The sequence below is a fragment of the Canis lupus genome, chromosome 3 (genome assembly GCF_003254725.2).
Source record: "Canis lupus dingo isolate Sandy chromosome 3, ASM325472v2, whole genome shotgun sequence".
Taxonomy (NCBI): Eukaryota; Metazoa; Chordata; class Mammalia; order Carnivora; family Canidae; genus Canis; species Canis lupus.
In genome coordinates this window covers 89,976,998-90,049,086 of record NC_064245.1, presented here as the reverse complement: position 1 = coordinate 90,049,086, position 72,089 = coordinate 89,976,998, and the positions used below count along the sequence as shown (strand labels likewise).

Here is a 72,089-nt window from a genome sequence, read left to right as displayed (position 1 = left end):
ACATATGTAATTGAAAATAAACAAGAATTATAGGGGAAAGATTTAAGTGTTTAATGGATATGTGATCTGATAATGTGGATTTAGACAAATAATAAAAAGCAAGATTAAGGATAACATATGCAAAACAATTAATAGTTTTCAGTAATCATAAATGGTATGTTTACCTATTTATCTACCCACCTACCTATCCATCAACAGTGGAAACCACAGTAGTAGTAAGTATCTTTGAACCCAGATTTTAGTCTTTGTATACTATTTCTTAATAAAGTAATTTGACCCTTCTTGGAAAAATCTGGCTGAATCCAAGTTTAAAGGAAAAAAAATGAACAATGAATCTGTAATATCTTCACACTCAGATAGCAAAGAAGCTATCAAAGACTACTAGGGTGATATCAATAGACTCAGAAAAAAATTTAAAGAGGCCATCACTGACTACAGATGGGAAAAACTAAGCTTCAATAATGATAAGAATAAGAATATATCAAACATACTTAAATTCATGAGTTTATTATGATTAAAAAACTAATTCATCTTTTTTGATGATGGCAAGGAACCAATTTATTACCTTGCAAATTGAATAAATGATAAAAACAAATAGAACATTTACCTTTTCTTTCCCATATGAACTGTATAACTGATTAAACAAATAGAAAAATAGAAGGGAAGGGAGAAGAAATGGGTACGAAATATCAGAAAGGGAGACAGAACATGAAGACTCCTAACTCTGAACTAGGGGTGGTGGAAGGGGAGGAGGGCGGGGGTGGGGGTGACTGGGTGACGGGCACTGAGGTGGGCACTTGACGGGATGAGCACTGGGTGTTATTCTGTATGTTGGCAAATTGAACACCAATAAAAAATAAATTTATTATTAAAAAGAAAAACAAATAGAAAAATTAAAAACAATTTAATAAAATCATGAAAATTAGGTTTCAGAATTAGAATGCCAACATTTTATAATCCCTAATAGAGTAATAAATTAATGAATTTAGACATTGAATATCATTGGCTGCTAACAAAACAAAACCAAGGCATTATGATGGAAGGATCGATCCATCTATAATTTTACCATAGGGATCAAACTTGAGTCTGATGGAGTGTCCAGATAGAGCAGACAATTTAAAGCAAATACAGAAATGAGAGGAATACATTGAATCACACTATGAATGTGAAATCAATAAAATCCAGACTGTGAGAAACTCTGTAAACAAAATGTCATGGGTAGCTAAGGGATAAACTGTAATGGAAAAGAAATAGAGTTAGGGGAACATATAGAAAGAGAAAAAACAGGGACACCTGGGTGGTTCAGCAATTGAGCACCAGCCTTCAGTTCCGGGCATGACCCCAGGGTCCTGGGATCGAATTCCACATCGGGTTTCCTGCAGGGAGCCTGCTTCTCCCTCTACCTGTGTCTCTGCCTCTCTTTGTGTCTGTCATGAACAAATAAATAAAATATTTGAAAAACAGAGAGAGAGAGAGAGAGAGAGAGAGAAACAGAGAGAGAGAAAACAGTATCAAGTTTTAAACAAAAAAAAATGTACTATTGCCTGAGGTGAAAGAATGGTCTGGAAGGTCTTGAAGTTACACATGACATCCATACTGTTACTAATTATAGTTTGACTTATTTCCAAGGAATTCAGTAAACAATGTAACTTTCTTAAATTAGGAGGTAATTTTTCACCTGTAAGAGTTGTTGCTGAAATATTATAGTGAAAAGTTTTAGGGGGAAAATGACTATGTTGCTATTTTCTAAAAGAAAAGAAAAGAAAACAAAACAAAACAAAAAACTATTCATTTACTTATTTGAGAAAGAGAGAGAACACATGCATGAGTCAGAGGAGGGGTAGAGGGTGAGAAAGCACCTCAGGTAGACTCCCTGCTGAACACGGAGCCCATTGCAGGGCTCTGTCTCATGACCCATGAGATCATGACCTGAGCCAAAATCAGGAATAGGACACTCAACTGACTGAGCCACCCAGACACCCTCATGCTTTTAACTTCATTTGGTCCTCTTTCCCACCTCTGTATTTGCAAATATCCTATTTTGTTTTATAGCTTGTCATCCGTCAGATCTGGGCCTGACACATCAATTCCTGAGGCACTATGTCCTGATCATCCTTTTGCACTTAAATATTTCCTAGCTGAAGAAATTTATATTCCTTGGGAAAAGAAATTCTTGTTTTGTTCACCCCTGGATTATACTATATAGAGTTGCTGATGTGAAAAGGGTTTGAAAATCAGGACTCATAACTCAATCAGCAGTAATTCGAAGGATCTATATCAAACCGCCATTTGTTTTATCCGTGGCATCTGAATATCCATGAATATGTCTGAAGGCTTCTTGTGATTCCTTATTTTTAGCAGCTCTTGAAATATTTTTCTTTGGTGTCCTCCCTCTCCTCCCCTACAAGTACACAGAATCTGAAAAGGCAAGGCATTTTTATGCTGTATAGCATGTATTTAAACTCATACCATCTCTAGATATCCTCCAAGTCTGCAATGATTTGTTTAGTCATGTTTTTCCTATATGATAACATTGGAGCATACAAAGAATTTTTCATTGCTTTTTTATATGTTCAATGTCTGGTCTCCCCACACATTAGACATCATGGTTCATGAAGATATTAACTATATTTTCCTCTTCATTAAACCCAGTGCCTAACATCCTACTTGAGACATAAAAGGCACTTGATATCTACTAAGAAAATGCCCAAGTGACTAAACAAATACAGTTTGCTAATATCTCCCTCTAAGTGCATCATCCAAAGTAAATACATGATTCTAAATGTCATCTAACTACTACAGAGTACAGTCATTGTGTATGGTTCTGGATCTGGGTATTTCATGGTCTTAATGCAGCCAGTGAATTACTGAATTGTTTTCTCCCTCCTTGCTAACGAGTGTGTCACAAAGTCAGCTCATACTTAATCTACTGCCGGTTAAGTCTCATGTCACAAAACTTGTACTTCTCTCTCTTCCCCAAGCAAGTTTTATTACTGACATTTTTAAAATATTGCAATTTGCTTGTAAGAGGAAACTTAACAGGAATAAATACTTTTTCCAGTCCAAGAATCTAACTGTTGAGATCTTTCTGAATTTCCCAAAACATAAGCCATCTTCCTCGGATTTACAGCAGCAATAATCTATCTTCTTCGTAAAAGGCATCAATCAAGATGTGGCAAGATGAAGCCCCCTACAGAACACTGAAGACCCAAGTGCCCATTTTCTCAGATTGATGTGGATCTGAAAATCAATGACATTTTGTATTCTTCCTTAGTACTGTTACTAAACCTACATTCTTCCTGTTTCCAAGCATAGCTTGATAAACCTTATAAAAGTTGAATCCTAGGCTGAAGACAGAGTAAGACCAGATCGAAAGAAAAAGAGCAAGTAGAGATGAAAGAGACTGAGAACCAAAGAGAGAGAGAGACGAGAGAGAGAGAGAGAGAGAGAGCGAGAGAACCATTGACTAATCCATCATTATCAAAATGATAAGAATCATTTGATATTGTTTATTTTTCAAAAAAGTATTTTGACTTCTTGTGAACCCTCTTTTACTTATGAGTCCTCACAAACCATCTAGTTAGTATTTTTCCAGAAATTTGTAGAACCAAATTATTTTTCTTATTTATAATTTCTGAAATGTATAACTTTATAAATTTTAAAATACAGCTTCATGGATTACAATACCCTCTAGAGTAATAGGGTAAGTGTAGTTTAATAAAAAACAAGTATTAGATGCTGATTTTGTCAGAGTATTAGAAAACTAGTCAGGATCTAATGATATCACATTTAATAGAGATTTGATATAAAATGTTTTTGGAAGTCTACCTATTGCTGGATTTGATAGCATCTACAATTCTTATTTTAAATGCTTCAAGTTAAAAAAAATCTTATATTAGCAAAAAAGTCAATCTGTGGAAGATTGATGGATGGAATAGACAGTTCCAAAAATGAAAATGCTTATATTGTCTCTGTAGCACTTACAGAAAAAGTGGCTACAAATATCAGGGACTTTTTCATCAAGTCTAATAGCTCAGACTTTGGACTTTTTCATCTCTAACCATATAACTGTCACTTTCTAGATATGCAAACCTTGACACATTGACACATTGACACTTTTCTTAAAATCTTTCAGGGCCTTCCCCCTCATTAGTATTAATGAGATAAGAACACTTTATGTAGTACAGCTGGGGAATATTACAAGAAGGTGGTAGATTTAAAGCACCTGTGATAGTACTTGACATACAAAGATAGCTCAGCCTATGTTCCCTTTTCATGGGGGCTCTGATAATGACTAAGCATTCAACTGGCCCTTATTTTGCATCTGAACAATTCATCTGTTAATTGTAAATGAGCTATAACGGAATATAAAATCACAACAGGTATTTTTCTGTGTGCACATCTGTCACCCTGCTGAAACAATTTTGGATCACCCAGTGTAATTCAACCCAGATTTGACAGAGGCAAAGAAAAATTAGATTAGGTGGGGCCTTATAAATTTCATAACAGTAGGGGGGCTGTTTTTATACTATTATTTCCTTGAGCCAAAGAATCCCAGTTCTGGAGGAACAATGGGATATGTGCTAAGACTTGTCCCCAAAGACAACAAGCTTCATTAATTCAGTGTCTTGACCAAAAACTCAGCAAAATAGGTTTTGTTACTTTTCCACAGAACTCAGAACAGTCTGTAACCATGCTTATGGGAAGTGGAAGAGAGACCCAGATTCAAATAGGAAAATAAAATGAAATATGGGAAGCGAAAGACCTGAACCAATTGTGGTTTATCTACATTTTATAATAAAGAGGCTTAAAATTACTGAGATTTTTTTTCTATCAGGAAGGACTTCACTGAAGTAGCTGAAAGAAACATTGTCATTAAAAATAAAACATATGGTGACCACATTCAATGGGGAAAAAAAACCTACAGTTTCACCATTCCTTAAGAAAATGTGTCATCAGGCTTGATTTTGCCTCTTACTTCTGGATTATGGACTAAAAAGAGAAACCTAAGTATAGTTTATGACTTATTTTGTTTTGATATCATCTTTCTATTTTTTAGAGAAAAAAAATCAAGAAAAATGCCACATTGTAAAATTGGACGTCCCTTGAGAGTTCTCTGAGAACCCTCTATAATTCTATACAATCATACTCCAAAGAATACTTAACAAACTGTTTTCTCTTAGATGACAGCTTAGCCTGGGTATGATCAGAGTAAGTGGCTTTGATTCCCAGCTATATGACCTCCTAACTCTGTGATTGTGGATAAATTACTTAATCTCTCCGAGGCTTAATGTTATCTGCAGAAGGGTGATAACAATGTAATTGTGAAGGATAAATATGATAAGGAATGTAAAGTACTCAGCACAGGTCTGGTACATACTCTCTCAATAATACAAATACTAAACTTATATTTATAACATATAAATACATTATTTATGTAGTATGTATGCATTTTCAAACATAGTGTTGTTATTATTTGGAACCAGGCTCCCTAGTTCTAAATCATCCCGACTCTGCAACTTACCAGCTGAAAAATCTTAAAACAAGTGACAATCATTTTATGACTTGATTTCTCTGCTGGTAAATAGGTTGTAACAGGCCCTCCCTCTTAGAGCTGTTATAAGGATTAAACACTTTAAGATGTTCACGTATAAAACCTTGGCATTTAGTAAGTACCACGCAGGAGTTAGCAAGTATTATTGATATTGTTTTCATTACGGAATATTGCTACTTGAGATTTTCATCTTATCCTACCAAATCAAAGTGTTGATACAAAGTGGGAGAAAAGTTGAACAGGTATTATAATACACCTAAAAATAAATGAGTGTTGTTCGATTTCCTCTTTCAAAAGAGTTAGCTGCGGAAAGACACGGACAGACACTTTCCAAAGAAGACGTCCAGATAGCTAACAGACACGAGAGAAAGCGCTCCACATCACTCAGCATCAGGGAAATACAAATCAAACCCACAATGAGATATCACCTCACACATGTCAGAGCGGCTAAGATTAACAACACAAGAATCAACAGATGTTGGCGAGGATGCAGAGAAAGGGAAACCCTCTCACGCTGTTGGTGGGAATGCAAGCTGGTGCAGCCACTCTGGAGAGCTGTATGGAGGTTTCTCAAAAAGTTAAAAATAGAGCTTAAAGGGCAGCCCGGGTGGCCCAGCAGTTTAGCGCCTGCCTTCAGCCCAGGGCCTGATCCTGGAGACCAGGGATCGAGTCCCACGTCGGGCTCCCTGTATGGAGCCTGCTTCTCCCTCTGCTTGTGTCTCTGCTTCTCTCTGTGTGTCTCTCATGGATAAATAAATAAATAAAATCTTAAAAAAAATAGAGCTTAGAGCTATCCTATGACCCAACAATTGCATTATTAACAATAGCCAAACTACAGAAAGAGTCCAAATGTCCATTAACTGATGAATTGATAAAGAAGAAAAGAAGAGATGGAGTGTATATACATATACACACATATATACATGGAGTGTATACATATATATGCATATATATAACATATATTATATATATTTATAATTATATATTTTACATATATTATATATAATTATATATTATATATTATTTATATATTGTATATATATACATATATAATATATACATATATTGGAATATATACTTAGTGGACTATTACTTGGTCATCAAAAAGAATGAAATCTTGCCATTCACAATGACGTGGATAGAGCCAGATTGTTTCATGCTAAATAAAATAAGTCAGATGGAGAAAGACAAATACCATAAGATTTCACTCATACGTGGAATTTAAGAAGTGAAGCAGATGAACAGATTGGTGGGGGGAAACAAGAGAGAAACAAACCTTAAGAGATCTTAAAGATAGAGAACAAAATTAGGGTTCATGGAAGGAGGCGACTGGGGTTGGGCTAGATGGGTGATGGGTATCAAGAGGGCGCTTGTTGTGATGAGCACCGGGGGTTGCATGTAAGGGATGAATCATTGAATTTCACACCTGAAACCAATATTGTGCTGCGTGTCACCTAACTAGAATTTAAATAAAAATTTTTAAAAAGAAAAGGAAAAAAAAAAAGCCATGTCTTGCCTCCAGAGCTCTATCGGATTTCCCTTCCACCTCCTCTCACCTTAGCTCCCTGAACTTGTCCATGTCACATCTTACTCTGGGAAGCCTCCCTGGACCTCCTCCTGTCCCACACACACCCTGGAGTGTCCCATGTTGTACCGCCTGTCACGACCTTGCTCCACAAACCGTGGCCTGAGTAATTACCACTGCCTCTTACAAAATGATAACACCTTTGCAGGAAAGGTCCCTATTTATTTTGTTTCTCATTATATATCCTCCGTGATATAATACATTGTGAAAACACATTGCCTTGGTATTCACTAACTTAACAAGGGGAATTGGAACGGGTCAGTGTGTAGCATTTGCATGGCCTGGGACAAAAGTACAAGTCAGTGAATATCTCCATATCACTTTAACAAACATTCACAGGAACGTCTACTTTCTTACTCTGATATGCTTAAGGTTCCTGTTTTTCTATAGCTAAAATTTAGGAAAAAATTAAAAATTAATATATCATTCTAAATGTGTGGGTATTTTACCGATGCTCTGGATATATCTGGAAGAAAAACAAAAAGCAAAAAAAAAAAAAAAAAAGAAAAAAGAAAAACAAAAAGCAGTGGAAATATATATATAAAATCCTGTATTTTTATTTCAGGAAATCAGTATGCTGCTATAAATGACTTCATATCATGTGTGTTCAACTACAGATATTTAAAAGATGAAGGTAAAATGGAAATGTATCTAAGATGTTGAAAATCTGAATATATAGTCACTAAAAATAACAGCTGCTGCAAAAACAAAAAAAAATTAACTTTATGCTTTTCAAAAAACAACTTTTCTAACAAAACGCAAAACTAAAAGGCTAAATACAGATGATCCTGGCAAATTTTAAATTAGACAAAACCGAAATTCCAACTTTCAATTTTAAATTGATTACTACATATTTTATATCATAATTATTAGAATTATACTCATATAAATATGTAACACATGTATCATGTATGTTTACATATGTATCCACGAAACACATATTGGGCCTTTGAGACATACAAATAATGGACATTCTGATGTGCAAGCGTATGTTCCATCCACGCCATCTCAGAGCAGGGATTTGACCAGTTAACCAATTTGTCTTTGCTCTCGTTTAAGCACCACGCAGTCAAGTCTTCCCTGAACTCAAAAGCAGACATCAGAGGCATGACGACGACAGTCTTTTACAGAATTCAGATGCGGTTGTCTTTCATTTTAAAGACAGAGGGGCAGAGGAGTGAAGAAATATTTCTCTAGGGCCTCAGTGGGGTCAGTCCTGACAGCAGATGTTTAGGGCTTCTGGATTGTGTTTCCGTGTGCTGAGCTGCACCCCAAGTCACAGAAGCGTCCATGAGTTCCTCAGTACCTGTACTTACTTTCTCTGTGATGGCTATGTTGGGAGCTCTAAAGAAAGGAACACAAGGAAAATTCCTCTCTTGCCCAGACCTGAAGATGTACCAGCTTTATTCTGGTTTGCTGTGGAGAGAGCTGGGGAACATTCTGATTCAAGGAATTCTGAGAAGTTTCTCCATAGAAATTGTAGTTTAACTTTATCGAAGCTTTTCATGAATTATGCCTAGATGTTTCATGAATGTGTGTGTGATGGGACTTTCCAGCGTAGATTATTAAACTTCTTTTTGTAGCAAAATTCAGGTTTCGACGTCTTTGAGTGTGGTACCAAATAGCCAAACTAGGCCAACAAGAAGCACCAAAGTCCATGAACGTACTGCCTGCTCAGCAGAAATACTTTACGTTTTAAGGTCATCACCGGACATTTTGTATCTGATGACCTAGAGACAATGATAGGTCGTAAGTGAAAAATTAGATTGGCCGTACACTCACACGTGCGCGCACACACACGTTCACTAGGATATTGTACTTATCATTTAAAAAAGTGCACACACATTGCTCTGTAGTTATTGTGGCCAAATAGTAGTCTCCCATTCTCGCTCAGTCCTTCCCTCCTTCCCTCTACCACCCGCCCCCTCTCCCCACCTCTTCTTTAACTCAACAAATCATGCTAAATATGTGCCAGGTGTTATTTCCGATTCCAGGTGGCAGAGTGAGAATAGTACTTAGGATAATCAGGGCCCCTGACGTAAGGGAGTTTGCATTTGAAGGCAGGAAAGGTGGCCTAGTCACAAGGAAGCGAATTAACAGGTCAGGTAAAGTTAGGGAGTGATGGGCATCAGGAAGAAGATAAAAGACGATGGAGGGACAGAAAGTCACTTGGAGGACCCAGGGATGTCAGGTGCGATGGACAGGGAGGACCTGTCTGAAATGACAAGGATGTGCTGCTTCCTGTCTAAAGCTGATTGAAGTCTTCCTCTATTAATTTAGTACTTCCCTGACCTGTATTTTGACTTCTGTACTGCATTCTATTATTTTTATTTATTTTTTTATTTTTTTTGTTTTTGCCACCAAGCCTCCTATTTTCCCTCCTCCTGGGAGCACCAGCCATTGTACTGAGAACAATCCCTTCAGCATCTCTAATTGTTCCCATGGGGTTCCCAGGCACAGTCCCAGCCTGGCCCTATAGCGGTACATGTCACAGGCTTACTCAATTACAGTTCACAATAGGCGGTGGCCCCCAGACAGACAGGTGAGCACAGTCTGGCCAGGCAAGGTCTTTCTCTAGGATTGTACATGCTGATGCTGACCGAGAGAATTTCTTTTTATGGAATGTGAAATGGTATCATTTGGACTCTCAACTCAGCCCCAACTCTGGATGTCACAGTTTGAGTTAGTATTTACATTTTCTTCCTAAAAGTTTTTTGATAATGGTCATTGTCACTTGCAGCCAGAAAAGTCCCAAATCCACCTGCCCGCTCTGCTGATTCCTTTCTGTTACGTAAATATACCCAAGCTTCTCTTGTTAAAAACAAGACAAATTACATTTTCTAATACCATGTCCTCACCCAGATACCATTTCTCATTCTTATTCTCTAGTCCTCTGTCTTTTTTTCACTACCTCCCTATTAAATTGTATGCCCTAAATCTATTTTTTCTTTTTCTTTCTTTCTTTCTTTCTTTCTTTCTTTCTTTCTTTCTTTCTTTCTTTCTTTCTTTCTTTCTTTCTTTCTTTCTTTCTTCTTTCTTTCTTTCTTTCTTTCTTTCTTTTCTTCTTTCTTTCTTCTTTCTTTTTCTTCTTTCTTTTTTCTTCTTTCTTTCTTTCTTTCTTTCTTTCTTTCTTTCTTTCTTTCTTTCTTCTTTCTTTCCTTTCTTTCTTTCTTCTTTCTTTCTTCTTCTTTCTTTATCTTCCTTCCTTCCTTCCTTCTTTCCTTCCTTCCTTCCTTCCTTCCTTCCTTCCTTCCTTCCTTCCTTCTTTCAGATTTTATTTTATTTTTTTTTTCCTTCTTTCAGATTTTATTTCTTTATTCATGAGAGACACAGAAAGAGGTAGAGACAGAGGCAGAGGGAGAAGCACATTCCCTGAGGGGAGCCTAAAGCCGGACTCGATCCCGGGATCATGACCTGAGCCAAAGGCCAACACTCAATCACTGAGCCGCCCTGATACCCTGCCCTAAATCTATTTCTTTACTTTCCATTAACCAGCCATACTTCAGTCTGGCTCTGTTTCCACCACACAACTCTGAATTTGTTTTTAGCAAAATCACTGCAAATAACCCTGTTGCAAAATCCAATAGATATTGTCCAGATATTGCTCGATATCACTTAAAATAGAGAGATTTTTCTGCCATGCTGGCTAAACCATCATTCTGACTCGGTTTTCCACCTGCCTCTCTGATGAGTCTTCATCTTGATTACTATTCTGCTTTAGTATCTGCGTCTTTCTCAAATATTGCCGTTCCCCACTGGTGCTCTCTTTGGATCTCTTCTCTTGATGCTCTTTCACTCCAGCCCATCCTAGGCTTTCTGCGAGCTTTAATCACCACACATTCCCAACAATTCCCAAGTCAATATTTCCTGTTCAAACTTGACATCAAAGATCCAGACAGACACATAGAGTAGCCCATTAGACACTACCTAGAGTTCAACAGAACCCTCACAGTCAATATCCACCAAACTTAGATCACATTCTGCACGAAGCCCCCTCTACCTGCTGCGTTCCTCAATTCAGTAAAGAGTACCCTAAGCCACCCTGTGTTCCAAGCCAGACCCTGGCATCATGAGACAAGCAAGCGTGTAGGGCTATCCTGAGCATGAAACAAATTACCTAACACACTGGCCTGCACTGATCAACAAAGAGTAGGCATGAGAGACATATTCTTAAGGAATGAAGAGAATCAAACCCATTTTAAGGAACTGTGATATATACAACACATACATGACTTGTATACAGGGTAAGTAGGCACAGGACCCCACTACCTCATTTATTTATTCTTCTATTAAAAGGAAAAAAAAATAAAACTCATCTTTACTTCCTCAGCACAAAATCCTCCCTACTGCTTAACATAGGCTGCAGGGGGCCTGAAAGATGTCTGCTCATACTTCCCTGGCATGTTAAGCATTATCTCCCCATGGAAGCCTCTGGGCATTGCTTGCTGCCTCCTGAGAGCTCCCCCAGCTTCCTGTGTATTCCTCTGCATGAACATTTATCACGTTGTGTAGTTACTACTTGTTTATGAGACTCTCTCCTCTATAGGCTTTGAACTTCTTAAGTTTGAGGGCCCTGTCTTAACCATGACATCTCTAAGTTTAATGCGATGTGAACCTCTCTGTGAAACATGCACATTTTAAATAGCCTATAAAATCCTCCCTCCCCTAATTACAAACTTGTGAACTGGGAGGCATTCCCAGAAAAACAAATGACTACAGCGCTCAATGTGTTGTCTCCTTTGTATTTTGCAGATATGAAGCAAAGCAACATCAGCTTACCTTCCTCCCAGAACAATAAATATATGTAAATTTGGTGAATTTAACAATTAGTCTTTCCTATTGAATACCTGCAGACTTGTACTGAGGATTGGCCCCACCATCGACTCAGATTGAGAAAATTTGTTATGAGGAACATTCCCTTATCTCAGCTGTCTTTGATTTACTCTTTAGCTTGACTCCCAAGTGGAATCTTTTGATTTTAGTTCATTTCATGACTAATGCTGTAAGATGCTGATTGCTTGAGTTAAAGTCTCTTTGCTTCTCAAGCCATTCACATGTAATCACTAACCAAAGAACAAAACAATGTCAGCTTTCCAAGATCTAAAGCACTCTGTGTAGTGTTCCCAGGTTGGCTACATACGAAAGAACTGAGAGTGATAGTAGGAAGGTGTCTGGCCTCTTGAGCTTCCCTGAAGGGTGTGTTCTAGGTCTTGGTTCAGATTTTTGAACCTCTTTTGTAAAATTATCACAATATGAGAATAAAAGGCTGTAGCCTACTATTGCTCAATGACCACCAATGTCTTCATGAAAACATGAGTATTACTTTCCTACAGCTGCCATTAAAAAAAAAAAATAGAGTCTGAAAATCAACACTAACTTATTATCTTATAGTTCTGGAGGTCAGAAGTCCAACAAATCCTCACTGGGCTAAAATCCAGATGTCTGAAGGGATGAATTCCTTATTGGAGGCTCTATGTGAAAATACGTTTTCTTACTTTTTCCAGTTTCCAGAGGCTGCCCACTTTCCTTGTCTCATGGCCCTTTCCTTCATCTTCAACACCAGCAGTGTTCAGCCAAATCACTTACACTTCCATCTTTCTGGTTCTCTCTTTTGTCTCTATATTTCATTTTATACGGACACTTGTGGTTACCTTAGGCCCACCTCGGTAGTCTCCCTGTATCAACATCAGCTGATTAGCAATCTGAATTCTATGTGTAACATTAGTCTTCTCTGCCGTATAACCCTACAGATTCTAGGCATTGGGACATAGACCTCTTTGAGAGGCTGTTATTTGGCCTACCACAATTCGTAAGAAAAATCTTGATTGAAAGTTGCCGGGGAAAATACAGGATGCCCCAACAAGTTTGAATTTCAGATAAAGAATATAATTAAAAAAAAAAAAGAATATAATTTAATAGTCTAAGTATGAACTATGCATTTTTTAGTAAATTTTAAATATTCCATGGAACATACTTCTATTTTTTAAAATTCATTATTTATATGAAATTGAAATTGAACTGGGTGTTTTGTATTTTTGTTTGTTAAATTTGGCAACTCCACCAGGGATAGAAGTAAGTAATCCTGGTTTCTGTTCTAGCAACAAAAGCATCATAGGACCTAAAAGAGTCCACTAACTGACACTCATTACAGTGTTGTATTTAAAAGTGAAATATATGATTTCAACCCTATGGGAATTGTTAAGTAAAATGTAAAGGATCTTTTTGATGGAATAACTGTGCCAACTAACATGTTATCTTCTTAATTCTCTAACAGAAAAGTCATGTGACAATGTCATAAAAAAAAAACAGAATACACATTTGCATACAAGTCATAACAACATACACAAAATAGTTTAGGCTCATGGAGATATTGGAAGCAAATGCTCCAAAATCTTAAGAGTGATTTTTTGCTTTCTTGGTAGGAATAAAGGTGATTAAGTTTTCTTTGTACTTTATTCCTCCTTCCTTATTTCATGTATTACTCTCATTATATACAGATATAATAATATATGATATGAGCAGATAATGGTAAAGTGTATCCTGCTTCTCCAAGAAGTATTATTTTTAAGATAGAGCTAGTTAGGCTACACGTATGCTAAGTATCATACGTGAACTTTGTTCACCATTTATGCGTGGAAAATATTACACATTTTGTATCGTGGCCATTCTTCAAGTTTTTTGCACTCCATTCTGTCCAAAAGTAAACACCAAACTATAGTCTGTTTCTTTTAAATTAAATTTATTCAAATGCCTGTTGGCTTAATAACACTTGAGAAAACATATCACATTGGGGGCATTTAAAGCTGTGATACAATCATGCAGATAACAGCATCAGGAATCATTGTCACACAACTTCAATGCCTTTGTTAATTAGCAACATTTGTGAGAACCTGGTCATTTCCAGCAACTTGCTCTTTTGATTAATGTCTTGAAAGTAAAGCCAGCTGTTAATTATGTTAACAACCAATTCCTTGGGAATCATCATAATCCATTTTAATGGACTGACAATTATTATTAATCAAACCCAGAGACCTGAAGAAGTGTTACAAATTTGAAAATTCAGCTTTACTGAGCATCAGGGGATAAGACATGTATGCAAGCAAAGAATGACAGAAAATTTATTCTCATTTTTTTTAATGAAGAAAGCAGGGCTTTTTTTCTAATTATGTGAGTCGTCCTTTGATTGTAGTATTCAGCTAAGCCTCCTTTCATGATGCAAAACAGCGAGCTACGGGGTGGAAAAAGTAATTCAGAATTAGTTGTTTGGCATGCTGAAGAAAGAAAAAGGATGTTAGACAGAATTCAGCAAGAAGCAGAAAAACAAAACATGATATTGTGGGCATAAGTTCAGAAGAAAGGTCGTTGGAAGTAGTAATAAGCTAGAAAAGAGGACCAAGGGGAACTCTGGGCTTCCCTTCCTATCCTCATCCTCTATCACTCGCTACTTTTAATCATTTGTTTTGGCAAGTGGATCAAGAGATTTATGACTTTCAAACCACTGACATCATAGATAATGACACAGGCATTAATTCCTGGTTCTAGAGCCACAGGCTTTATTGATGATAAATATTTGGTACATTTGAAAAAATTAAAAACTCAAATGAAAGAACCTTAGCAATTCTGTTTTGCATTTCTGGGTAATAGATCTATATGAGTAGCATTCATTCATTCATCTATCCAGTGCTAATTATATAGCTTCTACTTTGTGAAAGACTCTACTGAAAATCCTGCAGACATTCAGATGAGCAAGACAGATAAGGCCTTGCCCTCAAGGAGCTTACTGTGTTTTGAAGGGAAAGCAAACATGTAATTAAATAAATAAATACATAATTTAAATAACTTTAGTTTGGTAATAAGAATTGTAGAGAAAATTAAGAAGGGTGATGCGATAGAGATTTAGTAATGGACGGGGAGGGAACCTTCACTTAATGGGATAAACAAGGGAAGATTCCCTGAGAATGTGATATTTGCACATAAACCTGAAGGACTGGAAGGACTGGCAAAGACCTGGCGGAAACAGTATTCTGGGCAAAGGGTGCTAGCACAAAGTTTCTAAGGTAGTAAGGGGCTTGGTGTGTTTAAGGAACCAAAAGACCCGTGAGCTTGGAGCATAATGAACACTGAGGTAAAGAATGGGAAAGTTTGAGCTGTAGCCCGGCGAAGCCCTTATCTCAGAGGAACTGCATGGCCGTGGGAAGGGTTTATTCTGATTGCACTGGAAAGCCACTGGCAGAGTGTTTAGCAGATCAGAGACATGATCTGAAGTCTGTTCCTAAGAGCAAAGTTTTTTTGGGGTGAATAATGACAGACAATTGATGACACAACCACAGGAGTAGATTCTAAAATCAAATTGTATATTTCTCACATATTTCCAGAAAAAAAAAAACAGTTAACATAACAAAAAAGAATTTGGTTTTGAATTGATAGGCGTTAACTCATTGAATACTCTTTTCTTTGTGAAGCTGATTGATTATTCCAAAAATTTCTGCCCTATTATAAATACCCAGCCATATAATCATAATAGTAATCCATCCTAATTTGCTTGTCTCTGAAGCTAGAAAGAAGTTTTCTGGTTATATATTTATTCAGGGTTCACAGCACAGACAGGGCATTGGAATATGGCAAAGACAAGGGCCCCCAGATATTAGGCAGGAACTATGTCCACTACAGGCTAGTTCTCCACTGACCACTGCCTTCTTATTGTGTTTGGTTTCCAACCTTACTCTCTATCTTTTTATCATTAGCTTAAGATCTAAACAGTCTTTGATAATTATCTGGACAGCCTGTTAGAAAGAGCCCCAGTGGGAAGGTTTGAGGAATATTATTACCAGGAGGTTTAAAAAAAAAAAAAGATGATGAATTCCTATGGATTTTGTAAACAAACAAATGAAGAGCCTGATATCTGGAATCATAAAATAACTTGCTCTAGATACTTGAGCTAATTTGGGACAGAAATATAACTAGAATTCAAGTCCTCCATCTTTTATATCATTTACTTTCCAATGCACCACAGGGCACTTCCTGGTGTGTGTTTTCATGGAAATCCAGTCTTATCCACAGGGCTAGAGCTTCTTCCAGGAACTTTGTTCTTCTTTGCTAATATATACAATAAGCCACCTGAGCCTATGCCTATCAATCAAGGTTTAAAACAAGCAAAAAAAAAAAATTCTTTACCTTTTGCAGTTTTCAGGATTTTAGGAAAACATCTTATGTAAGACACACACACATACACTCAATACTATGTGTGAACTAGAAGTTTTAATCCTTTCATTGGCTTTGTTGTAGATCATTATTTCATAGGAAGATGAATAAAATGGATAAGAATCTCAGAGAAATTCTGAAAACAAGACTGAACACAATTAAGAAATTATGTGCTTTTATGATTGACAGTTACTTTCTTCTCCTGGTAGAACAAAAGTAGACTCTGACTAATATTTCAATAATGTAAAAATATTGGATCAAGTTTTACTCCGATACTGCTGGTACTAACTGTGGTGTAGATGAGAGCTAGACTAACTTCTTGCTTTTGCACGAAAAAATGTAATGACTTGGATGCAGGAGTCCTGGCTGCTCATTCCAGCCTAGTTCTAGAGAGTTCTGTGATCTAGAAGAAAATACTGGGTTATGCTAAGTCCTCAACTGTGGATTGTAGAAAAAGCTTTCTAAAGTCCCTCTTTATTTCTATAATTCTGAGAAGTTGCATAAATGGAAAAAATCATGGCTTGTGAGGCTAGTCTTAACTGCAGCACTAACTAGCTGTGTGTCTTTGTGCACATGTCCTTCCCTCTCTGAATTCTAGCCTTTTCATCTATATACATAAAGGACTATGACTTGCAATTTCCCGTATGGATTAAAAATTCAACTTAATGACTACAAAGAAGATAAGGCTTTTTGAATTATGTTGTTTTTCTGTTCGGAAGATGACTTTGTTCTGTATCTGTCTTCCCAGGCCTCTTACCCATTAAACATGTACGTTTATAGGGTGAGCAGCTGGGGTTTGTAGCACATGCTGTGATATAAGAAAAGATATCATAGACAGGATAATGTACAGTTTTTAAGAGATGTATGTATATTTTTTTCTAGGTTTGGAAAAGATAGCCTGAAAAGAATTTGAACTTCTAAGTATTCACATATTTTAACCAAATTGACTATGCCTGAATATGTAGGGCTTACATAGGTCCTAATGCATTTCTCATTGTAGAGCATTATCAAAGGATAAAAAGGCATATGGGTCTTTTCTACATATAATAATAATAAATATTTTGTTATGTATTTTAGAACTACAGAAAAATATAAAAGGCAGCGCAGTTCTAATTCTATTACCATAGTCGTATTGGGTTACTATAATATTGGGGTACCACTCTTATATTTGTGTATTTATAATTTGGACTGTAATATAAATGTTTAGTATCATATTGAATTTTTAAAATGTAAATTATTTTAAATATGGCAACATGGTTTTTAATATCTTAGAATTCTTTCTTGGCACTAAAGAAAAACTAACGTTTATTGAAATTTTTTTATTTTGTTTTCCATGATTCTTAATTATTTGTTTTATATTTCTAATCTTCCTATTATTTTATACTTTAGCTTTGCCATATTGTATTCTATAAAATTCATTCAGGCATTAAACAATAGGTGCTTTCTATGTGTCTGGCAGAGGGTTAGGTTCTGAGAAACCCAATAATAAGTAGCACATAGTCCCTGTCTTTGAGGACTTTACCTTTTAGCTAGGGAAAAATCATGCAAAGAATGTAAGAGATGTCAGTGTAAAAAACAATAAATAAATAAATAAATAAATAAATAAATAAATAAATAAAATAAATAATAAATGAATAATAAAGACCTGGAATAACAGAAAATAGAGAACACTTAAATCTATCTTGTCAGAATTAAGGAAAGAAATGAAGTTGGAATTGCATCAGAAATAAGGAATGAACATCTATCAGACCAATTGTGTGAAAGAACATGTAAATGCCAGTACATAATGAAAAACCATGATAGGGGAAATTGTCTATAATTTCCCAGACCAGCTCAAACCATGATGAGTGACGACTGGTAATGAGTTAATAAAATAAGCTAGGGTCAGCTAGAAAGCTGTACGTATTATGGGAATGGATTTTGAAAAATATCTAATAACACTAATGACAAAGATAACATTTACTTAATATTTGCTCCAGGCTATATACTGTACTAACCACCAAATACGATGTGGTATTACTGTATTCATCTTAGAAAGAGGTAAACTAAGTCACAAATAAAATTAAGTAACTCAATTGCACAGGTGTGGTGATGAAGCTGGGGCTTTAACTCAGTGGTACAGGACTCTATACGAGGTCTTCTCACCAATCTCTTAACCAGAGCTCCACGATACTTCACTGTAGGCCATGACATGCCTCTCTGTAGACATCAAAGAATTAGAAGGAAAGAAGTTAAAAACCATGCTGTACAAAGACCTCTCTATGGAGAAGGAAATATTTGTTTCTTCCTCTGGCAATCTCCTTTGCTTCCTATATTGTGGCATCCTTGAATTACAATAAAGAGAACTCCTTTGATTTATATTTAGCTGAATTTGCTTCCCAGCACACATCTCAAGAAAGTTCCCTGCAATTGTTTAAAACTCTTTTTTGAACACAGGCCAAGAAAAATACTTTTCTCACCAAATTCCCTCATTTATCATTTTTGTACTAGGTCCTCAAGCAAATATTCTCATTTTTTTTCTGTGATATTAACTTATTTATAGCAATGATAATATGTACGTAGTAGCTTCACCCACGGATAACATAGAATGTTCAGCTAATATTGATCATGTGCTGAATGACATAATTTCAGGACCAAGATTATGCCTTACATGTGGACCTTGTCTGATAAATAAAGGAGCCACTAGAAAGTCCATTAACATTCAGCAGCATGGCTGCAGTGGTAAGTTTGCAGGAAAAAGAGGCTTTGGGTGAATGTTTTGAAATCTTTGATCTGTTTATGAGACCAAGATATGTGAATAAAGCTTTATGAGTTTCCCTAAATTTCACCTCAACTCAGAGTCTTCTTATTCTTTCTTTAACTGCTTTAACCAACTGGATTTTTTCAAAAGCACTTGGAGTATGTGTTCTACTTTGTGAACCTATAGTTTATTGATATAGAGATGTGAATGACTTGAAAAATACCTATGAGGAGGTAATGGAAGTGATTAAAAGTTTGAGAAGTAGGTCATAAAGGAAAGACAGGGAAGCCAGGAAGAAGTAAAGAAGAATGGGTACTTAATAAATCTTTATGTTCTAGAAGAGATGGTGTACAGATGGAGACAGAGAATGTTTCCTCTCTTCTCATTTAGACCAAGAGAAAACAAGTTGTGCTAAAGCTGAAATATGAGAAATTAAGGTCTGACTTAAATATGTAGAGTTCATATCTACTTCATAAAACTAAGGAAGGGGGATGCCTGGGTGATTCAGCGGTTGAGCATCTGCTTTCGGCTCAGAGTATGATCCTGGAGTCCCGGATCGAGTCCTACGTCCGGCTCCCTGCATGGAGCCTGCTTCTTTCTTTGTGTCTCTCATGAATAAATAAATAAAATATTTAAATAAATAAATAAAAATAAATAAAATAAGGAAGGATATTATAGAATCTTCTCTTTGCAGTTTTTTTTTTAAACATAGTAGTTCATTCAATTTAAGTAATATAATACAAATGTATGACTTGAACCCAAGTACCATGTAGAAACAAATAATCATCTATCTGTTTGGGTGAATGGGGGACCATAAAGAATAAGTAAATCAGTGCTAAAATAGAGATCACTAGATGGAAGAATGGCAGCCCTGACATATCTAGTATATAACTAGAAACTGGAGTGTAGCATCAGGGGCTAGAAATAAATACACAGAAGTCATAAGGTTATAGGTGATATTTTGAGAAAATAAAAGTGAGTGAAATCTTGAATAAATATTCATAACAACTGAGTGTTTTGATGAAGTTAATCATATGATCAAATCCTAGATTTTCTGTTTTGACTATAGAGATAAGTTTTCTTCTAGCAAACCCATGTATACAACAACTAATGTAGATGTATATTTTATTTTAAGTGTATTTTTCCAAGTTTTTTTTTTTTGTGTGTGTGTGCAATAATAATAGGTATTAAGAGATAAAGAAAAAATAATGCTGTTAATTCTGAGTCGATTTATACAAATGTTTACATTGGAGAGCCAGACTGCATATGTTGAGATTGTTCTAAAGTGGAGCCCATGCAACATATGAAATGGTGGTAAAGCATTTGACTCAATGCTTTCTTCTAAGAGCTGATAATCTACCTGAGAGAGAAACACAGCATAAGAAGTGGGGAAAATAGTTATTTTAACACATGGCACCAGAATTTATATACTGGGAGGGGGTCTCTTTTATTTATATGGTCTAAAAAAGGAGACATCTACCTTTCAAATATGAGGGAAGGATTTTTTAACAATAGAATGTTTGAGATCTGTAGAAAACATGAGGAGAATTTGATTTTTGTTCCTGATGGGGAAAGGAAACAAAAAAGATATCCAAAAAAAAAAAAAAGGAAAGGAAAGTAGAAATCTTAATTATCTATTATCTATTATCTTAATGAAGATAAAAGCCAAGAAATGCGATGGTCTTTGTTAATAGTATGATGTTTAAATTGAATTAAAATAGTTTCTCTTGATAAAATCCCCTGTGTCTTCTAAGTAGACAAAATAGGTATACTCAGTGTGATCTTCAACCACTGTTTGTAACTAGGCTAAGCGTGATGGTTCATTTCATGTGTTAGCTCAACTTGCCAAATGATCCCCAGATAGCTGATAAAATATTTATTTTTAAGCATGTTTGTGAGAAGGTTTCCAGAAGAGATTAGCATTTGAATCAGTGGACTAAGTAAAGAAGTTCTACACTCCCTGGTGTGAACAGACATCATTCAAATGATTGAGGGACCAAATAGAACAAAAAAGTGGGAGGAAGGGCAGATTTTTATTCTCTTTTCTTCATCTGAGATGACCATCTTCTCCTGCCCTCAGATATCAGAGCTCCTGGTTCTCAGACCTTCAAATTCTGGGACTTATACCATCAAGTCCCCACATTATCAGGGCTCTTTGGTCTCAAACTGAATTGTTAACAACTGGCTCTCCTTGTTCTCCTTGTTCTCCATCTTACATAACCACATGAGCCAATTCCTAAAGTCTTCCGCCTCCACGCCTCTCTCAATCTTTCCATTCTATTCTATTCACTGTATTTCTGTGAAAAACCCTGGCTAATACACTAGGTAATTCAGATTAAACACCTGTTCACAATAACAAAAAATGACAGTCAAGAGGCTTTATTTTGCTCAAAGGTATAAAGAAGTTAACAAGGAAGAAAGGATTAGGGGCCCAGAATTTAGGGGGTGATAACTCCATGCTTGTTCTAGGAGCACTTGCCAATTGCAGAAGAAACTGCTGAGAGCCCAAGAGGTCTTGAGATACTCATGAACCTCATAAAATGTAGAGTTCAAGGTATACCATAGGTAGGGACATACTTTAGGACAGGACCCTGAAAGGTTACATTTTTAAAGAAGGGTTGACCTAGAAATAGAAGCCTCTGGCATGGATGAAAACAGCTCAACACATGTTAATCCCTAAAATTGGACCTATGTCATATGGAATCACTAGCACCTCTAGACACCTTGAGGAAACAAGTTTGCTTATTCTCTGAAGAAATATAACATTATTGTAAGTCTCAAACTATCTTTACAATTTGTTCACATACATTGTCTAGTAGTCAATAAAAAATCATCAGTAACACAAGAAAAGAAGACAGTATATACTAAAACAAAACAAAACACTCAAAAGGACTCCAGCTAGTAGAGATATCTGGAATAACTTAAAATAACTTAGTATGTTTGAGGCAATTAGAGATAAGATTGAGAATTTTGGCATAGAACTAGAAATCATTTGTTTAAGATTTTATTTATTTATTCATGACAGAGAGAGAGAGAGAGAGAGAGAGGCAGAGACACAGGCAGAGGGAGAAGCAGGCTCCATACCAAAAGCCTGATGCGGAACTTGATCCCAGGTCTCCAGGATCATGCCCTGGGCTGAAGGCAGGGCTAAACCACTGAGCCACCCCAGGGATCCCATAGAAATTATTAATTATTATTATTATTATTATTTTATTTTATTTTATTTTTATTTTATTTTTTATTTTTTATTTTTATTTTTTTTAATGAAGGAACCAAATAGAAATTCTGGAATTGAAAATAAAATATCAGAAATTAAGAACTCAATAGATTGTCTTAACAGAGGACTTGACATAGAAAAAGTGAGAATAAAGTAGAAATGGGCCAGAAGAAAAATTTTAAAAGGACAGAGAAATGCAAAAGAGGGAATAAAAAACATAATGAATACAGTGAGAAGAAATAGAATGTGTAATTGGAGTCCTAATGTAGGGGGGAGAAAAAAACAACAAGACAGACAATATGTTAAGGAATAATAACAGAAAATATTTATTAACTTTTAAAGACATTAAATCACTTCATCGAAAGATCTCATAGGGCTTCTGATTCTAGATACAATAGAAATACATTCCACCATAATCATTTCACAAACAACAAAATAGAACAAAACTATAGAACCAAGTTTTCTAAAACAGATGACAAAACACTCTGAATGTTGCAGAAAAGGAAGACTGTCCAGCAGCCTCAGGATCTGAGAACCACCACAATGGTATTTCTCCTCTGCAGCTTCAGAGATTGTAGACAGCACCCAGTCTTTCTGCACAACCGTGCAATAAGGGGGTAATACACACTCCCTCCTTCCCAACAATAGAGCTGAGCGAAGGGTTCCAAGGGGAGGGAGTTACAGAAAGAAATTTGCAAACTCTGGGCATGACTTCCTGAGCGGATCTCTAAGTGGCTCATACTTGAAACTGACACAAAACAACACAGCAAACCTTGAGAACTAAGGAGGGATCCAAAACACAACCTAGGATTCAGGTTAGCCTCTGGGAAACACACAACTGGAGCAGAGCAAAATAGCACTGCAAAGGCTTTGAAAACTAAATTGACATTTTAAATTTCACTTATTTATTCATGAGAGACACACAGAGAGAGGCAGACACAGGCAGAAAGAGAAGCAGGCCCCCCACTGAACAGGGAGCACAATGTGGGACTTGATCCCAGAACCCCGGGATCATGACCTGAGCTGAAGGCAGATGCTCGACCCCTGAGCCATCCAGGCATCCCCTAAATTGACATTTTAATCACAGTTAACAAAAATGTGCATTCTGGACCTAAACAGGTTTGACTGTTTGCTAAATAGATTTCAAGAGGAACTGGGGTCTCATAATATAATACACATAATATTTAGGATAAAATCTCAAATTACTCATCATAGCAAGAACCACCATGACTTCAGTATCCATGAGAAAAGACCATTGAAAATTGTTAACACTGAGCTGGCACAAATGCTGGAATTGTCTGACAAGGATTTAAGGCAATATATGGACTGAATGTTTGTATCCCCTCAAAATTCATACCTTGATCCCTAAACCCCAATGTGATGATATATGAAGATAAGACCCTTTGGAAGGTCATTAGAATTAGATGAGGCCATGAGGGAAGGGCTCTACTTTGATGGGATTGGTGCCCTTGTAAGAGGAGATACCAGAGAACTTGCTCAAGCTCCCTCTCTCCTTTTCTCTCTCATTTCCTGTCATGTGATGACACAGTGAGAAAGTAGCAATCAGCTAGCCCAGATGAGAACTCTCACCAGAACCTAACCTCGATGGCAGCTTGATCTTCTAGACTCCAAAACTATGAGAAAATAAATTTCTGTTGTGTAAACCACTGTCTTTTCTTTTTCTTTCTTTCTCTCTTTCTCTCTTCTTTCTTTCTTTTTCTTTCTTTCTTTCTTTCTTTCTTTCTTTCTTTCTTTCTTTCTTTCTTTCTTTTCTTTCTTTCTTTCTTTCCTTCTTTCTTTCTTTCCTTCTTTCCTTTTTTGAAGCTGTAACAGACTAAAAAAATAACCTTCATAAAAGTGCTCTAGCAAGCAATTGCAAATCCTATTGAAAATAAATGAAGAAAATAGAAATCTTCAGTAAAGAAGCAGAAGATAGAACAAGATGAAAGTTTTGAACTGAAAAATATAGTAATGACAACCACAACAACAAAACATCACTGGATGAACTCAAGAACAGAATGGAGATGGCTGGAGAAATTATCAGTGAACTGGAAGACCTATCCAAATGAATTGTCCAATCTGAAAGCAAATAGTAATTAACTGAAAAAAATTAAATAGACCCTGAGACCACAGATATCTCAGGAAAAATAGCAAATATGGCATTCATGTGATCAAAGTCCCAGAAGAAAAGGAGAAAATGTAAGTCTGGAAAAAATATTTGTGTTATATTGGCATAAATTAGGTATGTAGAGATAGAACAGTATAGATTCCAGAAATAGAGCGTACCTAAAAGACAATTGATTTTTGTCAAAAATATTAAAGTAATTTAATGAAGAAAGGAAAATCTTTTCCATAAATGGGATTGGCACTAGATATTGATATTTAGAAAAGATAATAATTTTAAACCATATATATATTTATATATTCATATATATATATATTTGAAATGGAACATGAACATAAACACAAAATCCGCAACTCTAAAATCTCTAAAAGAAACTATCAAAGGAAATCTTTGTGACCATGTGGCAAATAATGTTCTTCAGGCAGAGTTCCAAAAGAAATCATTATAAAGAAAAAAAAATAACAAATTACATTCAATAAAACATTTTTTAAAATTCTGACTTTTGAAAGACACTGTGAAGAAAATAATAAAAAAAAAGCCCAGAGCGACATATTAGGAGAAAATATTTTCAAAACATATTTGTAACAAGAGACTTTATCCAGCTTAGATAAAAAATTCATGGTAAGAAAACAACCCAATTTTTTTAAATGGGCAAAAATTTGAACAGTCCACTAAAGATGATACACAAGCAGCTAATAAGCATATGAGAAAGTTCTCAATAACATTAGTTATTGGGGAAAATGAAATTAAAACTATTGATTTACTAATTAGACAGCTAAAGAAACTTAAAAGACTTGCAATAGCAAGTTTTGGTAAAGATGTGGAACAACTGGAATTATTAAGCATTGCAAGGGATATAAAATGTGAAAACCACTTTGGAGTATCTAAGAACAACTTTGAGTGTTTCTTATAAATGTAAATAAATAATTTCTAAAGACAGAATTCTATTCCTAGATATCCACCAAGAGAAATGAGAACATATGTCCACATAAATATTTGCACAAGAATGCTCTTAGAAGCTTTATGCGTAATAACTCCAAATTGAAAAGGACCAAATTGTTTACCTACCAGTAGGTAAGGAGGTAAGCAAACCGCACGCTATTCACTCAACCAAATAACTATTCAACAAAAGAGAAAATAACATGCAAAACTCTCAAAAACTCTATGATGAGTGAATGCAGAAATATGCAAAAAAAATATTTCTCTCTACAATTCTAGAACAGGAAAAATTAATCTCTAGTGGCAGAAAGAAGATCTTCATTTGTTTCATCTGGAATGAGATTATGGAAATGGATATAAAGGAGAACAGGGAAATTTTGGGGATGATGAAATGATGTATATCTTGAGTATAGTGATGGATGCAATGTTCTAAATATTTTTTTTCAAAATTTACCAACTTTTTATGCTTAAATGAATGTATTTGATTGATATGTATTAAACCTCAATAAATTGTATGTACATACTATTCATATTATACACACCATATAATACATATGTGTGTATATACACATGTGTTTGTGGTTTTTAAATATTTAATTTATTTGACAGAGAGAGAGAAGGAGAGAGCACAAGCAGGCAGAGAAGGAGAGGGATAAGCAGACTCACCCCTGAGCAGGGAGCCTGACTTGGGGCTTGATCCCAGGACCCTGGAATCAGATGTGAGCCGAAGGTAGATACCTAATTGACGGAGCCACCCAGGCACCCTGACATATGTTTTTGTGTAGATGTGCGTGTATTTTCTTTTTTTTTTTTGAATTATTCATTCATGAGAGACACACAGAGAGAGGCAGAGACACAGGCAGAGGGAGAAACAGGCTCCCTGTGAGGACCCTGATGGGGGACTTGATTCCAGGACCCCGGGATCACAACCTGAGCCAAAGGTGGGTGCTCAACCACTGAGCCACCCAGGTGCCCCATGTGTGCATTTTCACAGAAAAAAAAGAGTGAAATATTTATCAGTGTTCCCTAAAGAAAGATTTTTATAGGAATATAATTCTTCTAGAAAGTCCACTACTATAATATAGCATGCAAAGTACGAAAGTTAAAAATAAACTCAAGATGGATTAAAACCTAAATTGAGACCTGAAACCATAAAAGTCCTAGAAGAGAATGCAGGCAGTAACATTTACGACACTGGCTATGACAACTTTTTCTAGATATGTCTCCTGAGGCAAGGGAAACAAAAGCAAAAAGTAAACTATTAGGACTATATAAAAATAAAAAGCTTTTGCACAGTGAAGGAAACTATTGACGAAACAAAAAGGAAACCCACAGAATTGAAGAAGGTATTTGCAAATGACATACCTGATAAAGGGTTAGGATTGAAAAAATATAAGGAGCTTATACCACTCAGCATCCAAACACCAAATAATCCAATTAAAAATGGATAGAAGACGTGAGCACACATTTCTTCAAAGAAGACATCCAGATGGCCAACAAACACATTGAAAATATGTTTATTGTTACTTACCATCAGGGAAATGCAAATTGGTGCTACAATGAGATATCACCTCACATCTGTCAGAATGGCCCAAATCAACTGCACCAGAAACAACAGGTATTGGTGAGGATGTGGAGATAAAGGAACTCTGATGCACTGTGGGTGGGAATGCAAGCTGGTACAGGCCCTGTCGAAAACAGTATGGAGATTCCTCCAAATGTTTAAAATAGAGCTACCGTATGACCCAGCAATCATGCTGCTATTCTTTACCCAAAGAATAGAAAAACACTAATTCAAAAGAATACATGCACTCCTATGTTTATAGCAGCATTATTTATAGTAGCCAAAGCATGGAGGCAGCCCAAGCATGTGTCCACGGATAGATGCATGTATAAAGGAGATGTGGGGTATGCATGTAATGGCATACTATGCAGCCATAAACATAATGAGATCTTGACATTTGCAAAAACATGGATGGAGCTGGAGAGTGAAATGTTGAGCAAAATAAGTCAGAAAATGACAAATACTGTATAATTCCACTCATATGTGGAATTTAAGACACAAAACGAATAAGCAGGGGTAGGTAGAGAGAGTGAGAGAGACAGAGACAGAGAGAGACAGAGAGAAACCAAGAGACAGACTCTTAACTATAGAAAATGAACTTATAGTTACAGAGAGGAGGAGGTGGGTGAGAGGATGGGTGAGATAGGAGGTGGGATCCAGGAGGGCACTTGTCATGATGAGCACTGGGTGATGGATGGAAGTGTGGAACCACTATATTGTACATCTGAAATTAATAGTATACTGTATGCTAACTAACTGGAATTAAAATAAAAACAAACAAACAAAAAAGAAACTGAAAAAAAATTAATGTCCACAGAAGCAGACATCTTGAAAATCAGAAAAATAATGACTGCAACAGAGAACAGAGACTGCTGAGGTTGCCATGGGGGTGGTGGTGGTGGTGGTGGTGGTGAGGGAATGGACAAAATGGGTGGAGAAGAGTGGGAGATATAGGCTTCCAGTTATGAAATAATTAGTCCTGGGAATAAGACGTACAACATAGGGAATATAGTCAATGATACTGTAATAGTATTTTATGGTGGCAGGTAGTGGCTACGGTTTGGGTGAGCATAATATGTAGAAATGTTGAATCAGTATATTGTAAACCTGAAACTGAAGCAATATTGCACGTCAACCAGAGTCAAACAAAACCTTAAAAAAAAAAGATTCATTATATGACTATCAGTGATATACTCGGTGGCCTTCATAATGTTTTATCTTAAAATTAAATTAATCTAATTTTAATTAAATTCAGTAAAGTATGTATTGTTTAAAGACTTTGAATAGTATTTGATGGAATAAATACTGACTTTCTAGGGCAAACGAATTTCTCAATGTGACAATTTTGTAAAGCTAAATTATTATTTTACTAAGCCCATAAAATTCAAATATATTTTTATGTGTTATAGACACATCTGGAAATGATATATTTCATTTTCTTCTGCTGCCAGAAAGATGACTATCAATGCTAATTTCCTTTGTAAGAAAATTCGGAATGATCTCCTGGATTAGCTTTCATAAAATTGTTGCTTCACTATTAACATAGTTGTGATATTCTTTAACAGGCACATTTCTACATCTTAATTGGCTATTAAATATGGAAAAAAAGGGAACCTCAAATTTGATGTAAATGATATTTGATAAGTGTGTCCTTTAGTGACAATTAATTATTTTAGTCCTTGGTAATATTCCCAGGTCTCTAGAGAAAGATGGGGGGAAATCCAATTTCCTTACAAAAAAAATCTGTGTTTGGGTTAATGTTCCTTTCTGAATGAAATTGTGTTGCTTATTTCACAATCCCAAAAGTTTACGATTATTAAGAAAAGTAACTTGCATTTTGAAGATAATTTGAGATTTCCAAGACGTTGAATTTCTGTTTCCTTTTGTATAAATGTGGTAAGCACCTAAAGAACAATAAAAAATACAAAATGCATAAACAAAATTAGACACCTATTTTGTTTGTAGCTAGCTGGCATAGAGTCCTCAACTCTACTTCAAACAGATTTATTAACAAAATTTGAAGGGCTTAATAATTTTCAAAGAAAAATATTGCCTCTGGAAGTCAAGGGCCTTTTGTGTTGTGAGCCAAACCTGTCTTCTGTGTTCCAGATACTTCTCAACTTTCTGGTGGGAATTCTGCAACATGCCGTTTTTATTAAGGCTAAGAATTATTGGATCAAATGTGGATGTAAACCCTAATTTTAAAAATATAATTAACAATACATACTTGAAAATATGTATTTTATTTCCCTAGTACCATTTGTTCCTCATGTGAACAGGTCTAAGTTTCATGTAGCTCTGTAGAGAGCACTTTCTAAGCTGGCCAGTAATCATCACAGAGTACCCATTGCGTCTGTCCAGGGTTGTGTGTTGAGTGAATACAAATCAGAATTCTTTGTTTTTCCTCTGTCCCACTGACTCAGGAAAATAACATACAAAAGGTAAAAAATGAGTAATTTCACCCTTCTTGAACCTACACTTTCTCCTCACCTCGCCCCAGCCCCATCACAAATATTACAAATCCTACTGTATGTTGAATATCTTGGCCTTTTTCTAATTAAAGGCGGCTGCCCAATTCCCCAGGCAGTGCAAAAACCCTTCAGGTCCTAAAAAGAAATGACTTTCAATCGAAAAGCTAGTAAATAAGTCAGTTTGAAGCCCAAAAGCAATTATCATTACAGGGAGGTATTTTGTTAAAAGTCCATCTTGAGTTGGCTAGTTTGGGTTTTCTAGTAATTGGAAGGCAGACAGACAGAAATTTCAATCCCAAACATTCATACAATTTCTCCACATTATAATGACACTTAGGTAAAGATGTTTTTGCTAGAGTTGCCTAAATAGCAAGTGTTTGTCACTCTCAAAAACTCTGTGGAAAAGAGATAATTCTATCTTAGACTGCATTTATATAATTCTAATTATATCTATATCACCAGGAATTTTAACTGGTTATATAATGCAATTCAATTCAGGATCCGAGACTTTATTTGATGCAAAGCACGGCACTTATCTTCAGAAGGGAGATGATTATCAAGGTGGTTAAAGTACAAGAAATTTGAAATCTGCAACAGAAGGAGACAAAATCTCATTACACAAAGCGTAGGAGAAATCTTGTAAACAAGAGGCAAAGGGCCATGGAGATAGGAAGGAGAAAATGAAGCAGCTGGACCTGGGAAAAGGGTGAGGTAATGAAGAAAGATTTCATGGAGAAAGTGACATGTGAGGCAGTATTTGCAAGACAACTTTATTTCCACAGGCAAAGCTGGAGCAAGAGGGCTTTCTAGAAAAAGGAATGGTTAAAAGCCTGGAGATGGAAAAGCACGGGGGTGTGTTATGGAAGCAAAAACCATACGGTTTCAATAAAGGGGAGAACATGAATACGGTAAACGTAGGCAATGTGTCTTCACTGCAATCTGCAACAAATATGTGAGATTTCTCGTTTCTGAGACATGGACAGCCAATACATTATGTTTTGCAGGGAGTAATATGATAAGAGCCATTTGGGGAGAAATAAATATATCGACATGGAGAATAGAATGTTGGAGCTGGAGACACTCAGTGTAGAAGCTATGACTCACCAGAGGTGGCTGAAGCAAGAGAACTAGAGGAAATGAGGGCTGGATTCAGTCAGACGCCCTTGGCATGAAGAAAGGCAGCAAATGAGAAAGGTGTAGAATGCACAATTTACAAAATGCTCAAAAAGGGTGAAAAAAAGGGAGGGGTGTCATTATGAATCAAGGTTTAAGACCTCAACATTTGGCAAGATGATTGGCTAGAAACAAACTTATGGAATTCAGTTGGAGATATATTTAAAGGAAGTGGCAGTGAGGATAAATGAGCAAGAATTCCTCTCACTCTCATAGCATCAGCCAGCACTGCTATAAAGACAAGACACTAAAATAACATTCATTCATTCAGAAAGCACTTATTCTCATTGTGTGTCAACTATATTTCAATAAAATAGCGTCTCTTATAAAAGAGAAAATAATTGAAAATGTTGCATGCATTTTTTTTGGTGTTGCATGCATTTTGATGAGTACTTCACACAATGAAAATAATAGTTAATATTTATTTAAGATATTTTTGGAAAAAAATATATTTTTGTATGCCAGGGCCATTCTCAATTATGGAGTCATTTAACCCTTACATCTCTACCTGATAAAAGAGCAGGTTTAGTGGGGTTGGGACACTCAGCCAAGGACACCAAGCCAGTATATATCACAAGCTTGACAGAAATCATTGTCTGTTTGCTTCCAAAAAAATTATTTTAGTCTGTGTTATGCCATCTAAATTGCTATTGGGATCCAAGGAGTTGCAGTGGGTAAAATGGTAACAAGAAGGTATCTTAGAAGGCACTGAATATGTAACTGAGTCTCAAGGAATGAGGGAGGCAGTTGCATGTAAGGCATATCAGGAGTATCAGGAGATGCCAGGTGGGGAGGTCCTTCTAGACAGTGGTAACAGCCTATGCAAAGGCCTTGAGGTGAGAAGTAAGGCACATTTAGGGACCTGTGACTCATCATAGGGATTATTATTCTGTCCTAAGATGAGTCTCTGGGGAAGTGGATGCTATTTGGTCACCCTATCATTGCCATTACTCTTTGAAAATGATATCAGAAAATTATTAGGGAAGGAAAAATAAAATAAGATGAAAATTGAGAGAGAGATCAACCGTAAGAGACGCTGAACTCTAGGACACAAACTGAGGGTTGGGGAGGAAGGTAGTGGGGAATGGGGTAATTGAGTGAAGGGAATTAAGGAGGGCACTTGATGTAATGAGCACTGGGTTTAATATACAACCAATGAATCACTGAATTTTACCTCTGAAACTAATAAAAAATAAAAATTCCTTGCTCAAGAAAAAAAGTTATTAAACCAAATCTCAGTTAAACAGTTGCCTCAATTAGCTTGTGTCTTACAAAATATTATTTTTTTTCAATAAGAAAAGAATTAAAAGTGCTCAACCCTCTTTCAGACAGTCACTAGGGCTAGGGCATAACTGAGCCTCAATCTCACCTGTTAGGTAAGGTTTGGCAAGAACATCTCTGAGGTCAAATAACTAGAGGAAAATCTACTCTGTTACTCTGATTTACTGTTTCTTTTAAAGAGGATCCATGGCAGGAACTATTTGAAGTGAAATATGGAGGCTTTGACCTTCTCTTTTGTCAGTTATTTTGGGGTGGGGATGGTAATCAAAGGTTTATGGTCCGTGATACTGCGTGGTTAAGATAGGCAACAGGAGGTACTTTTAAAACTATTGATCCTGAGACATACTGCCTGGGTTGGGATCTTGATTTTTATGAATTGTGTGACCTTTGGCAAATGTAATTGTTATATCTTGCTGTGTAACAAGCTATCCCAAACTTGGAAACTTAAAATAATAAACATTTATCACACACCATTTATAAAGGTCAGGAATCCAGGAGAGACTTAGCTAGCTAGTTTTGGTTTAGGATCTCTTATGAACTGGAGTCATCTGAACAAGTGCAAGAATCCAAGTTGGCTTCTGTGGCTATTGGCAGGAAGTTTAAATTCCTCACTATATGGGTCACGTCATAGAGCTGCTCACAAGTATAGTAACTGGCTTCCCTGGAATAGAGAGACAGAGACAGACAGAGAGACCAGGACAGAAAACAGAGTTTTTTTATGACTTAGTCTTAAGAGGGACATCCCATCATGTCTGCCATATACTATTCATTAAAAATGAATTATTAATAGTCGAAAGAAAAATTGAGAAAATGATCCCATTGAAATTGAACCAAAAATAATAAAATATCTAGGAATAAACTTAACAAAATACTCTGATAGATATTATATATTGACGAAAAAAATTGAAGATGACATAAAGAAATTGAAGGATGTTCCAATGCTCATGGATTAGAAGAACAAATACTGTTAAAATGTCTCTACTACTCAAAGCAATATGCACATTTAATCCAATCCTTATCAAAATATCAAACAGAATTTTTCACAAAACTAGAACAAACAATCCTAGAATTTGTATGGAGCCACAAAAGACCTCAAATAACCAGAGCAATCTTGAAAAAGAAAAATAAAACTGGAGGTATCACAATTCCAGACTTCAAGTTTTATTACAAAACTGTAGTAATCAGAAGAGTATGGTACTGGCATAAAACAGACACATAGATCAATAAAACAGAATAGAAAACCCAGAAATAAACTCATAATTATATGGTCAATTAATGTTTTGATGGAGGAGGAAAGAATATCCAATGGGGAAAAGACTGTCTCTTCAACAAATTGTGTTGGGAAAACTAGACAGCGGCATGTAGAAGAATGAAACTGGACCACGTTCTTACACCAGACACAAAGTTTGAGAGTATTATGCTAAGTAAAGTAAATCAGTCAGAGAAAGACAAAAACCATATGATTTCCCTCATGTGGAATTTAAGAAACAACACAAATGAGCAAAAGAAAGGAAAAGCAAGAGAAACAGACTCTTATTTAAATAAAAGAACAAATTGATGGTTACCAGAAGGTAGGTCGGTGGTTGGGAGGTGGGGGGGGGGGTAGGGAGGTGATGGGGATTAATGAGTAATGCTTATCATGATGAGCACTGAGTAATGTACAGAATTGTCGAGTCATTATATTATGCAACTGAAAGTAATATAGTACTATTTTTATTTATCTTGGAATTAAAAAAAAACTTAATAAAAATAAGAAACTAAAGGGGACAAGACTTATCCTTCCTTTCTTGGGATAGGAGTATCAAGGAATCTATGGACATACCTTTAAACCATCACAGAAAGTTACCTATTTTTTTTTTTTTAGTATGGGTTTCCCTGTCTGTAAAATGGAGATACCAGTAGTATCTACGACACAGGTTTGGTATTAGCCAGAGAACAGAACCAATAGGATGTGTGTGTGTGTGTGTGTATGTGTGTGTGTGTGTGTAAGTAGAAACTGAGAGGGAGACTTTTGTTTATTATCAGGAATTGGCTCACACAGTCATGGAAGCTAATAAACCACAGGACTTGTACATGGCAAGCTGTAAACTCAGAGGAGCCAATGTTGTTGTTCTAGTCCAAATCTGAGGGTCTGAGAGTCATCGGAGAAAGTCTAGTATGAAAGCTTCAGGCTAAAGACCCAGGAAGAGACCATGTTTGAGTCTGAGTCTGAAGGCCAATGACCCAACTCAACACTGAAGCAGCAGGATCCCCCTTAATCTATCTTTTGTTCCATTCAAATCTTCAACTAATTGGATGAGAAACACCTCCCAACACCACCACCACCTTTCAGGAGGCCAAACTGCTTTACACAATGTCCTAATTCAAATTTTAATCTCATCCAGACACACCCTGACAGATGCACCTAGAATAATGTTTGACCAAACGCCTGGGCACTCTGTGGCCCAGTCTAGTTGACATAAAATTTACCATCACAGGATTGTGTCATAAATTTAGTTCATTGGGGGAACCTGGGTGACTCAGTTGGTTAAGTGTCTGTCTTCAGCTCAGGTCATGGTCACAAGGTCCTGGGATCAAGCCCTGTGTGAAGTTCCCTGCTCCATGGGGAGTCTGCTTCTCCCTCTTCCTCTGCTCCTTCCCCTGTTTGTGCGGACTCTCTCTCTCTTTCTCTCTGTTAAATTAATTAATTAATCATTAAAAAATATTAATTTCAGTTCATTGATAGTTGAAAAATGCCTAAAACAATGCATAATGAGCATTCGCTGCTCTCATTTTTGGATGAAACTAATTTCTAGAGAAGTAAAGTGACTTGCTGTTTAGCAAAACATATAAACTTTTAAATCTTAATTTTTCTTTCTGTTGCCATTCCTTTTTCCACGACTTTAAGGGCAGAGAATTCTAATTCACTTGCCCTATAAGCAAAGAGGCATCTGCATTCATTGATGGTGATACAAGATGTTGATGATATTTATGCTTTTTTGTATTGATCATAACCCTTTCCAGGTGATTCTCTTGGAAATGGACAGGCTTCATTAAAGTATATTAATAAATTGCCAACATTTGTTGGCAATCATCATATATGTCATCATATATGAGCCTAACATCCAAGGAGGGAAACGTACTAGGTCAGGTTCACCAGGGTATGTAACAGCTTCACTGGGTTGTGCTCTCCTTTGTAAAAGCACCAAGAATTTCAGAGACGGAAAGGAGCCATAAGAGATAGGGATAGAAAGAAAGAGGGAGCTGGACATAGCAAGCCTTCAACTTTCCCCAAATTAACTCTCTCTCAGAGCGTGTGGAGAAAAGAGAAAGCTCTGTAAACCAAAGGAACAGTTGAAGCTCAGCTCCTGTGTTCTAACCGCTGGTCTGTAGGCTTCCTCTCAATAAGGCTTGTGTGGGGCCCATTAGCTGAACATGAAGAATCTACCCCGACAGTTTCCCACTGCACAGCTGTTTCTGAATGCCTTGGTTCTGGTCTCTGAAGAGGATATAACCTAGGGAATATTCCTTCAAATACATAAAATCTCCACAAACCCCAAAGTGCAGGTCCCTCTCACTTTTGGCAGGCAGTAAGATGTTTCAGCTTTCAAGCTAGAATTGCCTCTTCGAGGTCACCAGGTTATTGAGGAATTGCAGTAAAACAAAGACAAGCTTCCCATGGAGAGTTTTCAATAAAGTCTTCGTGTACACGAGGAAAATGCATCAACATATTAGCCCCCATTGTCTTCTCTGGCTCTTAGTTGAAGGGGAAAGGACAATAAAAAATAGAGGGGGGAAAAAGGAAACAGATCTTTGAGTAGCAAATGGATAAAGTTATGTTCCAGGGCTTGAGAGCAATGTCAGGATATGCTTTTTAATTTTTTAAAAAATATATCATGTCATTTAAATAAGTTAAGGCCACATGGAAAACAGAAAGCTATGAAGAAGAGCAGAGTGTGATGCCTGGTACATAATGTGTGTTCAATAAATGTATGGTGAACAAATACGTTGATCAATAAAAGATGAAACAAAATAAAGTTATCATTTGCATGAATTAGGCTCCTTAAGTCTCCCTCGCTTCTCAGATTCAAATTCTTCTAAACCTGAAGAGACTTTGACAATCTGCTGGCCAGGATGGAAAAGGCGTGACAGTTTAGCTGGGGAAAGACAGGACGGTCCATATTCGTGGTCCTCTACTTTGACGGGTTATAACAGTATCATGTGGAGGGGTGTGAAAACAGACCACTGAATTCTATCCCCGGAGTTTCTAATTGATTAATTCTAAATGATGCCCATCAATCTGCATTTCTACTAAATTCCCAGGTGGTGTGATGTTGCTGGTCCAAGACCACACTCCCAGAACCACTTCTGTACGGGAAGAAATAGTGGTCTGAAAGTTCAAAAATGGATTTTTTTTTGCTTTGTTCTCTAATACCAGGATGTACTAGCTTGGATACTTCACACCTTGAAAATCGCTTATATGTAATAAGCTGTATAAATCTGCTGCATATACATGTACAGTTTTTTTGTAATTGAGTTTTCATGTATATTATCAAGTTTGCTTCTCCAAATAGTTTAGTGAGATGAAAAGGGCAGTAATGATATATTCAATAAATGAGGAAACTAAAACTCAAATGGCATAAGAGTAAACATCTTGATGTCAGTGACCATATCTTATTTATAGTAGTATCCTTAAATCTTAGGAACGTAAGAAATAAAAATTAAAAAAAAATTAAAAAAAAATCTTAGCAACGTGAGCAGAGTGTATACAGGTCAAGAAGTATTTCATTAGTTAATTAATTTCATCCATAATGGCTAAGTAATGGAACCAGAGAGAGATCAGAGTCCTAGGACTCAGAGTGCGGTGTTCTTTGTAATTTTCCATAATATTCTCATATCAGAGTTTCTCTGCTCCTAATTCCCCTTCTAGTTGTTCAATGTATGATAGATCAACAGCAGCAGTGAATAAGCCACACAACTGTAAGCTACTCCAGGGAGGAGACAAGAGCATCTTCATCTCCCTCTTCATAGGAAGATGTCTGACACATAGTAGGTGCACCACCCATGTCTTTGGGGGTGAATTGCATGTTTATCTTCCCCACCAGCTACAGAACCATGCCTGTATGTGTCTGCCATCAGAGAATCTCTGGCAGGCCTCAAGTCTGGAGAATAAGTTTCAGGGGAACCACAAGCCGTGGAGGAGAGCCACCTGGGGTTTGGGCCATATGGTTCTGGCTTCTTCCTTGTGGGAGGGAAGCAGCCTCTTTAAACCAAAAAGCTTAGGAGGGGTGCCTGCCAATTCTGCTAACTGGCAGCTCCAGTATGTAACCCTTGAGCTTGCTCTGCTATGCTTCCAAGTCCCCAAATGTGTTCAAGTCAAGGGAATGCTGCTGAATTGAAATGGATTTCCCCATCACTGCAAGGAAACAAGGCAAGCCTTAATTTTGACTTCTAAGCAGAGTCCCAGAGGGAGTATGCCTAATTAGACCAAGGATCAAACTCCTTCATGCCCTGCCAGAGAGGCCCACTAGTTTCTGTGGGCCGGTGGCCATAGAATCTGTTTTCTGCTCACAGTGGCCTGGCTTCCCAGAAAAAAAAAAAAAAAAAAAAAAAAGAAAGAAAGAAACCCAAAAACACCAACCAAAAAACACATAATGCGTGTTATCTTATCCAAATAATTCATAACATTGAAAGATGTTTCCTATATCAGTAATAGACTAAACTCTTTGTGTTTCTGGTATTTTAACAGAAAGTAACAGCTCTCATAAATGTCCCGTTAATCATAGTTATACGTTTTACTTGACTATTTGAATAATTATATGAAAAATAAGAAGTTAAGCCTTCTTTGCAAATTATGAGCAACTTTAGTGTCCACAGAATCTGAGCCATGTGTCTTTATTTACAAAGTTATCTGTAATATTAATATAAACACCAATCCCCGTAAACAACAGAAAGTTTGCTGAAAGTGTTTGAAAACTAAGAATCAGATAACATTTCTTGAAAGAACTCCTTCATACCTTAAACAGACACAAAATTATCTTTAGTAAAAGCTAGACATAATTGTACAAATATTCTTCTCCCAAGGGGTCTCAGTGACAACGCCGTGTGTTTATAAATCAAATGAACACACTTGAGCACTCTATTTGTACTATTAAACCCCACGAAATAGAGCTGTCTGGACATCTTTATGTTCCAACCAACTTTAAAAATCCCAGTTGCCCCAGGAGAAGGGCCTAAAATCCTGAGGATTAGAAAGACATGCCTCCGAGGGCCAGATGCACGGAGCCAAGAGCAGGATAAGCAAAAGTGAGGACAAAAAGTGAAGGTTAGAGGTGATTTGTAAAGGGCAGCTGTAGCTGATGCAACATCAAGTTATGAGAAAAAATAAAATAAAATTTAAAAAAAATTACCAGGGGAACAGGGACAGAAAGAAGCCAGATGAGAGAAAGGCTGTGTGTTAGGAAAGGGGATTGGACCGCAGTCAGGTACTCAAGCAGGGCCTACGGACAGAGTGACGAGGTCTAGCTGCTGTATCTTGCCCCTTTTCTGGTTTCAACTCCTCTGATATAAAAAGACAATAAGCACAGGCTCTTGCCTGACATCAACATGGTTTCTAGGAAACTGTCTTATAAAAGGAGATGAATTTATGCAACAAATATTTATTAAGCATTAATATACACCAGGCACTATAAAATGTGCTATTTATACATTGTGTTTGCACTGCTAAAACTCATAACCCAGTGGGGGAGACAAACATCTAATATTATTTGAATTCAAGTAAATGTTTTCTAAATTATTGATTGTGCGTGCGTATGTGTATACGCGCATACACAAACAGCCAAAGAAACCTATAATTGGAATAATTTCAGCAAAACAGCCTGAAATAATACCAGAATGAATATTCAACAAAGCAAGGCAACCACTGAAATACTTCCAAACCGATCAGAAATCGCAGATCGGTATCTAAGAATCACTAAGTCTTTGGAGCCTGGAGGTTTGTGTTTCTCTCTTCTTACTCTCCCTAGTTGAATCGCTTGAACTACTTAGAGTCTTTTTTTTTTTTTTTCTTCCATGGAGTGGGGATGTGACGGGGAGGGGGGGCTCCTCTTTGTTGCCTCTCCATACTCTTTACGCTTACCTACTTACCACAAGTCCTCCCCTGTCTGCCAGGAGCGGAGTGGCTTCGCTACTTTATACCCCCCAACCACACATACACACAGCAGAAGTGATTTTTCTTTCTTCTTTTTTCCTTTTTTTTTTTAAAGATTTTACTTATTTATTCATGAGAGACACAGAGAGAGGCAGAGACCCAGGCAGAGGGAGAAGCAGGCTCCTTGCAGGGAGCCCAATGTGGGACTCGATCCCAGGACCCCTGGGACATGCCCTGAGCCAAAGACAGGTGCTCAACCTCTGAGCCACCCAGGTGTCCCAGGGGTGATTTTTCAAAGATCTAAGTTAATACATATGACCACTATTGTCTAATTTCTGCAATATCATTTCTGCCTCCACAACTGAGCTTTTCTGTTTCCTTTCAATCCCTCAATATCTGAGGAATAATGTGCTTAATTAACAGTGAATTCTAGAGCTGGCATTCCAGTTCAAGGAGAGGACTAGAATCTCCTTGGTCTGTTGGAATAAGGATGGAAAGCAATGCCTCAGGTGTCTGAAAAGAGCATCCAGTTGATCTTCTCTGTAGAGGGAAGCACATCATTTCCCTTCTCCAGCCTCACTGAGGCCCACTGAGCTCCTTGGCAGAATCTACCAGCCTTGAACTCAGGCTAATTAGTGTGTCTTCCTGAGTACAGTGTCCTCTTTAGTAAAATCAAGCTAACAATACCTGTTTTGTAAGGTTGTTATGAGTATTTACAAAATGAGGCATAGGTGGTGCCTGGCACCATGCCTGCATGGAACAGGCCTTCAAGGCCTAAGATCTAGAGGGCCCTTTAGAATCTGGCTCCAGACTAACAATCAATTTATTTATCTCTTCCTTATTCCTCTCATATACCATATGCTCTAGTTACACTCTCCAGGATGACTTTTACTTCTCCTTGTCTTGCTTAAGAATATTTCTCTGCTTTCTACTGTTTTTAAACCAGTGGGCTCCTACTCATCCTTCACTGTCCAACACAATGTTAGTTCTTCTCCTTAGCTCTTTGCTGGATTTACCCACCAAAGTATAGGGGAATTAATCCTGATCTATGTTTCCTGTACTCACAATGAATTTTATGTATTCCTCTATGATCACACAAGTCATAATTCTAGACAGAGAGATAGATTCATGAATTATAAGAGCACATAGATGATAGATGATGATGATAGATAGATAGATAGATGATAGATAGATAGATAGATAGATAGATAGATAGATAGATAGATAGATAGATGATATGACCCAAGTCACCAGGGGCTCTCTAAGATCAAGGATATTTTCTTATTCATATGTTTTTCTTTTTAAATTAATAAACTTTGGCATCTTTAGAGCACATGTATGCTCATAGGAAAACTGAGGAAGGCGTAGAGTTTCCACATACTCCTACCTTCCCCCCTTACACATTCCCTCCACTGCCATCCACGTTCCATTGTAGTGTGCAACATTTGTCACGATTGATGAACCAACCTTCACACATAATTATCAATGAAAATCCAACGTTTATATTAGGGCTCATTCTTTGTGTCATACACTCTCTAGGTCTTGACAAATATATGGAGACATGTATCTATGACTACACCATCTTACAGAATAGTTTCAGTATCTAACCTCCCCCACCCCCCGCTCCTCTAACCATGGATCCTTCCTTCCTTCCTCCTCCTTGACCTCTGGCTGCAATGATTTTTTCACTGTCTTCATTATTTTCCTTTTCCTCGATGTCATACAGTTGGAATGATATAGTATATAATTTTCCAGATTGACTTTTTTCACTTGGAAATATGCTTTTAAGTTTCCACTGCATGGTTTTGTGACTCGATAACTCATTTCTCTTTATTGTTGAATAGTATTCCCTTGTTGGATATACCACAGTTAGTTTACCCATTCACCTATGGAAGGATATCTTGGCTACTTCTGAGTTTGAGCAACTACAAATTGTATTTGTGTGGGTCTACTTTAGGGTTCTCTTTTATGTTTCACTGGTCTATTTGTCTATCTTTCACCAACACCACACTGTGTTGATGATTCTATTTTTATAGTAAGACTTAAAGTTTAGGATCTTTTGCCTTTCTGTATAAACTTTAGAATTAGTTTATCAATATCTACAAAATAACTGGCCTGGATTTTGACTGGGATTTTACTGAATCTATAAATCAAGTTTGTCTTTATACTGCCTGAAACCAACACAGTCCTTGATACATTTTTTAGGGTACTATTCATTGTTATTGATGCCAAATATCCACTGAGACTAATTAAAATTGATGATTTTGTACCTCCCCCAAATCTTAAGAAAATATGTTTTCAGTGGTTGCTGTTGCAAAATTATCAACTCCTCTTCCCTATGTGGTAGGAGGGAGGATGGAGGACGGAGGAGGGAGGAGGGGAGTGGGGGACTGTGAAGACAGACTGTGTCATATGCTCCGCAAGGACAAGGAAACTTCTCTACTTTGCTGATGGTCATACCTTAACACCTGGAGCACTTCCTGCTGTTTCATAGAACAAAAAACTGGATATTTTTGAATGTTGAATGAATATGTTTTTTGGCCAGAGACCAACATGCTGAAGCAATTTCAGTTCCCCAATACACAGTAATTTCTCTGCTCTAAGTCCTTGGCCTGAGCTATTTCCTCTACCTGGGATCCTCTCCTTTCTCCTCTTTTCACCTAACTTCTACTCAACCTTCAAGTACCTGCTTCTACATTGCTTCTTCCTTGTCTCTATCTCCCATGTGCTTTGTTCCCCATTCTATTTCCAAGGATAAGCACACTTCGGCGTGCATTAGGTCCTCACACGTAATTACTATTTAAAATAGTATATTTAACCCTGTTCAGGGATTCACTCAATATAATAAAAATACATATTTAGACATTGTAATTGCTGAATGAGTTATTCACACACAATGACCCAATCTACACTCTAGATTAGAGTCCATAACATATTTTTGGATGCAGTATCATACTCGTAAGAGTATTTGGCATTTTCATCTCCTGGATCTATGGTGTAAACAGAATGGACATTCTGGATTTAAACTCTCTTTCTTATTGGAAAAATTGTCTCCAATCTAGGAAGGCATCTTGCATCTCATCACCTTAAAGGCAGCTGTTATCCATTTCCTGACTGTTCCAGTTGCAGCTTCTGGTCTTCTGCTGAAAGATTTCATTCCATTATTTATTACTCGACCTATTAAATGTCAATGGGAAGATTCCCTGGAAAGGTGTGTTACTGTGGTTACCAGGAGCTTCTCTCATCCCAAGAAGAGTCTGCTTTCTGGGGTGCAGAGCAGGCTTTAAAATCAGCAGGAGCCACACATGCTGAAGCAGAGATGTGTGAAGGACACAAAGAACCTGCTATTATTTTTAAAGCATCCTGGGAAATACCAGGAAGGATTCTGGGGTTTTCTTTCAAAATGATAACTTACGGACAGTTTGAGGCAAAGCCATGGAAATGAAAAGACTTGATTCTCCTGCCATAGATGGAACAGTGACTTTTTATTCTCTTGCTATCTTCCCCCACCTCAAAAAAATGCATTTTTTATGAGAAAGTCAAATTGGCCTTGTCTCGCAGGCAAACACTCCTCACAGAACAAATGAGCCCCCCCCCCTTTTTTTGGTTAAATTACAGAAACAGTGAAAGATTTATGATTCTCCTGGACAAAATCCTTTTGTTTTAAATAGTTGCCATTTTTCCATGAAGAAATCAGATACCTTGTTGGTGTTTTCTTATAGTAAACATAAGGTCACTGAAAGAACAGGCTAGATGAAAGATCACCCCAGTATTAAATTACTTCCATCTGCAAACACTGTAAATCCCGTAGACATAAAAAGAGAAGTTATGGTTAGAGTTCTGAAGTGTCATGTTTTTGGACTTGAAAAAAGTCCTTCTGCTGAGGACTTTATTCTATTGCCAAGATTAAGAAACATGAAGTCGTGACGCAGTAACTGGACCATGTCAAAAGCATTTTGCAGTAGAAATCTCGCTTGCTCACTCTTTTTCTCAGCCCTTTCCTCCATTCACGTCTGGCATTATCTAACATTTGAGTTTATATTGGAATAAATTGCTGCGAATTAAAGTCCCATAGTATTGGTTCTCAACAAGTTTTAAAGAACTTATTCAAGGCATACAATTATTCTCCTCAGCTTTTCTTTTTACTGATTGTAAATTGTTTATGTTTGGGATAGAAATCAAAATGGTCTCTTTTAGAAACAAGGTCATTTACATTTGTTATCAATTAATGCTATCCACAGTTGCAATTTGACTAAATTGTATAGTAATCTTTACGTAGGTCTTGATTTTTCATCCAACGTTATTAGTAGTTACTGTAAGCGAGAACAGTGACTGTTGTGCTCTTTTGGCTTCTAGGCATCTGAACTTCTTTCCTAGTTTTGAGAAATATGTTATTGCATGAGTGCAACCATCTGAGGCTGGATAGTTGCTTCTCGATCCCCTGAAGACAAGACATGGACATGAGATAGCCATACCCGAGACCTGAATCTGGAATAAGAGGTGCAAAGTGGTAGCCAAGAGCCCAGTGCCCAGGGGCAGTAAAGATGGTGGTGAGAGAAGTGCTTCATGGTAGACAGTAGGAACTGGCATCCTGAGAAGGATGTTCCTATGATGTGGTCTTTACTGTTGTCCCAGGTCTCCCATTTACTAGTTCACAGTTTTTGGACAAAAACATTAACCAGTTTTTTAATCTGAAAAAAGAAAGAAAAGAAAGAAAAAAAGAAAAGAAAAGAAAAGAAAAGAAAAGAAAAGAAAAGAAAAGAAAAGAAAAGAAAAGAAAAGAAAGAAAAGAAAAGAAAAAAGAAAAAAGGTATATTAATAGTTACTATCCCACAATACTGATTCAAGGGTTGAATCTGTTAATGCACATCAAACAGTGTCTAGCACACAGGAGGGTCCTCACTAGCATTACCTGTATGAGACATTATTACCTTCCTGTGGATGTACACATAGACTGAATCACATTCCTCACCCTTCTTGTTTATGTTCTCTAATATTATTTTTCTTAACCAGAATACTTTTCTATTTTTAAAGTTTTTTTTTAATTCATTTGAGAGAAAGAGAGAGAGAACACAAGGAGAGGGAGAGGGAGAAGGGGTCTGCCCCCTAATGAGTGGGGAACCTAAAGCAGGACCCACTCCAGAGTCCTGGGATCATGACCCGAGCCAAAAGCAGGTGCTTACCCGACTGAGCCACCCTGTGCTTCACCAGAATACTTTTCTGCTGAATAAGACCAAGAAGCCTGACTGAAGTTCACCTCTAAGCTGATTTATATTTTTCAACAATAAAACACTTTGACACTAGAGACTCATTTTAAGTTCAAAAGTGGGATATTTGTGAAAAAATTGTTTCCCTGGACAGTGCCCTATTTGTTCAATGCTATCACATCAAAACTCTGTGTTGAGCAGTAGCTATTTTGGCAATATTGTCATGTTTATTTCTTTCTGTGATATCGTTAAAAGGCAATCCAGATTTTTGAAACAGAGAATTTTTGAAGTTCTTATGTCAAAGTTGAATCATTTTTAAAGTTCTGCAGAAAGTAGAAAGATGGGTAGTTTGCCTATTTGTATTTACCCGTGAGTGCACAAATACGCCTCTGGGAGAGAAGAACAAGCAGTATTTATATGCTCATAAGGATGACATGGATCTTCAACTCCTGAAAACACAGGGCATAGGTCAAAGCTCTGTTTGGCTTTTGTCCAACATAGCCTGAAGGTATTATGGAGAGATCATCGGGGAGCAAACACCAGTGCAAACCACATCGTGACTGTCAGAAATCTGGTTCCCTGTTTTAAGAATTCCAGAAAGTAGTCTGGGAAATAGTAACACCAGAAGCTTCCTTTGATTCCCTCTTTGATAAGATCTCTTCTCAGAGGGCTTGAAGGGAAAGAGAGAGATAAAAGATGATATTGACAAAAGTTCTAGCTGCTTCAAAGGAAATCCATGTGGTTTGCATGCCTTATATAACTCTTCCTAAAAAAGGAAGACAGCTGTTTGCTGTACGAAGTTCCAGACTGCTGTGGCCAGTAGCTTCAGGCCACTAATTACAGTCTCAGGAGGCATGAGAGAGGCACACTCTTTTAAATCCATCTCATATCCTTCAATATCCTCAATTTCTTCTAAGTATGGACTGCTCCTCGTGACCTGAGATTAACCTAGAAGAATCAGGTATTTCTCTAACTTGCTAAGGAGTTGTTATTACAGTTCTTGTTGATGAAGGGTAAATGTACGGCTCTCAATGGGCACTTGCTGAGTTTCCACCCTACATCGAGTGCAGAGCAGATGTTGCACACATTTGAGTGACCACTTAGCTGGAAAAGCTTTTCTCTAGCAACAATGACTTGTTGGCAGGGCAGCAGCAGAGTGGGCTGGAAAGCACCAGGGTGGGACTCAGGCCACCCTGGCTCTTGCTCTGGCTCAGGTACGAACTGCCTGTGTGACGTTAAATGAGACCTTGTCCCTCTGTTGCCATTGGTGTCCTTACTTAAATCATGAGAGAACTGACTGAGATCACATCCAAGACAGTGTCCAAGTCTAAGCCACGCATACAACACTTAATTTCAGAGAAAATTTTTCCCTATTTATGACAAAAATTCACATGTTGCCCATTCAGGTAGGCCACACATAACAGAAAATGAGATACCTGACCTGTAGTTACACTCATTCAATTTATAACATGGATACATAATATGCTTGACCTATGTCATGAAAAACGTTTTACATAGAAAATATCGGCAAATATTTTATTAATAATGTCTGGTTATTAGGGAATATATCGAGCCATTCATAAATATCATATAATACAACAATAATAGTAAGAATGAAGGTAGTGTTTACAGAGTTCTTATCACGTGCCAAGCCCTGGTATAAAGGTTTTAGATATATTCACTCATTCGGTCTTCAAACCAGCCTCGGTATTAGAATTTATAACTCTTATTTTAGAAATTAGAAACTTGAAGAAAGATTACTGAATAAATGTGTAGGAGCTAGGGTTTGAACTCTGATAGTCCAGCTCCAGACTCTGTGCTTCTCAGCATTCTGTTACTTGAAGTTGTAGGTATATCTGGAGAGCAGGTTAACCCAACAATTTATTTTGTGAGACTATCATGAGAAAGTTCAAAGTAGAATTAGTTCGCATCCTATTTGTATAGTTTATTACCTCTGCAACCTGAGAAAACTATTTGATCTTTCTAATATTTAGTGCCTTCACCTGTAAAAGGAGGATGATATTATGCAGAATCGTCACATGGGTTTGATGAGTCTAAAAAATGTAAAAATATCCAGCTCAGTTAACAAAGTAAGTCATTTATTTATTTAGGGGGTATTTATGGAACACCTACTATGTGCCAAGCACTGGTATAAAGATTATGGCAGTAAGCAAAATGAATGCCATCATGGAACTGACAATCTTTGTGGGGAGACAGAGACTTTTAAAAACATTAAGATAACAAGAAAATTGCAGGTTGTTATCAATAAGTGTTTTAGCTCTTTTTTGTGTTTAACAAACCTAGGAACTTTGTAAGTCAGGACTTCTGAAAATGCGTAGATGGCTCTTTGCTCCATGGAATAACACGAATGCTTGAAATATAATGTAGGACTGGAGGGAGGACTTCCAGGATTGCTTCTTCACCTGCATACCTGGTATCAGGACTGAGATGCCTGAGACTCGGCCTTACCTGGGCTGCAAACATGTGGCATCTCCAACATGTTGAGATTTACGCAGAGAATTAAAAGAGGATGATATAATACTGAGTGACTGGGATATTAATTTGGGAAATGTTCAAGGAAAGCCTCTCTGGGGAATTAATGAAGTTGACACCTGAAGATGAAGAGGATCCCAGAAAGTGAAGATGAGAGGGAAGGATTCCAGGCAGAGCTCCTACAAAAGCCTTGAGGAGAGAGCAGGGAGCACAATGGGATATGGAATGAGATAAGGCCATTGATATGGACAGGGACCAGGGTAAGTATAGCTCCCTAAGCCAGGTTAAAGGGTTAGGATGTCATTTATAAGACTATGGAAAACCACTGGGAAATTTTGAGTTGGAGAATGATAGAATATTAACATAAAAAGAAATGGGGCAGCCCCAGTGGCTTAGTGGTTTAGCACTGCCTTCCACCCAGGGCATGATCCTGGAGACCCAGGATCTAGACTCCTATCAGGCTTCCTGCATGGAGCCTGCTTCTCCCTCTGCCTGTGTCTCTGCCTCTCTCTCTCTGTCTCTCTCTCTCTCTCTCCCTCATAAATTAAAAAAAATCTTAAATAAAATAAAAGGAAAGAAAAGAAGAGAGAAGAGAAGAGACGAGAAGAGAAGAGAAACATAAGAAAAGAAACAATAACAGAATGGAGTCCTACTTCACTTTCTTCTGGTCATGTCCACGACAATCCACCTCTAGTATCTTCACACTGGCTCCTAATTATTAACTTTGTCTCGTATTCTGATCATTTATGAAACGGAACATTCAAATATCTTTCCTTCCCCAACAATATGCATAGATGATGTTTGCAGAGTTAATAGACATCTAAATGGGGACAGGATATTTAGGGACTGCTGAATCTAATAAAAAGATGCTGCTTTCACTCCAAATCTAGACAAAAGCATGTCATTCGTGTATTATTCATTCAGGCATCTATTTACTCAGCTGCCTTTCCATTGACCACTAGGTTTCAATAAGTACTATTAACAGAAAAATGACCATGATACCGTTTCTGTTTTCATAGCATTTCAATATCACAGAGTATATTTTTTTGTAGAAAGTTGTATTGTAACACAAAGGAGGAAAAACGGTGTCTGATACCCCAAAGTAGAAAACACTGAAGATTGTTAGCAAGCTCTGTGCCTGGCAAAATACACTTTAATTAAAAGGGAATTTATGTCAACTGCTTATGTCTTGACCCGAGAAGCTCCTGTCATACTTGTAGAAAACACTATATTTGGGTGCTTCTATCAAGATTACTTAAGCAAACTGAAAATGGAAGTCTTCCTTATGGTCTTTCTGTGCAGTGTTTGTCCATCATCAACAGTCCTCAGGAGCTGAATTCCTTCCACATGAAAGGAATTCCAAAACTCAACACATTCCTTAGCTTCCAAAGCAGAACCAAAAACTGAGACAATTGTTCCAGATGAATGGCACAAACCCATGTGCACACATGCGTGTGTGCAAACACACACTCACAGACACTTATTTTGCAGACAGCAGACTGGTGAGAAACACCTTAGCAATTGCTTCTTTCAGTTTATCTCTTATCTTGTACTTACCTGTAAATAACTATTTTTTTTCTAGATAAATATATTTATCCAGACTTCAAAGTCATGGTTTTTAAGGCTAGGATTGACCAAAATAAACATTTCAGACTTGAAATTCTCAGTCTCAGGATAAATTTATTCTCTGTAATCTATTACTGGCTTTCCAAATGGAATGGATCATCTCATTAACACATTCACCCCAAAGTCAAAGGTGGAGTCAGTCTCAAAATCAAGATCATCAGAAGTTTGTTATCCATTTTTGGTTTTTCTGAATCAGGTTTTAAATATTTAGATCTAAATTATTTTTCCTACACTATCTTTATTAAAAACATAGAAGTAGAATTGATACAAATACCCATCCTTCCATAACTTACCTTCCGTAACTCATGCAGGCTCCCATTGTTATACCAATCTTTGTATAAACAGCCATAAAAATCATGTTATTGCATTTTCTCTTTCTATGGCCATAGTGCTCAATCATTCGGAACATGATGTCTAGAGTCAAATTCTTGGATCCTAATCCTGTCTCCATACTTGCTATGTGACTTGGTCAGAGTTACTTAAACTCTGTGTCTCAGTGTTTTAATGGGAACATGATACTGATAGCTTCGCAGAGAGCCCAAACATTTCCAGCAAATGAAAACTAAAGAGCAAATCTGAGAGAGGAAGTGTACACTAGAAGTACAAGAGTTGTCAGAACACCAGGCACTCCGTTATAATTAATAGTTCACTGTCATAGAGGTATCTGACCAGTTATCATAAAGACCTTCAAACAGGCTTCTACTCATTGATTTATCAATTCAACATTAGGGTTAGAGCAACAGGAGGAACAAAAATATAAAAGATAATTCTCTTAACTCTAATAAATTTAGATGAGTATGTATGAAGGACAGGGATTGTTGAGAAAATGGAAAATGACAAATCAACTTCTTAAAAATTGTTATTATTCACACTCTCCTCAGGGAATACTAGAAGGATGAGAGGCAAGGAAAATATAGCCTTTTAGAGATAGAATCAAGGAAAGAAAAACAAATATCTAAGGAATAAATTTCATGTACCAATCTGAGTATTAAGGAACAGTGGAAAGACATTGGTAGAAAGGGAGAGTAAGTTGGGATGGTAGTGAAGCAGGCCTCAAAAATACAAATGTCCTGATATGGAGGGTCAAAAATCCAAAGATGAAGCTCTCTTAGCCAATTATAATTATGACAAAAACTAACTTTGAGAACATAAAGCTAGAGCTTTTAATTTAGTGACAGTTATTCTGACCTTGCTTCGGAGTCTAGAGAGGTTCACCGATTCTCATTTTCAAACCAGATGTAGTGTTCCCACTTGGGTAGCAGCGAAGTATGAGATGGTACCATAAATGTCTTCCACAGCGATGTTGACCAGTATAAAAACAGGTAGGCTGGGAAAGAATTCATATTCTTCAGGGACTAGTAACACAATTAGTCCTTAATCACAGATTAATACACAGGGGACAGATTTTGAATTCTAACTCTCTACCAAGCCTTGTATTGGAAAAAAAAATGCAATAATTAAAAATGTGGCCTCACACATTTGAATGGCCTGAAATCAGATGTCCAATCTTGAATTAGTCTCTCTGATATCATAATTTATCTGCCTATATTTAATGTGATCATCAGTGGATTATTAACAAAACATCCTACTTTTCATGCCTATGTTCCCTTCTCAGAATCTTCTAACTGAAGAATGGGCCAAGAGATGGATTTCTAGAGCACACATATATTTGATTCATCTTTGCCTCTCCAGTACCCAACATAATATATCAGGGGTCGGATATTCAGTGCAGCTTTGTTGAATGAATGAATGAATGAACAAATATACAAATTGATTGTTGAGAAAATGGAAAAATGAATGATTACGTGAATGATGAATGCAAAAATAAGTTTGTTAGAGATCCTTAATAAAATAATGAATCAATGAATCAGTGAACTAATGAGTTTTACATTATCCCCATAATTACTACTCCTTGTAGCTACTATGCTATGGAGAATAAACTCTGTATTTTGTACAGTTAAGTCAGGTGCAGTCAGCTGACTACTTTTGTTAAGTATGTGTGGGTTCGGCATATTTTTCTGCCTCGTTGAAGACAGCTTTGTTGTAGAAGTTAGCTTTAAATTGATCCTTGAAGAAGGCCGTCCAAAAATAGCCCAGCATGAGAAGTCCGGCATGCTGTTGCTTTCACTTCCCTAGACTACTCCCCTATGAAAAATATTTTGATTTAGTTGGTTCATTTCATGTGATGGCAGTATGAATGATCACTTTATAGCGGACATCAGCAAAAGGATAGGAATTTACCATTAAAACAGAGTGAAACTGAAACTATTTTGGCCTCCCTCTGCTTTCCTTGAAGATAAATGATTATGATGTCAGTGCAATTTGAAAGAATATTAAATCAGAAGCTGAATATACCTAGCAGTTCCAACTCCCTTATGTCACAAGACCTGGATTCTCTTGAACTCTAAAACTAAGATGATTCCCTCATCCTCAAAATCCAAATGGTGTTCTGTAACTCATTTCAGGACACACTGAGTGAAAAAAAAATTGCTTATACTTTTTTACACTTATAATTGACTACATAATCTGGTTTTCTTTCAGATGTTTTCTGAACATAACTCGGATATGTAGAACACACCAGACCCTAAACACTCATCAAAGGAGACAACAAATATACACCATAAGACTTCTATCTTACAGTTTTTAAGGTTTTTCCCATTTTACTCTGAGAAGATCCCTTTGGCATTTCTTTTTGGACCTCTGAGAAGAGTGTTCAAGGTGATGGTAAATTGGGGGAATGAGCCTCTGATTCTGATGGGAAGAGGAGACAGGGACTGAACTTTGTTGCATGCCTGTTTGTGCTAATACTTGTGCTAAATACCTGTGCTGGGCTGCATCATAGCCCTGCAAAGATGGACACTCTAATTTTTGGAAACTGTAACTAGATTACCTTGTGGACTTTTTTTTTTTTTCAGTTGAAGGAAGATTCCTTATTTATTTATTTATTTATTTTTTATCGGAGTTCAATTTGGCAACATACAGCATAACACCCAGTGCTCATCCCGCCAAGTGCCGCCCTCAGTGCCCGTCACCCAGTCACTCCAACTCCCCACCCACTTCCCTTTCCACTACCCCTTGTTCATTTCCCAGTTAGGAGTCTCTCATGTTTTGTCTCTGTCACTGATATTTTCACTCATTTTCTCTCCTTTCCCCTTTATTCCCTTTCACTTTTTTTTATATTCCCCAAATGAATGAGACCATATAATGTTTGTCCTTTTCCGATTGACTTACTTCACTCAGCATAATTCCTTCCAGTTCCATCCACGTTGAAGCAAATGGTGGGTATTTGTCGTTTCTAATGGCTGAGGAATATTCCATTGTATACATAAACCACATCTTCTTTATCCATCATCTTTCGATGGACACCGAGGCTCCTTCCACAGTGTGGCTATTGTGGACATTGCTGCTAGAAACATTGGGGTGCTGGTGTCCCGGCGTTTCACTGCATCTGTATCTTTGGGGTAAATTCCCCGTAGTGCCATTCCTGGGTCATAGGGCAGGTCTATTTTTAACTCTTTGAGGAACCTCCAAGTGGATTATTGTAGTGGATGTGATGTAATCACAAAGTTCCTTATAAAAGGAAGGTAGGAGGTTAGAGAGGGCCAAAGACAATGTGATGAGGAAGCAAGGATTGGAGAAAGGTGGCCACAAGCCAAGGGGTAACAGATGACAGCCTCCAAAAGCTGGAAGAAGTGGGGAATGAGTTCTTTCCTGGACCCTTCAGATGAAACCTTCTCTGTTGATCCCTTCATTTTAACCTGGTAAGGCTAATTTTTGGACTTCTGATCTCCAGAGATGTTGGACAATAAATGTGTATTGTTTTATACTATTATGTTTGTGATCATAAGTTACAGCAATAATAGGAAACTAGTGTAGTGTCTTTGCAGTATTTTATGAAGGATTCACAGCACTACGAAGGAAGAATACCTTCTCCATTTTATAGTGACATCAAAGACTCAGAGAGGCTCCCTTGAGTTCTCACTGCTACTTAATAATGGGGCTACAGCTCCAATCCAGATTTGTCAGCCATGATTTTTTCCCCAGGATGATGTAACCAATAATTTGGCCCAGATTTCCCCCTCTCGCCTATGTAAACCAGATAGATTGTTCGCACGTATGAGTTACCTAGGAGCCCATTCTGCCCCATAACCCATTGCTTCCATTGGATGAACACCACTCATAGTGGATTATCCTGAAATCTTGCTTTAATGTATTTCTTCCTTCACCCAACTATAAATTTTGGAACTATTTGCTTTGCAAGGGGAGGCAGGAAAGAAGGGAGAAAAAAGTGAAAGTCAAGACAGATATTACTATAAGAATCATGGCCCGGAATCTGTTTCCCAGCATCAGAGTATGGAGGAATGACTTTAGGGCTTTTATTTTTCCTCTATAATTTCAGCAGGAAATTACCCAACACCCACCCCCTCCTGCCAAAAACACTGGTTTTGAGGGATGTTCTTGGACATGATTGAAATGGATCCCCTTTCCCTAAGCTACTAAGGAGCTGTACCTAACATGTTTAAGGGCAGCTTGGCCTTCTTCCAGAGGAGATGCTATCTGATTTACTGCAATGCCTACTGTGATGCCTGCACAGCTTGACTTCCCACCTGACCAGTGGGAAACATCTGCAGGAGAGTGCCTCCCTTGGCAGCTGTGTTCCAAGGAAAGGGAGGAGGCCAGCCCAACAGCTGTCTTTATCTGTTACTGATGTGCACGAGAGTGCACGTTTCTTGGTTGTTGTTTGTCAAAGAGCCTTCAAGCATGGAAGTCATTCCTACTCCACTTCTTATTGAGATCCTTCTGAAACTCATTTGGGATTCTCAAAAAATAATAATAATTCCTCCTTCATGGAGCTCAACTAGAAGATGTTAAAGCAGATACACATTTTATGGATTAGTCCCTCCTAGTATATTTCCACTGTTTTCACTATAAAAATGAAGTCATAGGGCAAAGAACTAAAACATGTGGATGCACAGCATTTCAGCCACCATCAAACTGATAATGAGACTTGGCATGTTGGCAAGAGTGAGATCGGGTACTAAGAAGTGCAACGGTAACTAGTGTTTCCTTTACACGTTTCTTCTATCAGTTTTCCAAATTCTCTTCCTCCTGCCATCAAATATTTTCATTTGAGAATGGGTAAAACAGTCTTCAACAACTTTTGTAATCAATACCTAGCCTGTTTGATCAGTTTCAAATTTGGCTCATTTTACGCAATCCTGTTGTTCTGCAGAATGCATGTGGAAAGGGAATGGGAAGGTAATGTGGAATAAGGGAGACTGGGGAACAATATAGAGGGCCTGATATGTTTCAATAAAACCTATTACTAGGTATCACAGTTTTGGTTGGGTTAAAGTAAAGCAAAACTCTAGAATGAGTATCTTGAGCCTAGTGGTGTTTTCTTGTTTGTGATATTCTAGTTCTTTACCAAACAGAGGAGTGTAGAAAGAAAAGTCTGTAGTGCATTTTAAGAAAAATTGTAAGTCTTTAAATGGATAATGTGAACTTGGGGAAGAAAACACTGGTGAGAAACATGTAGGGGTTAGATGGTAAAGAATTTTTTAAAATACCAGCCATTGAGAAAGTACTAAAAGGTAGCATTGGTTGTTTTGATTTTTAATTTTAAAAACATGCAGAGAGAAAAATTTGGAAAAAAAGTGGAATTTATCAAAACATAGATGCTTTTTTTAAAAAAAAAACATACATGCTTATATGTATTGTAATATTTTAAAATAAGTATAAAGAAATGAAAATTGAAAATTTACATTGATTTCCAGAGCAAAGAAATCCAGTGAGGTGAATTTTCTTAGAAGACAGAATTGGGAATGTTTTCATGCCCATTTTTAGTAAAAATTGAAGATGATAATGCATACCTTTGAGTAAGACTTTGGAGAGTATGCTGCAAATCAGCTTATCCTATGAAACTTCTAGTTTTCAGACTCTTCCACTAATTTCTTAATAGAACAACAAGAAAGTTTTGTCTGCTTTGCTATCTCAAGGGCTTTTCCATTCTATTTGGTTACACTTAGTTGCCCTGATGAGTCCACAGTTTCACTTGGACCACCTATTGAATTCTTGTCTGGTGAATCCTGATCCGCTTTCTTAGCCCTCATTTCAAGCACCATCATTTTTCATGTAAGTACCTCTCCTTCCTTAGGAACCCAACATATGTTGTAACTATGAATGTCAAGAAAGGCACTTAAATAAGTCTACCTGAAATTACATTTGTCTGCATTATTTACACTTTCTTTGGTTGACAAACTCCTTGAGAAGATAAACGGTGCTGTTTTTATCTTATATCATCTCAAGTAAATCCTACAATGCCTAGGACAGAGATGAGATAAAATACATATTTGTATTTGTTACAAAGTAAGAAGTTGATAGATTTTTTAAATTTTCTATTAACTAATTGCATATATATTCTTAAGTATGAGACAAATGATAGAAAAGGACCAAAGATAAATGATAGACACTTTTAATTGAAGGTACTATGCTTCAAGGCTCTATGCCAATCTTATTATTTATATTGCTTCATTTAATCCTTTCAACTATTTGTTCTTTCAAGAAAAAATGAGCACCTACTATGTGCAAATATCAGTACACATTATATGCCTACTTTTTCATACAAAGAAAATAAGACCTAGAAAAATTAAGGTCACAAAGCACGTAAATAGAAAGACTAAGATTCAAATATGGGTATGTTTGAATCCCCATCTTTCAAACTTTTCATTAAAGGACTTAATTAGACATGAGCTATTCTTAACTGAAAAAAAATGACTTAAATTTATTCTTACCATATCACAGGCACATTGATATGTATTTCTTTTCTAAAAATATTAGAGGAAAAGCATTCTGAAACATCCCTCACAAAATATTTATGGTTTTTAATTACCAGAATCTATTTTATAGACAACAGATTCTAATCCTTAATAAACTGTCAATTCCTTCTTGCAACTAAGAAGAAAACATGATCACCTGCGGTCAATATTTTGTGACATCCATTTTTTGTTTTAGGACTCCTTGATTTACAAGTAACAGAAAACCAGCTTCAGTTATCTAAGGAAAGGAAAAGACAAAAGAAAGAGGTAGTTTATTGGCTTATGGTACTAAAAAAAATCTGAGGTAAGTTTATTTTAGTCACTGTTGAGACCGAGGGGTTCATATGCACCAAGTCCCAGTGCCTTTTTTTCATTCATATCTTCTCTTTCTTGTTTCTCTCTCCTCTACTTTTATCTTGTTCTAACTCTAAACCTTTATTTCTTTTCTCTTGCTTCTATTCTCAGACAGGCTTTCTCTGACTTTAGGAAGTTTGGAAGCTACCTAACTCTAGGATTCAATACTATCAGCAAAAGAAGGCACAAAGACCTCTTCCTAATTAGCTCAAACAAAAGTCCATGGAAATACAGTCAGTTTTATTTATCCACATTAACTATGTTCTATACAGTTGCCACAAGCACTGAATGAACCAATACTAAACCGTAGCTCTTAGGTGTGATACAGGAACATGGACTCTGTTCCTGTGAGCCTCTGGTCATGGCATTCTCATAAACCAATCAATACATAACCTTGCTTTATGTGTGTTCTGTTTAAACACATCTTATTTAATATGTGTGTTGATTCATAAACATTAAACTCATAGCCAACAGCAATGTATCTTATGCTCAAATGAAGACTAACTTACATTCACATTTTTACATAAGGCACCGCACAGCCTTTTTGCTGTTGGGAACACTAGACAGCATTTCAGCTACTGCTTGGGGTCATTTTTAAACAGTAAAGCACAAATCAAAAGCACAAAAATGTGGAAAATCTTTGCATTAACTAGACCTTGAAAAGGAAACTTGTTTATAGTGGAAGAGCAGAAATAAAAAGTCAGAGCTTCATCATGTTTGACCTCAACTGGGGATGTATACATCGGGTAAGAAGTATTTTGCTGTTATGTGAATGTCTGTAAATGACTGGAGAAACATCGGGATGGCTTATTTGAGTGTTACAAGTACACTTCAGAAAGTAGAGTAATTCAAAATATGGAGTCCATGAATAAGGAGGATGAACCCTAAATATTACTGGTTGTGTAAGACTAAGCTAGAGTTGCCTACTAACTTCTGGACTAAAAGAGAATATGTCTATTCCCTCTGAGCCAAATGGACAATTAAGTCAATTCAGTACAGTCACCTAAGGAAAAGAAATGTGACAAGCAAAGAAAATAGGAGATTGGATGGTAGGTGGGAAAAAGATCTACTAGATAATCCATCACAACCCCTCTCAGTCTTCTCGAATAAGAGACATCATTTCTTAAGACTTTTACCTTTTTGAAATTCTCTCCTCTTAGCTTCTAGTTTTCTATATATGTAATTGAAAGGTGTGGCCTAAGTACTATTTATTAATTATAAAACATCAAATTATCCTACATAATAGTATATGTTCTATCAAAAAATTTTTTTGAGAGAGAGGGGTGGGAAGGGCAGAGGGATAGGGAGAGAGAGAAAATCTTAAGCAGACTTTATGCCCAGCACAGAGCATGTAGGGGCTTGATCTCATGACCCTGAGATCATGACCTGAGCTGAAATCAGGAGTTGGATGCTTAACCAGCTAAGCCACGTAGGCATCCCTATGTTCTATCAACTTTTATCCATAATTTCCCCTAAAGGATCAAATTTAATTTGGGGGTTACTCTGCTCTTATTTCTTTTATTGGAGGTTAATAACTAGTGAAGTTCCTATGTTATCTGAAAAAAATTCATCACTTCATACTAAGGTCAGGCCAAATTAACCTTTATTATTTCAAAGATAAGGAAAAAATGCTATTTTGCCTTCTTCTGTATCAAGTCCTGGACTTGTTGCTTCTATAGATAGTGCCTTTCATCTTCAGAAATACTTTTTTTCTGAGACAAGGAAACTGAGGCTTAGTTTGGTAAAATATTTTTCCTCATTTATATAAAGATTCAGTGAGCACTGCTTGAGTTTCTTCTTGATATTAGGCCTGTGCTTGGTGTTGGAGATGTAGTGTTCCCAAAGACAGAGAGGTAAATGGAGGGTTAATTATTGTATCCATTCAGGAAATAATTGATTCTTAAAGGAGCCTTCATACTAACATTGGACTAGCTCGAGGGGACAATAAAAAGGCTCTGCCTTTTAGGAAGTGTGCAGTCAAGCAAGAAATACTTCAGCACAGTATGAAGAGTGCTAGTCCAGAGGTGAGCACAATTTATATTAGTAGCACACATATGGAAGCAAAGATGAAGATTGGTAAAAAAAAAAAAAAAAAAAAAAAAGGCATATTAGTGACATCTTAAATGATGAGCAAATGTGTCTGATGTGATCAAAAGATTTGGAAATCATTATAGCAGCTTACTATATTTAGTAATATATTTATATTATTTGGTTGACTCTAGTCCTCTGGGTTTATACAAGATGGCACTTCCCTTCTCTGTTGACCTGAAGCCTTGTGAAATGTGAGTGGAAGTGGTACTTCAAGGTGAAAACTTTCAGAGCCAACATGCTAGGGGAACATCAAATGCTCCCATGCATTGAAGATCATCGCTTCTCATGGGAATACAGGACCACTCAAATATTGCTCATCAAAATAATAATTCCCTGGAACATTAGGAATTTGTACTTTGGGCAAATGGTTCTGGGACCGAATAAAGTACCAAAATCATTGTGTTAAAGTGGTTAAAATGTGTTTCTTTACCATGGTGTTTTCTGCTACTCTCAGTATGCTGGTAAGACCTGTGAAATTACAAAAGGAAGCTCATATATGTTGCATTCTTGATATTTGTTTTACCTACATCACTAAATCCAACAGATATTTTCCATTTTCACCTTATTTGACTGTTCGGGGATATTTGACACTATTGCCCTCCTTGACTACCATGTCTTGGTTTATTTATTCATCCAAATGTGTATTGACTATTCCAATAACTAGTTGTTGACCATGTCACATGTGCTAGACTTTGTGCTCATCGCTGAAGATAAAGTGTGAACACAAATAGGTGTGAACCATTCTTTCAAGGAGCTTGCATCTACTGGTCTACTGGTGAAGGTGGAGTTTACATCAACAAAACGATGCTTAATTTTAAAAAAAAAAGTGCTTAATTTAGTTCAAGACCAGTAATCTTGAAGGGAATAATCTTATAACCAAGGAGACTGATCTATCTAAAAAGGTGATGAAAAGGATTTACTAAGGTTAAGTACTTGCGGGTGACAGGACAGGGAAAGAAGCATTTCAGAGAACCCAAAATGGATAGAAAAAGATCAGAGCAAGGCTAAGAAAATGTTAGTAAGTGTAGTGTGGCTCAAGCACAAGAAGAAATAATTACTTGACAGTAACCACAGGTCATGAAGACCTGATGTAGGTGTGTTACGATTTGACTCTAAGCAGGTTGGTAATCCCTTGAAGAAGTTTGGGATGGAGGGGGGCTTGTGGAGACGGGATGCTCTTTCTAACCTTTATCACAGTTCTCATCGCACATTTATATGGGATTCCACCTGTAAAAGTTCACCATTTTGTTCCTAGAATCCACTCGAGCAACTAGTCCATAGTATTCTACATATTTTTATTGAATGATTGATAGAATGAAATATGTAACACTTTCTGTCTTAAATCCGTCCCCATAGATTCTCTACAAATTGAAAAGCAGTTCTCTGATTTACAATTTTTCCAATTCCACGATTTAAAAAGCAACATCCTAATTGAATGGTTTTCAAACTTTAATGTGAATGTGAATCATCTGAGGATCTTGTTAAATGGCAGCAACCGTAGGGGTGGGGCATAAGTTTCTTCAGTCCCAACAACTCTTGGGTGAGGCTGATATTGGCAGTCCTGGAATACACTTGAGTAACAACGTCTTGTGCATTGAATCCAAACCTGTACGTATGGAGCAGAGTGAATTCAGCACATTACCCTCTCTGCCAGTGGTTCTCCTAAATGAATGCCCATAAAAATAATCTGGAAAGTCAAAAAAAAATATGGCGTCTAGACCCCATCACTAGATATTTGGAATCATCTGATCTAAAGAGTGTGAGCATTGAAAGTCGGAAACAGTTCCCCTTGTAAGCCTAATGAGCAGCCATGGCTGAGACTTAGTGTTTTATATGAAAGTCCACCTCTGGATTGCTTGGAGTTAAAGCCAGCCACCTTGCCCTCTCCCCTCACTGCCAGTCTCTCGCCAGCCCCTACTTACTTTGCTCATTAGCCTAGCTCCTGCACAGATGGTGCTTGTGGGCATGCTGATGAGTTCCATCACCATCAGGCTGCTCATTGCCTGAGGGTGCAGCAAATAAATCGTCTGTGCAGGTGTAATAGGGAGAGGAGGAACGTCTCCTCTTGTGATATATTCTATCAAAATCAAAATCCCCTTGGCTGACTTGCAAGGAAGTATACTTTGTCATGTTAATATGAAAGAGAGCAAATGACACCTACATATATTTACTTTTCTTTTTTTCTTCCTTCTTAAAAAAAAAAAAAAGCCTTCCAGATGTTCAGAAGCTCAGCATTTAATATCCCATCTTTGACCTTTGAGTCTTTTGCCATCTGCCACAGAGGGTGTTTCAGCAAGCAGACGTGAAGAGGTATTTGATAAGATTAACTCAGTGGTGATACATTTTGGATGACCCCATGTCAAGGTAAAAATTTCAATAATAATAATTAATCAAATAAGGGTTCTTATGTATCTCCCCAAAATTTCCTGACAGCATAAGCCTCTTGCTACAATGTGAGACAGAATAACATCCCAACACAGTCTCTTAGGTTTTTGTTAAATTATACATTTTCCCTCTTTCATTGGTGCCAAGGATGGCTTACTTCTAATTTAGAAGCATAACTACATTTGGCCTTTAAAGAGTTAACAAAATTCCAGAAAATGCAATATCAGTAAGACCAGTCATAGAATATCAATAATGAAGATTGAATATTAAGGTAGTTATAAGTTAACTTAACCAATCAATAGAAAGGTACTGCAAACAATTGCACATTTTTGGAAAAAAGGAAAACAAAGCCCCAGAAACTAGAAGAATATTGTGTCTTCCTACGATTCTTACTCTTGAGCCTGTCTGCTTGGAACACCTAACATATTTTCAAAAGTCTCATTGACAGCTCATCATTAACATTGTCTCATGCTATAACTTCTATTTTTTTTTAATTTTTTTGCATGAAGTGCCCCTCCTTTTAGGCTGGGGAGTTTTTAAATTTCCTATTCATTTTAAATTTCCGATCTTCTCCCCTCTGATTATTCATTCTGAGCAAACAGATATCTCACCAGGCTTACTGTTTGCTCTTCAACCAGCACATGGACCTTTTTACTTTCACTTGGATGCTAATACAATTCACACGTCCTTGAGGACAAGTTCAATTCCAAATTTTGTTTCTGGGTGTAAGAGGAATTTAACCAGTGCAGAGACAGCTGGTGGTGGGTGTGTACTAATGAATCTCTGGCCCATTGGGTGCAAGAAGAATTAATTTATGAGATCATAAGGGAGGTTTGTGACTCAGAAAGTAGTTCTGACAACTTAGTGGGAGTGATAGTAAACTTTTCTAGTGGGACTAAGACTGGGGTCTCTTAGTCCAGAACTATCATTGAGATGTATAAATGCCTTTTTCTTGAGGCTCAAGCCTTATTCTGTTTCAGGACTTAGAGCCTGAGCTGTGGACTGGTGGTTCCTCAGTCATCCTCTTGTCTGTGCTCTCATTAACAGGAATGCCTCCTAGAAACTGGAGTATTGATTAAAATTCTTAGATGCCAACTCAGTTGCTATTTGGAGCATTTTTAGTGTGACTTGTGAAACTAGCTGGTAAGCTAGGTTTTGAATGAAACCTTCCCGAGAACTTATATCTTAATAGTTATCAACACAATACATGTCAGTAATCATTGATTTGCAATACTTCAAAATCAGGAGGGTACTAATGAAATTCTTCTATAGTCAAAATAACTAGTTACCTCACCACAGAAAGTCTGAAGGAAGTCTTCCTTGGGAAAGACACTTCTTCCTTCTTATAGACTCTCCCTGAAGGCATTCTTCCCCCTGAAATGGCTTCTAATTCTCTAATTTCTTTGTAGTGTCCTTTCATCAAGTTGGAGTTAGCTTATTTGTTCTAACATATCTTTATACATACAGTTTGAATTAGAATCAGATTCTGAATCTAGATTTGAACCCTATTGGATATGTGTAACTTTGGGCAAGTTTTTTTCTCTAATTGCACTTCTGTAAATGGAAATAGGGAAACACTTTAACATGGGGCACCTAGAAGGCTCAGTTGGTTGAGCGACTGAATCTTGATTTTGGCTCAGGTCATGATCTCAAGGTCATGGGATCTACAGAACCCTACATCTGGCTCTGCACTCAGCAAGGAGTCTGCTTGAGATCCTCTCTCTCCCTCTCCCTCCACCCATGCCCAACTCCTGAGTGCTCTCTCTCTCTGTGTCTAAAACACATGAGTAGATCTTTTTTTTAAAGAATACATGTTAACTCATAATATCATGATGTTATTTTAATTATTAAATGGTAAGAGGTACGATAGATACATTGCCTTGTACATAATGAGTCCTAATAATCATTAGCTATTATTATCATTATCATTACTATTACCATATTGTCTGTAACTGTATTAATATTTTAACAGCCTGGCATTATTCTGAGACATATAAATGAAGATCACAGCAACTTAAAATATTAGGCAGTAGATTTATTTATATGAAGGGAGCTTTCTTCATGTGCACAGGTACTAAATGTTGGAAATGCATTTATCAAAAATGAGAGAAGCTGATAGATGATCAAAAAGTGAATACATACATATAAAGATGACCAGAAACATGTTAACATGCTAAATTATACTGATTTTCTTGTTCTACATATCAGGCTCTTCCAATCTTTTCTCAGCTATGCTTTTGGATTTAGATAAGCATGACAAATGTTATGAAAGAAAGGGCATAATAGTTAGAAAACTCATTGCATTAAAAAAGTACCCCAAATTTGTCACACGCATATCAGAAACCCTCCACCACCAAATAAATAAATAAATAAATAAATAAATAAATAAATAAATAAAAAGAAATCCTCCACCAGAAGCATGGACACATTTTTTTAAATGTTCAGGCCTCTAGATGGAAACTCTTCAAAGCAATGGCCTCTTTTACTTCCATTCTTCAATCCACTGTTAGCTAAGGGTCTCTAGGCTTCTGACACTTGCCTTATTCCCTTCAGACATCTTTCCATTTCTTCAGCTATCATTAATCAATAGGTACTCCAAGTTAAGTGTTCTTAATCATGGAGATGGATAATTCATATTCTTTTAGGACATATCAGCCTGGGATCCATAATACCTACATTTATCTGACTCAGGCTCCCCACAAGTCACAAAACCTGAGCCTTCTTCTATGTTCTGAGTGTCCTACAGAGGCAATTTTTATGCTCTTAGGGTCTGCATATTACTGAGTTGACTCATACTTTTCTATTCTAGTTTTCCTTGAGGGAGATCATTGTCACCGGCAATAAGACAGCCCATGACTAAGGCACCATTTCTCCTACCAACCTGCTAATACCAACATCAAAAGTTCTGTGCCAAAAAAAAAAAAAAAAATTCTGTGCCCCTGCAAATGCACTACTAGTAGAGCCTTGCATCTCTAAGGTGTGGCGATGGATGTTGAAGCAACATTCTCTTATTATAAACCTCCGTAAGCACCTTGGCTCAGGGGTTAATCTGAATGTTGGTTATTCTGCAGTTCTAAGAACCCCTGTCTAATTCTGACCCACGAGTTTTAGAACTTGAATACTTCTTGGCTTTCTCTAACTTTAAGGATAAATTATTTCTGGGCAGCTTCCTAATCCCTCTTCTAAATAGTTTCCTAACTGCCAATTTCACTACCACCAATCCCAGCCAACTGGCATACCAGACGTTTCTGATTATCGGGGGACATCTAACTGACATTCATTTAGATGTTCCCCAAATTAAGCCATGGTCACGTAAATTAGAAGTATCCAAAAGCCCAGCTATCAGTACAATCTTAAACTCCATCAGTGTAATTTGGGTTATAAAATGCACAGACATGCGTGGTGTAGTTATTTATTCATCCTGGTGTGGTGTACCAGAAAGAACATTGAAGTGAAAATCAAGAAATGGATTAGGGCTTGTTGGTTTCTGAATTAGCCTTATAAGCTTGGGCAAGTCTCAAAATTCCTAGCTCATTTAAAAAATTAGGGGGTTGAACTCAAAATCTCTAAGGTTTCTTCCAAGATTCCTTTCAGATCCAAATGAAAACACTTTAAGGGAATCTATTTTTGAGGATCAATGGGGAGTATGCTTGACAACAGAATTTGGCGTGTTTCATTTAATACTGGGGCATCGGTTTGCAGGGTCCGTGTTAGCACAACCAGAGGAGGAGGCTCGTCAGCCAGATGTTGTACTATACAGTTTCAAATTTTTGTTTCAAAGCTTGTAGGAGGAAACAGGCCTTAACATGGCTTTCAAGTTATATTTGTATCTATACAAGAGAAAATAGGTCTTCAAAAGAATACTCAGGTCTGAGAACTGTCACAATGCAATTTAGGGCAGATTGCAAGCAAAACAGTTTAAGAATACAATATAGAGAGCCAAATTCAGGGAAGAAAAAGCCATTTATAAGTTTAGCAAGAAGACGTGGTCACTATTTATTCAATGAATATAAATCTTTTGAAAACCTCCCACGGAGATTCAAATCACCTAGACAGAGAACGAGAATATATAAGTTATTTAGGGCAGTGTTACCAAGGTAAATGCAAATGGCACTACAAAATAGCTGTGTTGGTAATGATATTACATGTTATGTAATTTTTTTTTTTTTTCCCTAGCATCTACTACAGGATTTAAAGGTAAAAACTGCAATTACAATTTGAATTGAAGAATGAGAAGTTTTCCTACCTGGAAAAAAAAAAAAGATTAATCTCTCTTTAATTGACTCTTTGATCACAATAAAGATTTATAAGAAGAAAATGCAATATGCCTCTGATAAGGAATTAGGAATGATGAATGAGGACTTCATTAGCATTATGGGGATTCCAGGAAAGCTTGTTTCAAGATGAAGCAACCTTTATTGAAGCAAGATAATTGAAGAAGTGAACTTGTTGGTTAGATTTGAATTTATTTGCCAAGTACTTCTTAAACTTCATAGAAACAAAACCCCCCTTCTTGCATTGCTACAATAGCAATTTAGAACAAGTTCTTCTCCCCTTTATTAGGTACTTGACAAAGGCTCAGAGTAGCCTGTAAAGCTCCATAAAAACAGGGAGAATGTTGTTTATATTTTCCATAAAGGTCTCAGCTCACCATGAATGCTAAGTGGATGCTAAATCCTAGTCATGAAAATGTCTCTCTAATGAGTACTAAACAATTCCAAGTAGGATAATGTCTTTGTAACCAGTATCAAAAACCAACCTTTCCCGTTTTTGCATCAAAATTGTTCTCAGAAGCTCTCTGCCCATAATCTTTTATCATCCACAGACCAGATACTAGGTAAATGTTGATTAAATTAATTTTAGAGATTTTGTTGGAATAAGATGGTCCAACAAAGAAAGACCTTAGTAGAACCCAGATTTCCAGCTCTATTACCATAATGAAAAGTTGTGTTTGTTTGGTTTTAACACTATGACACAATAATAGTTAAGACCTCAGTTTCAGCTTCATGGATAATCATTATAAACAACCCCTGCACACATCCCAACCATTCCCCCTTTTGTTTCTTCATGCAATTCACAATACTAGCCCAGGTTAAATTTTACCTGACATCTTCACCCACACAGCCAGACATGGCTGGAGACTACGCTGGCTGGTCTCCTTTTAAATTCATGACCATTAACGTCAAGTGGGCCCCGAACACCACCCTGTGATCAGAAAACATTTTCCTAGTCCGATTAGTTTCCCTCTCCTAGATAATTATGTTACAACTTCTCTTCTCTCCCCAAGCATCCCCCATATTGGCTCCCAATCTCACTTTCTGCTGATGACCTTGTGTCTTACTCCACCCTTAAAAGTAGAAACAATCTCACCACCACGTCTACTCACGTAATGGCATCAGCTCAACATATTCTGCTGGGTCTCCTAACACCGTTGGTGTAATTTCCCCTCAAGGACATGGTGCTAGGAAGTCCCCCTCAATCCTGCAACAGTTTTTTTCTCTTTCTCTCCTGGAACATTTGTGTCAGGATGCAGATGTGCTGTCATGTGTCCCCTCTTAAAATATATATTTTAATATTTATTATTAATTCAATAATAATAATTAAATAAATGAATATTTATATAAATATAGATATAAATAATTTATAATTAATTATTTCATATTTTAATATATATAAAAACAAAACAAAAAGCTCTCTACTTATCTTTCTTAAAAATTTTATTTATTTATTAGAGAGGTGGAGAGAGGACAAGCAGGGCAGGGAGGAGCAAAGGGAGAGAGACAGAAGCAGACTACCCGTTGAGCAGGGAGCCTAATGTAGGGCTGGAACCCAAGACCCCGACACCCTGACCTGAGCTGAAGGCAGATGCTTAACCAACTGAGCCACCCAAGTGCCCCTTTACTTCTCTTAATCTTATTACTTATCCAATTGCACGCCTTCTTTCTCCTTGCCCTATGACAGAAAACCTCCTTGAAGGAACTGCCCATGCTTGCATCTCTAATGCCTCTTCTCCGCTTTCCTTTGAACCCAGCCCAAAGAGGTTCTTGCCTCCTCCATGCACTGAAACAGCTTTGTAGAGGTCACTGTGACCTTCCTATTGCTAAGTCCAGTGATCAGTTCAGTCCCCCTCTCACTTGACCTGTCAGCATCATTTGGGAGTCACCCCTCCTCCATCTTTATTACCTTTCTTCCTTTGTCCTAACTCTCCTCACATCACTCCTATCTCATTGGCTTTTCTTCTTCAATATTCTTTTCTGGTTTGTTGTCTTCTCTCCAATCACTTAAAGTAGGAGTATCCCAAGGCATAATTCTTAGGCTTCTTCTCATGTTTATTTATGGTTCTTTCTCGGGGAGCCTGGGTGGCTCAGCTGGTGGAGTGTCGACTCCTGATTTCTGCTCAGGTCATCATCTCAGGGTCGCGAGATCAAGCCCGGTGTCTGACTCTGTGCTCAGTGTGCTCTGCTTGTCCCTTTCCCTCTACTCCTCCCTGTTTGTGCTCTCTCTCTGAAGTAAATAAATAAAATCTTAAAGAAAAAAATATTTTCTGTATCGTTCCAATTTTAGTATATGTGCTGCCAATGCGAGCACTCAAGTATGTCTCTGGCATGGCCTTCTCACCTACTCCAGACTCATAGAGAGAACTGCACACTTGATATTCCTACATCCATGTCTAACTGGCATCTCAAAACTAACATCCCCCAAACCAAAGTCTTGATTTCTACCACTTCTGTTAGCTGCCAAACTTGCTCTACAGCTTATTGAACAAAAATTTTGGAATCATTCTTGACTCCTCTATTTATCTTACAGCCTTATAGATGTTGATCTATAACATCTTATAGATCTACAGCCTTATAGATGTTGATCTATAAACAAAATGTATTACCTCTACCTTAGAAACATATCCATACCTTAGAAACATATCCCCCCTTTTTTTAACTTTCATATTTAACTCCCCGGGTCCAGGTGCTCTACTCTCATGTAAGGATGATTTTGCCAGTCTCCTAACTAATATATCTAGTTTTACTTCTGTGCCATCTATTTTTAATACAACAAAAATAGTGAGCCTCCTAAAATGTAAGTCAGAATATGACTACAGTAAGAAACTTGTATTAAATACTTCTACAGCCATCTATTACTGCATCACAAATTACATTAAAATATAATAGCTTTAACTGTGAACATCTGTGTTAACTGGTCTCAGCCAAGTGACTCTGGCTGGGACCTTTTATGCAAATGCTGAATGGGAACAGTGAATGGGGATGAAGTCATCCGAAGGCTTCACTGGGCTGGATGTTCAAGATAACCCATCCACATGGCTGGCAGTGGATGCTGGCAGTTGCCTGGGAGCGCATCTAGCTGTTGACAATATTGTCTACTATGGTCTCTCTATTTGGGTTGGGCTTCTCAGAGTATGATGACCTCCAAGAATGAGTATTCCAAATGCCAGGAAGCATAGGCTTCCAGTCTCTAAAGACCTGGTCCCAGAAACTAGCAAAGAGCCACTTCTGTTGTGCCCTGTGAGTCAAAGCAGTTGCTGAGATTCCTCTTACAGATTCAGAGGGAGAGACATACCCCCAACCTCTCCATGGAAGGCACAACAAAGATTTTATGACCATGCTTACTCTGCCACAGTTTCCATTTCATCCGCAGTATAAAGGTATATTCTTACAGTGGTCTTCAAATAACTAACTACCTAATAAAAACTCGAGTTACTTCTCCGATCTCATCTCCTGCTAACTTTCCATTGTTCCACCATGCTTCAGCAACATTGACCTCCCAGCTAGTTCTCAAAGTTTTAATGTTTGCAGTTTTCTCTTTCCATATTCATCAGGTATTTATATACCCATATGGTTTGATCCTTCCTTTAATCTCTGTTCATATATAACCTCTGCAACGAGGTCTTCTCTGACCACTCTCCGTCTCTATAAACACATATTTGGTTTGTTGTCTGCTTTCCATCACTAGAAAGCAAGATCCAAAGGATAGGAATTTTTTTTTTTTACTGTTTTATTTACTGCTGCATCTGTTGTGTCTAGAATAGATCTTGGAACACTGAGGAAGTGCAATATTTTTTTTTTGAATGAGAGAACATATGCCATATTAATTTAATTCCTACTAGTAGTTTCATTCAATTGCAATAATTTAGGATTTGGCCTACTTGAGTTACTTTGACTTCATTAAAGAACTGTTCATGGAAAGGATGCTCATCCTCAGCTATTTGATCATGCTCAGTGAACAACTCTTGGTATATCTGGCATCGAAGATTGACTTATTCTGGACACATAATGGTTAACTATGGAAAACAATAGAAAGAGATCTCATTAACAATCAAACATGGTGGTTGAAGATAATAAATTCACTCTCAACACCACCTTGGAATTTGAAAAATCCAAATAATTAAAATGATTGTGTGCGGTATTTTATGATCTGCAACTCTATTTCCCAGGGTTTGTATGTACATAGATTTAAGTCAGGTAAATTCAGGCTAAATGTTGTAAGCTGAAAAATCATCTACTAAAGACTTTCATTTTCTCCCAAACTTCAGCCAATCCAGACTTTCTCTGTCCATCCATAACCACTTCTCTATATAGGACAGAGATCGATCTTTTTATATGGTCATGATCTATTGTGTGTGAACTGGCCCCTGTCTACCAGATTAGCTTAATTTCAGACTATTGCCCCCCGCCCCGTCCATCCAGTAATATTACCTCCAGCAAACAAACCGAGGCCTTCATAGGTGAGCACTCACTTTAAGCCTTCATTTATAAGGCTGTGCAAAGTTTTCTCACAAGCTCAGCTTGATGTAAAACTGCAAAATGTATAAAGAAATCATCGAATTGCCAAGACTGTCCTTTTCACCATGGACAATAGTTATTATTAGAAATGGTAAATTCCACAGTTAATTCAAATTCTATTATGAAAAAAAAAAAAAACAAATTCTATTATGGTTGTTGCTAATTATTTTTCAGAGCTCTGCTGCCAATACACCATTGTTTAGAGCATGTTCATTAGTTAACTTATCGATGGTGCAGCTGTATTATGGAACACAAAATGAAGTTGTCCAAAGGCACTTTTACCTGAATGAAATTTGACCCTCCCTGAGGCTTCAGCACGTATGTCAAGGGGATTAAAGAGGAAGCTTCTAGGAAAAAATGTGTTCTTGAATATAGTCACTGGACTCTTAGCAACAGGGACAGCTGAACCCAGGAAATGCATCCTACCTGTTATCTGTGGATCAGCATAGAACAGCAGCCCCTGCTCCATCTGTGAGAGGTTACACCAGTGCAGAGGCAGAGTGCAAGTTCGGCAGGAAAGAGTGACCCTGCAAAGAATGTCATTCAAAATTGGTTTGAAGGATGCCCAGAAACCATCCAGTGGGTCAATTCTCCTGGTATCAGGAGACAATTATTCACCTGGCAGCAAATCCCAGTAACTATTTCATATTCAGTAAGTTGATATGTTTCAGGATCCTATATTGATTACAATAATTATGTTTTTGTTAATCTTTATCGAAGACTTATTCTGTGCCAGAGCAATTACTGAACACAGCTATTATGTCATTGGTCCTAAAATAATGCTAGCCCCTTTAATGCTTCCTTCCACCTCATATCCAGGTGGTTCTCCCTACTTCCATTCTCAATAGCTCAATCACTCCTCTATACAAGACAGAGATTGATCTTTCTACATAGTCATGATCTATCATGTGTAAACTGACCCTTGCCTACCAGATTAGTTTAATTTCATACCATTTTACCCCTAAGTTTCTTTATTCTTCCCCTAAGTTTATTTATTCCATTTTCATCTGTCTTTTAGGTAGCTCCTTGAATGTGCCATTCCTCTTTGTGACTTACAGACGCTTTTATAGTGGGCATATCCTTTAACGTATCCTTACCCATGTTACCTGGCACATTTCTGTTTTTCATTTCCCCAAGTCCCAATCTTCCTGTTAGACACTTCCTTAAATTCCATCTCTTTTTCATAGCATTTACTGTAACTGAATGAAAACAGTCCATTTTGCAGTTGTTTTGTGTCCATCCCCAATGTACTAGAATACATTCCGTAAGGGCATGGGCAACATCTTTTTGTGAATTTCCATTACGTCTAGGAAATGAAGGCTACATGGCTCTGACATGATTAGTACTACATATAAGGTGTTTTTGTTTTTGTTTTTTCTTTAGAGAGAGAAGTGGAGAGGGGGGCAGAGGAGAGAGAATTTTAAGCAGGCTCCATGCCCAGCACAGAGCCCAACCGGGGGTTCCATCTCATCACTCTGAGATCATGACCTGAGCCAAAATCAAGAGCTGGATGCTTAACTAACTAAGCCACTCAGATACCCTTAATATAAGTTTTTAAAAGAAATAATGGCCTTTTATGCCTATAAGGAGGAATTGACATTTTGAACAAAAAGCCCCTCTTTCACAAAGAAGATACAACATACAAAAATTGGACAAAAGAAAGTATTTGGGAGGCACATCTTGCTAATATGGTGGTCAATGTGAGGTCATAGCAATGCCCTCAAAAGAGGATGGCCATGGAAACTGAGGCTCATTTCACATCTAAATGTGAGTTATTGATGCTGTTCAGTTCACTTTAAAGGGATAACTGTTTCTTTTTATATAATTAAAAAATACATTTATATCAATATATGAGACAAAGATTAATGATTGTTCACACCTATTTGACTTTTCTGAGGATTTTGGTTGTGTCACTTGCTCACTTTTACTTAAAATGTTTTCCGCCCTTAGCTGAATGTGCTGTTTTCCTCTGTTGTTCTTGTACTTGCTTCCTTGACATCATTCTCACTTTCTTCTTTCATGCAGTTGGCTTTCCAAGTTCTATCCTTAGTCTTTATTTTCATATTTTCTACTCGTCTTATCACATATTCTACATTGGCTGGGCTTTAATCATCAAAAAGTTAGAGCTTAAAAAAATCGTACTTTCTTCTTTATGCCAGCACCTCAGATCCCACTAAAACTACTTATAAGTGCCCATTGGGTTGACTGCTTGGACTAAAATGGAGAAGATCTGTGTCTGCATTGACTTTCTTTTTTTTTCTGCATTGACTTTCAAAAGCACAAAAGAAAGGCTTCAAGCCAGTAAATATAAAAATATTAATAAAAATTAGATTGATTATGATTATGAGAGAAATGCATAATATGTTACGAGAAAGCAAAACCCAGGAGACATAAATTTAGCTGGGGTCAAGGATAATCCTTCTGATAAAGAGGATTTTCAGCTGATTCCTGAGGGCACATATTCTTTAGGCATGCCAAGAACACGGAGAAGAGAAATCTGGCCCAAGGACAAGAAGAGGATGTTATCTGAGAAAGAACAGGAATTGTTGGGCTAGGGAGATAAACCCAAAAAATCTTTGGTTCCCCAAATCTCTAGTCATTGCTTAATTAATCTGGGGCATCTGAGGTGGAAGTAAGGGAGACAGGATGCCTTATGACTAAGAGAGAGGTATGATGCTCTAAGAGTTGTGAGATCTCCAGAGTCCTAAAGGAAATGTGTGCCTCTGAATATGAATGAATCTAATGCCCTGGAGGTGGCAGAAACTTTGATAGGTGGGTGGCTGGATGGACGAGGCACTAATTGCTACAGCCTTGGAAGACTTGGTGAAGTTTTCCATAGTATAGCTTGTCATTGAAAGGTTAAGACTATGGGAAGAATTGTTCAGATATCTTATGGAAAAGAATTCACTATTACAGCAATTGGTGAACTACAGTGTGAGCCACATTCAGGCCATTGCCTGTTTTTTCACATTTAGTCTTAGTGAATACAACCACACTCATCTGAATTATCTATAGCTGCCTTCATGCTGTAGTAGAAGAGTTGAATGTTGTATGGCCCACAAATCTTAAAATATTACCTAATTCTTCTCAAACGTTTCTAAGCACTGCTGTCATCCATACTTGCAGTACCTTCTGTGGGTTGGCCTTTATGTCATCTTTTTTACCTATGGATCTTATAACCATCCTTTAAGACACAGACCAAGTGTCACCAGTCAAGGTCTGAGTCTGACTGAGTCCCTTACCCCTACAACACAGAATTGATTGCTCCTATTATTTCTTGCAATGCACTTATCACACAGTATTATGATGATTATGCATTTCTGCCTCCTGCAATAATAGGC

General features: G+C 37.2%; 1 long non-coding RNA gene across 2 annotated transcripts; it reads right to left on the bottom strand.

Moving 5' to 3' along the window:
* Positions 1–28,561: 28,561 nt before the first annotated feature.
* LOC112653820 (uncharacterized) lies at positions 28,562–60,731 on the bottom strand. 2 transcript variants are annotated; one of them, XR_007409659.1, is made up of 5 exons: positions 60,565–60,731; positions 55,281–55,361; positions 51,537–51,875; positions 49,494–49,632; positions 28,562–28,829 (listed from the first exon to the last, which is right to left on the bottom strand). It is a non-coding gene; the product is annotated as an uncharacterized LOC112653820 (long non-coding RNA). The 2 variants fall into 2 exon arrangements; XR_003132553.2 differs by lacking the exon at positions 51,537–51,875.
* Positions 60,732–72,089: the final 11,358 nt, after the last annotated feature.